General features: G+C 42.8%; 1 protein-coding gene across 1 annotated transcript; it reads right to left on the reverse strand.

The window, feature by feature from the left end:
* Nucleotides 1-31,515: 31,515 nt before the first annotated feature.
* On the reverse strand, nt 31,516-45,426 carry LOC146867212 (uncharacterized). The gene is made up of 2 exons (XM_085620395.1): nt 44,702-45,426; nt 31,516-31,690 (listed from the first exon to the last, which is right to left on the reverse strand). The coding sequence occupies exons 1-2, from the start codon at nt 45,424-45,426 to the stop codon at nt 31,516-31,518; spliced, it is 900 nt and encodes a 299-aa protein (XP_085476521.1).
* Nucleotides 45,427-72,089: the final 26,663 nt, after the last annotated feature.

The following is a 72,089-nucleotide window of genomic DNA, read 5'->3' on the forward strand; positions in this document are numbered from 1 at the left end:
GGAGAGAGCTGAAAGCGACCATAATCCCCTTCTACTAAAGATGGAAACCATGGGGATAGCCCAACCACCCATCGCGGCCCAGTTATGCTCTACTAGAGAGGTTCAGTTATGCAATAACATGAGATGGCTAAAATGGGATAAGATAGTGAGTAACGAACAAGCACTTGCCAGGAAGAAATATAAATCGGTAATGCGCCAAGCAAAAAACGACTGGGATGAGCAGAAATGGGCGGACCTTTATGAGGCAAGCAAAGGGAGGAACCAACAGTCCTTTTGGCAACAGGTAAAATGGGGGAGAGGGGGACAAGCACCTGTGCCCCACAACCATGTAGCACCAGAGGTGTGGGCTTGTCATTATGAATCACAATTTGCCCTAGGGGTGGATGGTGAGAACGAGGATGTCTACATCGCACCGACCTGTGCCAGTGTATTACAATTTACAATGGGAGAAGCAGCAATAGCGCTGGGTTTGGTCGTCAGTGGTAGAGCACCTGGCCCAGATGGTGTACCGGCCGACTTGTTTCAAAATGACAGAGTACTTTGGCTAGAATATATACTTATACTAGCGAATGCAATTTCTAGTGGTGCACCAATTCCCACTTCCTGGAAGGGTGCTGAGATTTTACCTATATATAAAAAAGGCGATCGTTCCTGCCCAGGTAATTATCGACCAATCAATCTTATAGATGCCATCCCAAAAATTATAGCAAGAATGGTACTTAACAGAATATTAGACTGGATTACTGATAAGGATATATTGTCCCCGTTTCAGGCAGGGTTTTGCACCAATGTAAGCACAGTAGATCAGGTTTTGAGGTTTGTTTTAATATAGTGGCGTGTTGTGGTGTTGGCTGGTGGTACAATCTATGCCGCCTTTGTGGATTTAAAATCCACTTTTGATTTGGTGTCTCGTAAGAAACTTTGGAGGGTTTGCAGGGACCTAGGTATGCCGGCAGAATTACTATCTGTTGTCATATATCTGCACACAGAGAATTATGCACAAGTACGTTGGAGTACTCAGGGCAATGTGACCAATCAATTCCCAATCAATTCCCTGTATCCAAAGGGGTTCGGCAAGGATGCGTTTTAGTGCCAACATTATTCTCACTGTTTATTAACGGAGTTGTAGCTTATTTCTCTACGTTCCCGACCGATGCTCCATCCCTTGCAAGCGTAAGAACACCTATACTTATGTTTGCAGACGATACTCTTATTATTTCCAAAACTCAGAGTGGTTTGCAGAGCGCACTGGATAGGTTCGAGGGATTTTGCAGGGAACGTGGGCTGGAGATAAATGCTAGTAAAACCAAGTTTATGGTTCCCAACAGGCATCGGGCCATTAAAGGAAGGGTGTCGTTAAATGGAGTACACCTAGATCAATAATTCTTTTGCTTTCAATATATGTTGAACAATTAATAAATGTATCTATTTAGTCTGATTTATAGCAGTTTATAGTCTTGTTTTATGCATTCTTGCTTGCATGTATTACAATCCTCCTTGGTTTTGGATGAATGAATGATATCACTGGGTTTGAATCAGGATACGTGTGTGATAATATCTACATATATTTAATCATTTAGTCCAAAGGATATTTCTTTGATTCACTTTAGAGTGCCCTACCCCTTTGGCTTAGAAGGGGCCTCCCTTTTCTTAGATAAGTACACCTAGATCAAACAGATGTTTTTAATTATCTGGGGATCACAATAGGGAATAAACTTAGTTGGAAGCCCCAGATAGAAACCATGGCCTTAAATCACAGTCACCTTGCTGGTGAATTGCTGAAGGAACATAAGTCATCATTGACCAACCCCATTTATCCACTACTCAAGATCTACAATACTAAGGTCATTACTTCTGTAACCTACGGTGCGGAGATATGGGGTTTCGACGATCTGAGGCCACTAGCTTTGGTGCAGAATAAATTTGTGCGAAATGTAATTGGTTTACCAACAAGTACCCCTTTGCAGCCGATCTTCTATGACCTAGGCTGCAGTAGACTGGCTGAGGTTGCCAAATTTCGTCCAATTGCCTACTGGCGCAGATTATGGACCACACCGGAGTTATCGAATTACACCGCCGCCTTAAAAGATGTATGGGCGGCTGATACTTCATGTAAAATTAAGTGGTTGCAAAATATTAAAACAACGCTGATTGGTATGGGAGTTCGACACTTGTGGGATGACCCAGAGGGTCAACAATTCCCTTCAAAGAAAGACTTGAAAGGCCTATATTGGACCATGGTGGAGAGGAACAGTTTACTTACCCCGAGTCCACTTCCCTGACAGGCACATTTTTAGAGTTTAAACCCCGTCCCCACTACGAGCATTTCTGGGATACTATTACCAAACCCAGGGACAGACGCCTATATTTCCAATTCGGGCAGGTTTGTTACCTGTAAATGCATTTACTTGCAAATGGCAAATAGAAAATGACTGTAGGTGCAAGCTATGTTTAATAGGTGAGGAGACGTATTTGCATATTTTATTTGTCTGTCCAGCATATCAGGCACCACAGAGAAAATGGCTACAACCACTATGTAGAAATATGAGTATCAGGAGTAGCGCCATAGCTATGAGAATTTTATTAACCAATATAGAAGTACCATGTGTAATAGCAGTTGCTAAATTCCTAAGTTGGATGTGGCTAATTCGTGAAAAAAATGCACAAGTTGACTAAGCCCAGCAATAACAACGGCTGTACAGGAAGATAGCAGATATAGGAATCGACAGGTTAATATTTTGTTGTTAGCACCCTATTGCATAGATGGTGGGCTGCTCTTGGTAACATGCTGGTGACCTCTTTTTCCCTTTTATATACATTAGATTTAGTATACTTGTTGTATGAATTTGCATATACTTACTATCTATTCATCTTGAGCAATTTAATATTAATGATTCTACTTCCTTAGTTTTAAACTAGCTAGTAGTATGGACCGCTCTTGGAAACCTGTTTTATATTTTTTTAATTCATATGAATTTTAGTATCTTTTTAATAGAATAATGCACTTTTTATATATTTTACGTCTTATCATGTTTGCCACCCCAAAACACCTGGGTTGAGTGTTTCTATTTGTAAATGTCTTTTATGATCATAAGTGATCGAAATAAAGATTATATGATGTATATGGCTCCCTATAATTTTAACAACTACAAAACGCACACCAGAGATGATCATTTGTAGAGCTGAAATAACTGGGAACATACAGTGAAATATAGAGTGAAAACCCCAAGCAATAGAAATCAAAACAGAAACATTATGAACGTATCGGACATTAATGACATCAATATTGCAAACCAATGTTTTCTGGGTGTCATCTTGGATTTTTCAGAAGTCATTGTTTATTTGGCATGTAACAGGTTCTTTACTCGCAAAAGTTATCATATCCTATCTTATTCTCTCCTAAATAACTGACTGACTTACAACATTTGTAATGTATCCAATAGTTTGTGAGATCTCCTCACATGGTTCATATTTACTAGAGTTGCTTTAGCGTACGTATGCCTTCAGTGATTTTGTAAGACAGTCAAGGACAGTCAGGGAATGGGAGAAACATAGATCAAGGGGCAGGTGTTCCAGAATTTAGGTCCTGGTAATGACAAATCCAGGAGAGTAGCTATTAATAGTGCAGCAGGTGTAGTGGCACCAAAGCCTGGGACTGGAAGGGGACCACTGTACCCAAATTATAGCTTTTCTTAATTGCCAGTGAGGGAATGGTGGTCCATTTATCTTGCTTGCGCAGGGCCCATGTTATCTTTGCTACGGCACTGGACAACATCCTCCCTGTTTAGTTAAGAGTTTGGACCTGAGAATTACAAGGTTATAGAGATCATTACTTATGATGTTCTTTGTTGGTATATAAAAATAGCTATAGAAGTAGAGCTAAGATTGTGCCAGATAATTGAGGCATACTATGATACAGCCAAGATTAAAAATAAAAATATATCTCCTTAAATGGGACCCAGTGTAGCTTCCTCTTTCTAGAGGTCATAGTATGGTATGCCTTAATTATCCCAATTATGAGGTGCACAGCTAAATTGGGTCTGATAGTCAGGGATGCCACGTAAAGAGTGTTATAGTATTTGAGTTGTGAGTTTGCGTCTGACCTATAACTATGCCTTGCAGTTATTAGAATTTGTATACATTTTTCACTTGATGGAGCAGCTACCTACTCCACCAACGAATAGAGCATTAGTGGTCAAAATAGGAAAAGTTTCACTTTGGAAGAAGCAGGGAGGGAAGCCTGAAACAAGCCCGGTATGGGACCTGTAGCAAGAACAGATCTTTCTTTCCAGTCGAACACTATTAACTCAAGCTTTGATCTGTTTAATTATAGGTAATTATTCTGAAAAGGATATCCTGCAAAGGCTGCATTGTACATCACTGGAGATTCTGATTAATACATATCATCAGCATACAACTGGGCAGCCGATCCTAAAAAAAGAAAAGAAGATGGCTAAATAGATGTTGAATAGGATGCGCGATAGGTGATATTGCGGACCCATGAGATACTTCAGTGTGGTTGGGGGGAATAATTTGTAGGACAACTCTGTATTTACTTGATATGAAAGGGGCAGGACCACTTTATGACACTGAAATGGCATGGGTTGCTTATTAAATTCTCTGGTGAGGTATAGCAACATAAGAATAATCCTCAAATTGTTAGTAGTTTAGTGCTCAGTGCCCCTCTCGCCTTGATATCGTGGAGAATCGTTGGTAGTGGACCAGAACCAAATAACATCTCTGCTCCTGTAATTCCACATGCAGAGTAGCTGATAAAGATATTATCCTGTCGCTAGGTTATATTATGTGGCTATGTACACCTGAAATCCTCAGAGTTGCTGTTCCATGATCATACCAAGAGCATGGTAGGACAACTTACACCGCTGAGATCATCAAAACGATATTTGCATTTCAGGCATGACTGGTTCCTTATGCTTCCTACAAGCACAGGTGAAAATTGTACATGCACTATGCCGCTGCCACAGCCCCTCCAACAAATCACAATTTACCCATTTATTCACTTATTTTGACAATTCATCTAACGGTATGATGAGAAAAATATGACAAGTAATCTGAAATTGATAATCTCTCCATCAAAGTCAGACACCATTGCCTGATGTTACACTGTTTTGACTAGTCTGACTGGGATCCTGCTAATCAGGACCCCTGCCTATCTGCTTTCTCCTTGAAATATTATGCCATGTACTTTGGTACACTCTAGATTGGATACTAGGGTACCCTAATAAGTCCCTAGTATATGGTACACATGTACCCAGGACATAGGTACCCCAGAGGCGAGCTTCGTGGGGTCACTGGTCTTTCCGGTGCCAGACTTCTCGACCCAGTCAGCCCAAAATGGATGCTGCCAACCAGAGACACATTTTTGCCCTCCTGCTGCTGACCCAAGCTCGAGCAGAGGAAGGCAGCACAATAGGCATCCTGTCACAGGGAGGTGTGACCACCTCCCAGACAGGATTTAGTGTATTGAGGCTGGGTGGGTGTACTTCCAAAGCGCCTGAAAATCTGCACCTGGGGCACATTTGGTGTCCCTGTGTATAGTCCAGCTCAAACCAGTTCTGGGAGCCGTTGGCTCCAGCTTTGGTGTGAAACTGGACAAAGGACATGGGAGTAACCCCTAGGAGGGTCCCCTGAATCTGTCCAACCCTCTCCCGTGGGTACATTAGGGCTTACCTGGCAGTAAGACTCTAGATTTTACGTGGGCAAGATTCTGAAACAAGAAACCACTGACCTTTGACTGTCTGGACACTCTGGACTTCGCTGGACTTCGACTGGGCCCGACTTCATCTCCCTCTTAGTCCAAAGCATCGTCTGTGCCTTTGCACCATACAGGCTCCGTGCATGACCTGTGGAGCACTAAGGACAACTGAAGAATCTCCCTTGGTGTGAAGGAGTCACTCCCCTCCATTCACAGGCAATGCAATTGACCGGTCTGCTGATCCTGAGCTCTTGCGGACTCTGAAGGCTCCAGCAACACAGGAGGTGGGTTCCAAGGTTCCTTGCGGTCGAGCTGCCATTTCACCGAGTTTGAGGCCAGTATCCCTTGTGGATACCGTATAACCCGAACCCCTGTGCACCGTGTACTTTTGCAAGTGCATATGCTTGTTGGCGATTCCAGAGATTGTGCATAGGACTCCGTGTAGTCCTGACCCCGAGCAGTATTTCCACCAAAGAACTCCGGCCTCCTCGCACTGAGTGCTCCGTGGGCTGGTACTTTGTGATCTTGCCCAAGGTCCCATCGCGACTCCTAGTCATTCGGCCTGTGGGTCCTCCGGAGGGTCATCTTGATTTCTCTTGAGCTTCCCTGGTTGCTCCATATGTGCCCTGACTCCCCATTGCTTGGTGAGTCCCCTGGACCTTGCTGGTCCACACCATAACCTGCTTGACCTTCCTGCATGGGTTGCTGTTGGCAAGGCTTGTTGGTGCTCCAGCCGGACACAGATCCCTCAGCACTCGACATTCTTCGTGGGACAGCTCGCATAAATCAATCAATCAATCAATCAGGGGATTATAAAGCGCGCTACTCACCTGCGAGGGGCTCAAGGCGCTGGGGGGTGCAGCTCCGGATCAGTCGAAGAGCCAGGTCTTGAGGCTCTTCCTGAAGGTGCATCCGGCTCCTGGTCGTCCTCGACGTTTCCTGGATCTCATGGCTGCAGAGTCAAGCATCCCTTCTTCGCACCTGAAGCACCCGACATCGATAGGCATTCGTTTACCGAGCCACTGCTCATCCTGAAGTGACCCAGACTTTGTCCTTTCTGCTTTCAGGTTCCTTCCATCACAAATCCACCCTTGGATTCCTATGGACACTTTTTTCCTTCCCGGAAGCAGCTCTTCTTTGAAGTCCTCCATTGAAAACGACGGCCGTTTCCAACACCACTCCAGACCTATGCAACCGGCTCCTCTGGGATAGGTAACTTGGGAGCTCATTCTGTTTGTTTCCAGGTGGCGCCTGCAATTTGCCGATACCGGACTGTCTGACGGACTATCCAGTCCCATCGTGAGGGAATACTCAGGGGTAAACTACATACCCAACCCACCAAGTGGCGTGCTTGCCGCTGACACCATCTGATGCGCCCGGAGACGCTCAAGTAACTTTTATAATAATATTTTCGACAAGACTAGAGACAGGGTTATTAAGCTATTTGAAGAAGATTTGGATATTTTTTTGGCGGATGCGGGAGGCGATTTTATATTAATTTGGGCGGGTGATTTTAACTACGAGAAATGTGATATCGAAGCGGGAGAACCGTGTCGATTTTGTGACCGTTTCGGTGACCGAATCCCTCATTTTCCCCATGAGCCTTATGGGGAGGCAATTAATAATGCTGTTTATAAATATAACTTAACCGTCGTGGACCCTATTATTCCCGACGGAGTAACAAACTTACAAACATTTACGGGGGCTAGGTCATCATCTGACATCGATCATTTCATAGTTTCGGTAAACTGTAGGGACTTGGTGGAAAAACTCTTGATTCATGAGAGCCTTCTAAGTGACCATCACCCGCTAATCTTGACCCTGAAGCAAGCCAAGAAAGGGGTAAGGCTATGGATTCGAACATTAGGGCTCAGGGTAATAATGGCATTACCATGCGTTGGTCAGGTGTTGATCCTATCTCCTTTATGGATAAATTTACAGGATGTAAACAGCAAGAAATAGCTATATGTTCTGATAGTACTTCAACAAACCCGGTTGTTATAAAAGCATTTTGCAGAATTACCAATGAAATAGCAAACAGCTTGACCACTAAGAGGAAAAAGAACGGTTGTGATCCTAACCCTAGATGGTTCAATAGGGTATGCTCAAGGCTAAACGGGGAATTAAAAAAGGCCCTGATGCAAAGACCAACAGACAGTGCAAGGATTACATCAATAAGGAAAAGTTATAAAAAGGCCCTGAAAGACAGGAAACAAGAGATCAGTGAGGAGGCCTGGAACACACTATTACATGCTGCTGAGACACGAGACTCAGTTTTGTTTTGGAAAACTATTGACCATTCATATTTCAGGGATAATACCGCAGTAAAAATAGATACTGTTGTCCCCCCAGGAGAATGGATATCGCATTTTGAGAGCAATTTTAACCCTGATTCTGTCAAAACAATTAATAGTAGTAACGCTAACTACATTTTAATGGAGCCAGTAACATCATCACCTATAACGCCAGATGAAATAACATCTGCCCTACAAAAAGGCGTTAATGGTAAAGCTGCAGGTCCAGACGGGGTCCCTATTGATATTTTTAAACATAATATGGATTTCTGGATTCCAATTTTAACAAATGTTTTTAACGTCACCTTAGGTGGAATGCTGCCAGTATTCTGGGTACAAAGTGTAATAGTGCCAATATTCAAAAAAGGGGACAGAGGGAAGGCAAATTGTTACCGTCCTACATCCCTTCTCGACTCCTCCTCCAAATTGATGGGGAGAACAATGCTGGAAAGATTATAAAACTGGGCCAATGATAATAATATTTTGACTGATGCCCAGTACGGATTTAGAAAGGGTATCGGGACGGTGGAACAATGCGTCAATAATAGCGAGGTATACCCTAGCCAAGGATGTGGTTCTGCACCTTTGTTTTGTTGATTTAACCAGCGCCTTCGATCTTGTCAACCACGCCAAACTATGGGAAACATTGAAGGCGCAAGGTGCCTCTATCGATATAATTACATACTTGGCCCAGATCGATACTTCTTTAACTTCGAGAGTGCGGTTTGGCACAAGGGGGGAATGTACCCCGGATTTCAGAGTAACACGTGGAATCCGGCAAAGTTGTGTCCTAGCGCCTCTTTTATTTTCTTTGTATGTTAATAATGTAGACTCTTTTTTACAAAACCTACCTGTAGACGCACCAAAAGTAGGTGCTCGCCCAACCCCTGTCCTTCTCTACGCAGACGATGCGGTCTTTTTATCAAGGCCTGCAAACTGACTGCAACGTATAATAGACAACTTTGCCCTGTACATTTCAGATAAATTTAAAAAAAACATTTGTTATGACATGCGGGAGCTCTAAATTAAAGAACAGACAACACCATGTGGGAGGGGTAGCTATTAATAGAGTCTCAACCTTCCCATATTTGGGTTTGATTTTTAATAGAAATGGTACATGGAATTCTCATATTGAACTTTGCAAGCTAAAAGTTTTAAAAACCACGGAAGGCACCTTAAGGTTCTCGGCCAAAATAGGAAATAAACCCATACGGGAAATTCTTACCTTGTATCGTAGCAAGTGTGTCTCAGTCGTTTGCTATGGGGCCACATTATGGGGGAGAGCCAACACTGCCCCCTTACAAATCCATGAAAATACATTTTTAAAAAGATTGCTGGCTGTCCCTAGTTCGACTGCGAACTATATAACACACAAAGAATTATCTGTACCATTCCTAACAGATTTAATAAATAGGGCCGGTCTCACTTTTTGGGAAGGAATATGGGCTAAAGAAGAGACCTAATTTTAGATTGTCAATCCCTTGATCATAGCAGAAAAATTCCCTGGCTAGAGCACATACACACCCTCCTGGCACGCTGCAGGTTATATAATGATAGAAAGAACCCTGAAGCATTTGCAGAATACAGTAAAAGAGATCTGAAGACAACCTATTTAGAAGTTATGGAAGGAGCAAGAGAGGCTGAAGCCAGACAAAAACACAGTGTTAACTCCTTTTGTGAAATTCCCTCTGCAAGATGTATTCAACCATATCTTACACAGGTACAGAACACACAACATAGATTTTATTTGACAAGGCTTGGCACCCTTCGTTACCTAAAAGCATTACCCAAACAGGAAAAGTGGTGCCACAAACTCACGAACTGTCTGTGTGACGGAAAGTCTACCCAATCTACACTGCACTTTTTACGTTTTTGTAGCTTTTATATGGATATTCGGAAATCCATTTTAAAGCCTTTGTTTTCATCTAACAGGTTTTTTATTATAAACTTGCTTTTAAATTTGTATGTAGCTTGAAAAATCAGAAAATTATGAATGCAGTTATCTTGTATATACAATTGGCAATAAGGAGAAGAAAGGCTTATGCATTTCTGGACGCACTGTCGTACGAACAATCAGATGATGGTTGATAGCTGGGGTATATATACTACCGATATGTACTTTATATATCTGTATGACAAAGGCCTTCATGTTTGCTGTCCGTTGTGTTAGAACAAAGATATGGCACACCAAAAAGCACTAAGCACTTTAAAAATTAGTATGGTAAAATCAACATGCGTGCTCCTTATCGTATAAAAGATATGGAGCCTGAACCATTTTATATACTTGAATTTTTTTTTATTTTTCTGAATGAATTGCAGATTGTACTCCCTTGATTGTATATCACTTAATTTTTGGTTAGACTGCACTTTTGCACACAATATTGTATTATAGCCTGACATATTGTTTGACAATGAAATGTTGATCCTAACTTCCAACTGCATATATTAATGTTTAAAAAAATAAAACCTGTAATTAACTGTTCCCTCTTAATAGAATGCTTTTATGGTGACACTATTTACACCGAATAAAGCTGATTTGATTTGAGGTAACTCGGGTACTCTGGTATCCATGGTTGGGGTTGCTCTCCAACCTCCTAAGTTCCAACGGGTTTCCTCAAAGTCCACCGAGAAGGGTCCTTAAACTTTTAAATTTTAACTGCAACTTCCCCATAGAATTGTACAGAGCCCGCGGTCGTGTTAGCACACTGCACCCATCCTCCGTGGGTTCCCATTCTACTCACCTTGGGTGGTTCCTTGGGGTCGCAGCGATTCTACGTGTTCTAGACAATGTCTTGACTCCAGTCATGGTTCTTATACCACTATTTTAGTATATGGTTTGGTCTCCCCCTGGAGCCCACTGTGTATTGTGCTACTTACAACTGTTTCTTTGCTAAAGTATTGTGTGCTTTGTGTTGTATCCTCGTGTAGAGGATACTAGAGAGTGTTATATAAATAAATACATATTTTTATAACTACTGTGTGGTTCTCCTTTCATTTAATTAATACTAAAAATGATATTCTGGTAAAACAAGCTGCTTTACATTCCTTCAAGATTAGACCTGAAGGCTGCTCTCCACAGCTACCACTAGGATAGCTTTCTAAAGGTTATCTTTGACCTCATACATTATAAGGGTCTTGGACTGGTGCAAGGTGCCCACTTCAATTAGTGGACAGCATATACTAGGCCAACTTCTCACAACCATTACCAGTAAAGTTGAATATATTCAAGCAAGGTTAGACAAAAATGGTGGCATGACAGATGAAACAGTGTAGCGCTTCAGTGGGGTAAAGGTTAAGAGCTAAACTTCCAGATGTAGTATAATAACCTTAAGCAAAGAAAAGTGGACACTAGGGTACCTGTAGTAAGAAACCGCCAAAGAATGATGGATATTCAAGTGTTTACAAATAATGCCATCTTCGAATCACTTGCTCAAAAGCTGCAAAGTGATATAGTTGATGACCATCATCTTTCCTCTCACTTTGATGAGGAGTGAATGCATAGAACTATGGACCTAGACACTAGGCCCATTGTTACCTAAGAATCATAGAACTATGGACCTAGACATTAGGCCCATTATTAACTGCCACTATGACCGAAACACTCTCATTAGGATACCCAGAGAAAAGGGGGATTTGTTTTAACAAGGTTCTCAAACCAGCATCATAAAGATTTCACTTCTACAGTATAAACTTTAAGGCACCAGTTTCCACTGTTAAGAAAGTCAGCATTTCTTTGCCAATTGAGAGGCATGTTGAGAACAATTACATGATACATCAGCATAAAGTTTTTACCCAAGCAGCATTGTCTCACCACTTTAGCATCCTACAGGAACAGGAGGAAGACTGAATGCAAGTCATATATTGAAGCCAACGTCCTGGATTACTGACAAACCTTTTCACTTGTAACAGGATGGATCTTGGCTATTATAACATGCATGTGTCTAGCCCAGAGATGATACCCCTTTTGTGTCTCCCTTATGTTTCAGTTTCAATTTTTAAGATTTAATTTGGATAAAGTCTTACTTACTGACAAGTTCATTGGGGTTGGGTAAGTCTTGATTTAGTGGGATTCAAGTTTGCTTTAGTAGTTGTTATTTGAAGGTTAATTTGTGTCATGTATTGATAAACTCTGTCATTGCATTGCCTCACTGATGCAGTGGTGGGTCACTCTAACAATTCTTTTGGGCAGAATCTCATCAATTTGACCTTAGTGTTTACTTTTTGTGACTGACAGTCCTTACATGAATTCATGCAGAAGACAACATTAATCTTGAACCAGTAAGGCTATTTTAACATGCACAAAAGTGGACAGTTTCAGGGCATTTTTAACATGCCCCACCCATGTTTTGTGAATTGTAAATAAATAAGACTCAGTAGGCCTGAGTCCAAGCCCACTGCCTCAGACTTTAAAATCAATCTGTTATTAACCATAGTGTGGTGAGTAGTAAATGTACTGGTCAATGCAAACGAGTAACCATTATACCGTGTGTTTTGTTGCCACGTTCCCATGCAAAGGAAGAAAACAAAGCACTCTCAAGGCTCATCAAAATCTGGCTATTGAGCTACATGCCTGAGAAAATTCTACCTAATCAAAAAGAATTCAGAACTCGTTGCTCTATCCAAATTAACCATAGGAAGCTAAGCACTATTTAGCACAGCGCCAAAACTAAAAAATCATATGCTATTGCCTCAGTGGATATACAATAAATATAAGATTCAGTGAAATGGCCCTTCCATTTCCAAATCTGTATAGCAGTATGACAACCATTTTGTCACTGTTAAAGTTGCAGTTCAGAGTGATGCTAGCACATTTTGCATATTCCATGTGTAGGGTACAAGAAAAGAGTACCTCCTATTCCCTCTCTTTCTTGCTGTAGCCATTGGCTCATGGTTCAGCAACAGTATGGAGAGAGAAAAGTGTTCTTCCCAGATGCATATTTAGGACACCTCTTACAGAAAGCAAAGTAGAGACAGTCTGACAGTGCCGGATAGAGGGTTTTATAACTGGGAGAAAGGCACAAAAAGGTTTGTGCTAAATAGGTTTCTGCAGATGTTCTCATGCTTTTTTAGCTTACAGAATATTCAAGATGGTTGAGGATTTGCTTTCTGTATTGTGTGAAACCTTTGATACGGTCAATTTATTGTAAAGGAAAATAGGTTTCTGGAGAGAATACAGGACATAAAATGGAGTTTAACTTCCAATAAAAGTTGGGGAAGATCGATATTCTGTGATCCCTGTTTTTGGTTGCTATTACCAATCGTGTCCATTACCTTTATTCATGCAGTGGGGGATTGGCATAGGCCTTTGAGATTTGTGTTTCCACTGTCTCTATGACCTCTACAACCTGTTCAGAGTATTTGCAAGACATTATGGCTTTAGCTTTCTTTAATAAGTATAGTTGATACTGTTCTGATTTGGTTCATTTTGTGATGTGGCCATGAAGATTCAGGTAGGTCTCTAAAGTGAACCACAAGGATTATGCTTAGTGTATCATCTGTGTAGTTGACAGCCATTTCTGTTTGGCTCTCTCTGTCACAGTAGAAATAGTTTTTTAAGTGTTTGTTAGGTTCACAGAGATAGCCAGAGTAAACTCCAGGTTCTTTTTACCAAGTATGAAAGTTTTGAGATTTTCAAACTTTTATAGGCATTTGTTTTAAAACACTTACGATGTTGTAACACCTGTCTCAAATTTGTGATTCATCCGACTTTTTTACCCAAACTATTTTTCACAGATTTTAAATTAAATTATGTCAGCATTTTTAATATGAGCCTGCTTTAGAGTTTCGCAGACAGGCTACTCCCTCACAAACATGACAGAAAATCCTGCCTTATTACAACTTGCGGAGGATATTATGCACTTCTAGTAAAGCATGTGCCGAATTCTATAATAGGCCATACATCTTCCTTAATCATTATTTTAGATGATTTTGTTCACGTACAAGGCTAAGAAACAAATGTCTTGCATATAGCGGTCCTAAAGCTCAGACCCCATGCAATAGCACCTTAACGCCTGGCTCAAATTTATTTTGCTTACTTGTAAAGTATGATGGTACCATACATTTGAGGTAGGATTTAAAAGTCTCAATAAATCTCAGCAGCCCTGCGAAAATATTTGCTATGCTACATGAATATGGTATATAGTGTACAAGAAATGGTCATTCTCGCTTTAACTGTATTGCTATGCATTATAACAACTGTATATATAAATACATCTCAGCACCCTCCACTCCCAACTAAATTGTTCTTATTATTTATTCTAGATTGTATATATAATGAGACTGTAATCTGACAGTCAATCTCATCTAACTTGCCACCAATTATTTACTTTCCATTAATAGTTTGGGCATTGTTAGAACCGGGAGTCTCTATTTGGCTGAGGTAGGTACCTTAGTCCAAAAAGGGCCCCCGGCTTCTAGTCAGGGCAAGGGAGTTACACGCTGAAGATAACCCCTGCCTAACCCCTTGGTAGCTTGGCACTGGCAGTCGGGCTTATCCCAGAGCCAATATGTAAAGCGTTTGCGCAACACTCACTCACAGCAGCGACACACTAGGCACACCACAAAAGAAACTCCACACAAGGTTATATATCAAAATAGCCTTTGTATTATCCAAAAGACATTAGAATAGTAATCACACAATATACACTGTGCCCACTGGCACTAGGCAATATTCACTGGGGATTCTATATAAGGCTCCCTGTTTCTGTTTTTACTGGTTTATACAGATAAAGACAGACACGAAACCATTTATTTTCCTGACGGTATTTATTTTTAAATGCGGGAAAAAATTGAAATTGTTTTTGAGTTATTCTATATGCTGTCAATCATTACTGCTAGGACAATAGCTGTGCGGATTGACAGGCAAGGGGATTACAAAAATATAGGGATTTTACTAAAGAGCCTTAAACAGAAGTAGATTTGCACAACCTTGATGCTAAAATTGACATATTATCTTACAAGTGGATATTTTACCATCTGAGTGTGTATATATCATTGAAACCTGTCAGGCGTTCATGCACGAGTGCACATTAAGTGGTTAAATAAATGCAGAAATATACACATTTCAGCTTCATTTTTTCACAAAACCTAAAATAAATATGGATAAATACAGGTAAAATTATTAAAAAATAAATATGGATAAATACAGACGGAAATGACAAAAATATAAATACCATAAACCCAGGAGCCCTAATTATATACAAGACAGGGCCAATCAGGCCACTGTCAGAACCATTAGAACTCACTTAGTCAAGTCAAGTCAAATGGTCTTTATTCGGATAAAATATCCATAAAAGTACAAATCATCACCACCAATAAGATGTAAAATACAACATAAAACAGCAAGAAAAACAAGATCATTTTTCATGATGATATTACTGATGACATGGGTAAAAAGTGCAAAGGTAGCAATAAAGTGCAAATATATTCAATGTACATAACATGTGAACATCATCAACTATATCATTTTGTGCAAACCAGTAATCAAATGCATAGAATAAGAATGTTAATGCAAATAATCACCTCTAGGTTAAAATGAGTAAAACTTGTCCAAGCATGTTATCAATGTCATAGAACTCACTTAGTATAATTGGCATAAATCACATTAGGCATAAGCTGTAGGCATAAACACATTACGCATCATCCTAAACCACATAAGCATGAACACATTATGCAGTAACTCAGCAGTGCACCCTAGTACCACTGCCACAAGGTACGTACATCACCTTAGGGCCTTGCGCCCTTGAACCATCACAAAAAAGGGCCCCCCGGCCAACTGGCCTTTCACTGGGGCTCAATGCCCTATGTCCAGAAAGTCAGGGCTCCTACAGGACTGTGTACTTGGCCCCCTCGTTGCAGCTGCCCGCGCTCTTGCAGTGCAGCTGGGAAGATCAATGAGGCACTGGTACTCCCTGTGCCGGGAGAGCCCCCCTTTGGGACTCTGAACACAAATGTGCCCCTCCTTTGCAGCTGCTCGCAACTGCGGTGCAGCTGAGAAAATCAGGCACTGGCACTACCGTGCCTTGTGAGCCCCGTTCACTGGGCACTTCGGGTGCCTCTGCTGGCAGGGGAGAGGCACCGACAACGTGAAGAACGGAACCCCACTGACCGGGGTCTCCTAACTGCATGGGGGGGAAGGCACTGACAATGTGCCTCAACAGTCCCCCCTTCCAGGACACAACTCGGCACCACTGTGCCTCCGGCGAGCACAAACAATGCTCCTGCTTAGCCCCCACACACCGGGCTCCTTCAGGGCCTTCACAGGACCACGACGAAGACGGAGTGGGCTCCCACCTGGACGTAGGCTCTGCGGCGCCTCCTGACTTCACCGGGGCACACAGGGAGGCGGCGATGGAGCCAGCAGCCGGCTTCGGATTCCTCTGCCACCTGCAGGGCTCCCACCAGCACACGGGACCCCGCCTTCCTCTCGGGATACTCAGCCTCTCTGGACTTCACCCGGGCCCCCTCCTGGGTCCCGTGACTTTGACGCAGAGCCCGCGAGGCTCCGAACGGCCGTGCGACAGCAGGCCCCACCCACCTCCAGGCATCTATTCCTGACTTCCGAGTCGCGTTGGCAGTGGCCCGGCGACTCTCCCTCGGCACAGAGTGTGGGGTGGGCTCCCGCAACGAACTTCAAATGCAGGGTGGGCACCCGCTTGTCACTAATGAACAAATGCGGGGTGGGCAACCGCAAAAGTAAAGGCAGATGCGGAGTAAGCTCCCGCTGGGTTAGCCGCGCAGGGGGAATCCCTACGCTTTGCCACATGCTGCCAGACGCCAGCTCCTCCCAGCATCAAAAAGCCAGTGCTCTTCAGAATAGAAGTAAAGCGCTCACAGGCGCTGTAGTCCAAAGTCCAGGGGGCACAGCTGGGTCCAGGCAGTCCAGCACACAGGGCCCTCCAGCAGGGAGGCAGTCCCTTGTGGCGGTCTCCTCCTGGAGCCCAGCAGCAGCAATTCTCCCCAGCCAGATGAACAGCAGCCCAAACACATGGGGCTCTAATACTTATACCCCTCAAAGTCTTTGAAGTTTTTGTGCTCAGAGGGTACTGACCCCTGTCTAAATCAGTTCTGGGAGTCTCCCTGCCAGTGACACCTTCTTCCTCTGGATCCTCAATTACTCAGCAGGAGATGGAGACATTGTTTTATGGTGGCAGCCCAAGCCTCTTCATTTCCAGGGGCTACTCCCCCCCCCCTACACTCCAGATGCAGGTCAGCCTGTTGCTGTCTCACCTCCTCCCCTGGGTCAAGACATTCCCCAGATCCTATTGCTTTCAAATCCAGACAGTCAACCCACAACCAGGCAGAGACACTCAGAAATGTTAAAGCACAAAAACCCAGCCACTTCTAAAAGAGTGGTTTCTAAACACACAATGCAAAAACCACCTTCACAAAAAAATGTGTTATTAAATTGCCTACTATAGGGGTGTCTGATGTGCATAAAAAGGGAAGGGTAAAGTCTGGCAAGTGGGTGCGCTTGTCAGAACAACATGGCAGTTTAACAGACTGCGCACAGGCACTGCAGTGGCAGGCCTGAGTTCTCTCTTTAAGGCTACTTGTGTGGGTGGCACAATTAGTGCTGCAGGCCCACTAGTAGCATTTGCATTACCAGCCCTGGCACACATAGTGCACTTTACTAGTAAGGCAAACATACCAATCATGGACAACCAATTACCATTACACTTTACACAGGGAGAATTTGCACTTTGACACTGATCAGCAGTGGCAAAGTGCCCAAAGCATCTAAATTGGCAACACCAGGTCAGAAAAAAGGTCTAGGGGAAAAGCTAAAAGTTTAAGGAACTTTAGCCAAAAAGGACCAAGTCCAACAGGCATGATCACACATTTGAATAGATCCTACATGTTTGACTTCATTAATATAATCATCACCTGAAAGAGCAAATTAATTTCTGAAGCAGATATATGTGACTAAGAGCAGAAATTACAGATTAATATTGCTGTTGTCGCCATAGAATCATAAGAGGAATGTATTCATCATGGATTTCTTTTTTCCACTTTCCTTCCTTGGTGCTGTCTCACTTTTTTAGTTTTGTGTAGATTTGGTTAGCATTAGGTCCAATACCATTATAATTACCAGTGGATATAAGGCTAATTTTTTTCAAAATGAACTGCGCTTCTCATAAAAAGAGGTGGCTGTAATTATATTATGACTCTAGCTGTCCCATTGCAAGAGAGAGATAACAAATTTACATTTCTCATTGTTTGATGTTTTTATCAATCCCTTCATTGATTTTGTTTCATTGGAGATTACCGTCGCTGAGAAAATTGCTCACCCCTCTTACAGCTACTTGTTAACTTTTTTACCCTCTAGTTCATTAAAAAGTTAATTTGTAATTGATCTAATTGTTCTTCCTGCAAAATATATAGGCACATATCCTATTGTATTGATCTCACATCCCTCTCCACATTAGTTGTTTGCCACATTCCTGATTCCTTTTTATTCATTTTGGGTTATTTAGAACAAATGCATGTTAGGTGATGGAACATGACATGAAAATGAACTTTGAACTAGTCAGAACATTTAACTTGAGCTTTTCTAAAGACTGTAAGAATGTTGTAATACATTTACGGTTTATGATGGAACTGGATGGACTTTAATGTCAGGAATATGTTGCACATGCTGTGTATAAATCATTATGCATACGATATTCAAAATTCTAGTGAGGCTTTAAAGAATTGCTAAGATAGGAATTTCTGAATTTTAATATTTACTAATTACCCACAGTGAAATCAAAGTCAAGTGGAGACTATGAAGAGTGCCTGGTGTTGAAGCATCATGTAATATTCCTGCTCATAAAGAGAATTGTTTACAAACATATATTCAAGATACTCATCTCTTGTATTTATAGTTTCAGGAATGACAATTTCCACAACTACAAAGAGTTGGTTACACAGAGATTTCAATAACTTTTATCCATTAAATGTTACTATTTTATACAAGAATTTCACGGCAAACTACTAAAGATATATATTTTGTTGCCTTTGGTCATCAAATATGTCCTGCAGTCCTCATTGCTAGCTAAATTAATGAGTCAGAGTAGTAGAGTACAGAGTCTTAATTTTTTCTATTATCCTGTTCCTCTTTCCCCATTTCTACTACTGTCCGTAATAGCCTTGTGTATGTGATCATTGGTGGAGGTGGCGAGAAATGGAAGAGTTCATTGCTTCATTTAGATTGAGAATACAAGGCAAGTCTTTTCTGAGATATTCTTGGATCAATCCGATGCTGTAAAATGGGTTATCTTCTAACAATGACCAGGGCTTATCAGTTGCAACACAAGCAGTTTCAAATGCATGTTTTGGACCCCTCCACCGTTATCACCAATGGTGTTAGTTTTAAATGTTCTAATCATGGCTTCTGGCTCTTTAACATCCAATGGGTTTCATTATCCAGCTGTATTACAAAGAAAATATTTAAAAATTTCCAGCTGGGGTTAGCCTGTTGCAAAAACAGAACATATTTCTTCAAAACCCAAATGTAAACAAAAAGTCTGGTGTTCTCCCTGATGTTCTTTTTGAGAGGAAGCTTTCGATTAGCAAACCCAAGCAAAACTTTGACAATTCAAAATTCAGAAATTGGTCATAAAACATGAGTAATTGTAAAGATATACATATCCTTTGTTTGACTGTTTAAACGATTGAGAAAAGAAGAAACCGGCAGCAAAAAATCATAGTCAAGCTCCAGTAGTCTCGCCAAAGAAATGACAAACAAGGCATATCTCGAAAACGCACTGATATAAAATAAGATTTCATATACATGAGAATGGGGTGTCTAATCAGCCAAAAATATTCCAAACTTAAGTGGACCTATTAACTGATAATATATCTCCAAGCCCAGTTATTTCAGCAATGAAGGATGGAACTGTTTTAAGAGATAATACTATTGTCTCATCCGTTAATGTTAATCCTCAAAATCCTCCTAATCCTTTAGCACCAGCCAGTGATCATCTAGAGTGTTATAGTAAAGGAAGTGGTTTTGTATCATGAGTGTAATTTAAAGTTCCAAAATAATTTGTTAGACTTAATAACTATTATTTTTCTGTTGTTACACGTGTAATCATTCCCTTTCCAGACAGCACAGACTCTACATTAAGTAATAAATGGATCATGCCTCTTAAGCTTATTCTGTGCAATCTCAAATTTAGACTTGATTATCACATCTAAAGTAAAATCAGAAGAAGCACTAAGGACGAAATGTATTGAGCTAAACATATATGAATTTTATGGTTGTAAAAAGAACATATAACAGATTATTGAACTATTTGTTTACTAAAATAATAGATTGATTTCCTAAACAATGATATTAATGCGTACAATTTGAGAACACAGGATCAAATCAATCCTGTGATCCGACAAATTTACATGTATTAGAGCCGGCTGCAATCTGAAGAGAGTCTCAAGATTTTGTACAGAGTATTATAAAGTACTACTGTACTATCCTAAATCAAAAAGACCATTTCATATGAAGAACAGATGTGCTATCAGGGACACCACAGAATAAAATGAAACTGGTAGGGCCATTAACAGCATCTTCAAATTGACATATATTTAAAGAGATACAACTGAGTTTGTCTCTAGAGTGTAATAAAACTACTTTAGGAAAATGCTGATTCATTAAGAAAAATGGATGTTAATATGATTCAATTTTTTCCAGCTAGCAATGATAGTCAAGCTCCCACATTGTGCGGCAGCAGCCGTATCGCCTCTGCTCCCAGGCCCATGTTCGGTGTGTCTTTGTATAAGGTAACAGCTGAGGTTGCAAGACAACTAGTTGTTCTAATGGGTATACAAGAGTAATGTGAGAGTGATCTACCTGGCTCAAAGGCAAAATGTATTAGCAATTTGCAAAATTAATTTGATTACTGGCTACCCTAGGGAGCTTTAAGCATAACAGAATAGATCAGAAGAACATTTAGGACTTTATTATGTGTTTGGTGGTGCGAGACCGCCCCGCTCCCGCACCACCAAACCCATGTTTTAACCGCCCACTAGATTAGGAGCTTTCTCTGTGTGGCGGGCTGTTCTTTGGCGGTCCCACTGCAGTGCCTATGAAAAAGGCACCGCAATGGGAACATCAAAATCAGTACCTGCACCCTATGGACTGTAAAATCAGTAACTGCACGGCATGGACTGCTGCAGTCTATGCCATGCAGGTACTGGGGTGCATGCACACAGGGGGGCCCAACATGTGCCCCCCAGCATACATGCATCCCATTGCCCTGAGGCACAAGGGGGCCCTGTAGGGTCCCCTTTGTTTCCTCACCGCCACACTTTTCATTGCAGTCACACAGCCATGAAAAGTGTGGCAGTGAGGAAACTCGTAATATGCTTGGCGGGCTGCAGCGGTCCCGCCAAGCATACTGGGGCCTCAAGACCACCACACCATCCTGATCCATGGCGGTTTTGGTGGTCCCAGGGAGACCCGACTGTCTTGGTCGTACTAGGACTCATAATAAGGCCCTTAATGAAGTCTGAAAGTGGTAGATTTATCTAACTTTTCAGTGAAGAAAATGTTTTTTGATGAGAGACAATCAGCAAAAGTATGCTGCTGGATTTCTTAACCACTTAAGTACTAAGGACGAGATGGTCTAGGCCTCAGCTCAGCCAGCCTCAATGGTACTGAGAATAAGACCATCTAATCCCTAGCACTCAAGAGGTTAATGTTTGATCCTTACTATGTCGTAAGTATGTCAGACTGCAAATCCGATTGGGGACATTCCAAGGGAGGTTTAGCAATATAGCTGAAAGCAGAATATCATTGGGATTACAATATATTGGAAACTTCAGGACAGTGTTTGTTGGGAAATTGGTTATCACTCTAATATACTGTTATAACTGTTCAAAATAATAAGTTATTATTTAATGTCTACATCCCTCCTAAGTCCACTAATTAAGTTTTGCTTGATGAAGGAACAACACAAATCACGGTATTGGCCGTGGAAGTTTTTAATGCAACAATATAAAATGCTGCTTTCTCCTTAATGGGGTATAACCATTAGGAGGAGGCTTGGAGTATCCTGAATCACTTACTTCGAAATAAGAAAACTAATGTTAATGTAACCAATTATTATTGCGTTGTCAGGATTTGTTGGTTATTGTGATATTCAATCAAAGAATTGATTGGTATATTTCTGGCAAATATTTTGGATTTGGAATTACAACTGGGATATATCGAATGTTTAAAAAATATAATACTTGTGTAGGAATTTTTGTCCGTGAAATTGTTGAAGTTAAAATGACTCTATTCCTCAGCATTCTAACTAAGCATCTCAAATTACGACACTTTATTCAATGGAGAAAAAGGAAGATGTTACTAATTTAACTACGTTTATTCATCTTCATCATTCAATTCCATCTTCTAAATTAAAGAATGACAATTTTAAATGCAAAAAATCCTTGATCATTATCAAAAAGGTACGAAATGGATGTAAGATGTGTTGGTACTCCGTGCAGGAGACTACTCAGGAAAGGTACTCCTGGTATTGGTTTACTACTGCATTTATCTAATACCAGATCAGTCCTTTTAAAGTCAGAAGCCTCAAATTTAGCTCCATTAGTCCATGTTGTGTTCCCGGATTCTTTCAGGATTGTGGAATTAATCATATCTATGAGAAAGTCAAGGGCTCAGGGACGAGCTAAAACTCTTATTTTAATAATGTCAAATGCCCCAGATAAGGGGAAAGTTTGGCATAGCTCTATAAAGAGTATATACTATCAAGGCAGACCTCTATTCCCTGTAGGGGTAGCAATGGTGCTATTACATACATATAGTCTGAACCAATGAATTATTGATAGATTGCAATCACTGACATGTCTGGGAATGTTACTGGAAAAGCAGTTTTACTTTCTGACACATTGGGTCAGTAAAACTAACTTCCTGCCAATCAAGCAATCAGGGCTCCACAGAAAGTCGTCATGTTTGGATAACTTGACAGCGTTATGAATTAATTTGAAAAATGAACTCGCGACATAGAAGTTAGGCAGGTTGTACTGCTTTTATCAAATTTTCTACTGCTTTTAATAAAGTGAACAGATTGACTTTGTGGCATAAACTGGCTGCCAAGAATATTTCAAATAATCTTTTAAGAATATTAATATTATTCAATGCTGAATTCTGAGGTTAGGGATTAAAAGATTCTAAAGTAGATCTCTATAAGAAACATGATACTCCAGACAGTTTAATCCAAGGGTGTTTTAACACCCCGTTTTCTCTTTATATATTTATGGAATTCCCAATATTTTAACTAAACTTAGAAGTTTCCCCTGTTGACCAACCATTACATAAACTGCTTTATAGGGATAATATAATCATCTTGGACTAAATTTCGAATGGTATTCAACAGTCTATAGACATTTTCTCTCTATTTGAATGCCCACATTCTAAAAATATATATCAGGAAAAGCAAGTTAGTGGTATTTTTACAAATAAAAGTATGGAAATTTTAATATGAAAATTGGGAAGGCCAGTTTTGAAAGAAGTAAACAACTATATTTAATTGGTTGTGGTTCTGTTTTATAATCTGTCACATAAACTATATAAAAGCCATTTTACTGAAAAAACAACTGCTGATGCAATTGGTTTAACCACTTTATTTAGCGCTACTGGCAGGCAACATCTTACCTCTGCCCTCAAAATCTATAGCTCAAAAAGTCCTCCAACAAGGTTCTATGTGGTTGAGATTCTTCCTAATGAGAAATTATGTTTTATAACTAAGTTTGTTTTATGCCACACATAATATATTTGTACTAGCAATAAAATTAAGAAAAGGATAAGTTATTTTGTCCAAGAGATTAGTGATATGATTTGTTGGGGCTGTTGTATAAAACATGCCACCAATAACACTTTAAAAGACTGCGTCAAGTTACTATTGACTAATTCACTGCAAAGTAAATTTTACAATTACAATTAAGATCTTAAAGTGAAGCATATAAATTGTGACCATTGGGTTTCAAAGGTTGGACACATTCAAATAATAATATTATAAGATCTGTAAATTAGGGTTCAAGGTATTTATGATTTGATCTGTACAAAAATCATTGCATTTGCATCTCTGGCCAGACCAATACTACAAATTCAACCAAATGAGGCCAAATGCAATTCTATATAGCCAATGTATCTAAAGTCCACCACAATGAGATAATCTTGGTAAGTGGTACAGTAATAATTAATGTGAGGTTAATTGTCCTTATTATCCATCGTTAATAGAAGATGTAACTCATATTGTTTTTCTTTGTCGATATTTGAAACAGATTCCAATTTTTGGTCTTGAGAAATATGCTCTTACAAAATGGGATAAATAATGCCTATGATGCATTGTAGTTCATAAAGGCTCCACCCGTGAAAACTGATAATTATCAATTTTTTTATCAGGGTTTAGATTTTTATTAATGGACGTTGATAGAATTTTTGAATTGTGATCTGCATTGAAAGAAAGAACGTTTTGACTGTGTATCGTTTTTCAGTGTTCTTGTAACTATTTTATCATGTATATTTGTGTTGTCAAAAACCAAAATAAATACTCGTATATCTGTGTATGTTACTGGTCATGCAAGTTAAGGTTAAACTGCAGCAGTGTTGCTTGAGATTAGATGAGGGTGATGTATCTCCACGATGGTGGTTCAAGAGTACACATGCTTGTCTGGTATTTTGTTTATGGTAACTGGCATTCTTTTTTTTTAAAAAATGTCTTTATTGGTTTTCATCCAGTGATAGAACAATCAACATTAACAACATAGCCAGCTAGGCATTCTTAAACATTTTTTTTTAAATGATGGTTGCCTCCTATTAAAGTAGCCGATTTGAAGATAATTCTGAAAAAACATAGTTTGTAGATATTTCTGGGACGCTAGTCACAGAGGTTTGGTTCTAATTTATAACATTAACTGAAGCAAACTTGTGATCTTATAAGTAGTCATTAATTGTTGAATAACTGCTGTGAAGGCTGTTTCGAGGGAAGAAGATAACAGATGATCTGACATGGGGAGAAGCAAGATTGAGAAAATACATCTTGACAAAGGAACACTCTAATTTAATATGTATGTTACCAAAGATAAAGAAACTATTATACATTGCCCTTTGTGAAAGACATCAACCTATCCACAGAAAATATATGGTTACATCCATTGGGTACGCACTGCTGGCAACATTTTAGCAGGAATAAGATTGGTTCAGGACACCAATTAAATTGTTTTGAATTTTACATCATGATAACTTTTAACTATAATCTAACAGACCCCATAAGAGATCTTTCCTGACACTCATACAACACATTATTAAGATGAACCATTAACCATTAGAGTTGAGCTGCATCGTGTGCCGGAGTGGAGGAGAATTCCTGTAGTCCTGACTAACGTGCCAAAATATTGCATATTTCCAACTTTTATCAGTCTATATCAAAGTACACAAATAGGGAGATAAAACATAAAATAAAAAGAACACAAAGAAAGCTTTTTTCCTGCATGAGTTAAGAGAGGATAGACGTTGAACAGTTCCTACCAGTAGTCTCACAATCCACCTACTGACATGATGTTCCTCCCCATCCTATCTGCAAGGCCTCTTAAATAGGTATGGTTGTTGTGGGGAACCTAAAGGACTGTGGGAATAAGTGGAATCTAAGCCTGCTTTTTACACTCTATGAGAAACCGGTTTTATCAATCGTATCATTCTCTTACCTGCCCAGTTTGTTGTACATAGCACACTCACTAGATATCATCTCATTTTGGTTTTGACTCTACTGGCCAAGTGAAAGATCAGTCTCTGACTATTTAAAGCAATCTTACTAAAAGAACACAAACCCTAGCATTAAGCATCATCTGCTGCAGACAGGTCAACAGACGATGATTGTCTATTGTGTTAAACGCTACTGTAATGTTTAATTGTGTCACTGCCAAAATCTGATTCCTTCACAACTCATCCCGGGGGCATCAGGGCTTACTCTGATGATCAAGTAACTGAATCTCCTTAGTTAGGGATTTGTATGGGGCTGAGAAGCAAACACTGAATGTCATGTATCAAGTAGTTTTAATGCTAACTTCTGCAGTCAATAAGTTAATACACCTGTAGTTACCAGGTGTAATAACTGCAGAAGTTAGAGGGGTAATTGAAGGTTGGATAGCTATTGCCTGAAAATAATAACATGGAAACAGCTCTTTTAAAAAAAAATCTTACTTCTGTAAGTGAGGTTTAAGATTTTCTGTACTTCCTTCATTACTCTGAAGAGGAATGTAGGGTACAATCAGCTGTGGAAATGGGCCGGGTCTTATTGTGCACTCCAGTAGACCTGAGCTAAGAGTGAAAGACTCAGACCTGCATTAAGTGTCATTATTTGCCATTACCACTTCAATGTTCTTTCATTCTTACAAAAGCATCATATTCTATAGTGGGCAAACCACTTCGTTTTTCTGATGATATCAGGGAAGAAGTTTCATAAAAAGAGCAGAGCTATAGGTGAACCACGATTGCAAATATGGTGGGGCACATGTTTATGCTCATAAATAGTTTAGATCCACTCAATGTGATCTTTTCCAGGTTCTGCTCCTAATTCTAGGCAGTGCAGTCACAAATGATTTTGATGCCAGATGCAAGGGACATTTTGTGCATCCTCTCTTTCCTTTTGCTTTACCATCCTCTTAGTTTTTGTACCCTCTACTCCTTCTCTCCCTATCATTTTATTTTGTTTCACATTCCTTCCTATAGCCCATTCTGTACACTTTTCCTTTACTACTTCCCTCACTGGCTCTCATTCACCATTTCCCTCCATCCCCATCACCAAATCTTCCTCTCTCACATTTATCCACCTCTTGTTCTCTATGTGCTTTTGCCATCATGTATGCTTTATCTCCATTCTGTCTCCACCTTCTCTGTGTCTCCCCCTTCCTATGCTCACTATGTCCCTTTCTCACGCCACCACTCCTCTGCATTTTCAACTAACCACTGTTTCCTCTTTACCCTGCCTCCCTACTGATATTTAAGGCAATATATTTCCATACGGATCATCGGCTCCTAATTAGGAATAGTCTACTGGCTGTTTTTCTCTCTATGCCCCATTTTACTTTAAATATTTCCATTGTAAGCCAGCATTTATGTTCTAATGCAGCTCAGTGGGCTGAACACTCACTGATGAGATCTATATTGACTTGGAAACCCCAACTAAGTGATAACCTTTATAGTTCCATGTTCTGTTAATTCAGTACTAGAATTAATTGGGTAATAATACTTGCATACACAGTTGCTCTCTGCTATGTGCTATGGATAAAAGTGCTATGTTAAGAAAAAGTTGTTTCATTACCAAAGAGCGAGTTAATCTCTTCATGGAGACAACAGATTACTTTTGTTTCCTTCTGTTACACTTTTCAATCTGAGTCAAATAATAACAATGTATCCTGAATTCTAACATTAGCGAGATGCCACTAACCCTTTTTTTCAAACTGGATTCAGCAATTACAGTAAATGATGGCTTGGCCATTGCCTTGATTCACAGTTTCCTTTCTAAACACTGTCTATTACACATGTGCCCTTCTGAGAGAGTAGGCGAATACGAACAGAGAATAAAGGCATAAGCATCCAGTTTGAGGCCAAATGATACCACACTGCACCAAGAATTACACACTTCCGGTTCCAGCACTGCTGGAAGTTTACTTTCTGAACCTGGCTTTCCACCGCTTGATTGGACATGGCCCAACCTCCAAGACCCGGGTAAGAGCTGTGAGCGATGATAAATGTACCTGGTAGTAGATGATGTTCCTAACCCCCAGGTCACTCATATAGAGTAATGCAGTACTAAAGGAAGGTATGCCAGAGATCATGGGTCGATAACTTCACTCTGACCCTTCCTACTATGGAACAAAGATTGACATAATGTTTTTCAGTGATAGATTTAAGCCACAGAGCATTGCACTTAAGATCGACAGAGGTCTCCAAGTGTGTATGGAGCGTTTGCTAAAGGTGAGCATTATGGAGGTCGGAGGTGATTTTGCCTTGTTTGCATTATTGCTAAACTTCAGGAGTAAATGTTTCAATGTTTCAATTTGTCTTTTTTTTTTTTTTCTTATTGTAACCTTAGGATTCTTCTAGTATTGTGCTCAAGCTGTCAGTGCACTGCAAGGAGGGAGGTATAGCACTATGACTGGAACGTAATACATAAAGCATCATACATTAAGCGCTGTTAGACCTGTCAGCCTTAGGGCGGTCTTCCCCCAAACATTTTGCCAACCTCCTCCATTTTTTTATGATCTCGTTTTTGCTGGCAGTATGACTCTGTGCACTTTACAACTGCTAACCAATACTAAAGTGCATGTGCTCACTCTTTAAAACATGGTAACATTGGTTTATCCCCAGTTAGCATATTTAATTTACTTATAGGTCCCTAGTAAACTGGAACTAAATGTACCCAGGCCTGTAAATTAAATGCTACTAGTGGGCCTCCAGCACAGGTTGTGCCAACCACTTAAGTAGCCCTTTAAACATCTCTCAGGCCTTCCTTTGCAAAGCCTGTGTATGCAGTTTCCACCTCGCATTTTGACTGGGGGGACAAAATAAACAATTTGCCAGGCCCAAACCTTCCTTTGTAATGAATATAAGACACCCCTAGGTTAGGCCCTGGACAGCCCAGAGGGCAGGGTGCAATGTATTTAAAACGTTGGACATGTACTTCTAAGATTTACATGTCCTGATAGTGAAAAACTCTTACATTTGTTTTTCACTACTGCAAGGCCTATCTCTCCCTTTGGATAACATTGGAGTTGCCTTATTACATTCTATGTAGTAATTTCCAAATGGGAAGGGATAACCAGTCCTTTGGTGTCTCTGGAATCCTAATTTGAAAACCTAACTCATGGGGAAGTCGGATTTTAAATCACAATTTGAAAATTGCACTTCTAAAAAATTGGCATTTTCTTGTTTATGCCATTTGGTACCTGCAGCTTACCTGGGTCATGTGACTGAGTGCAGTTGACCATTTGACTTTGTATTTTCCTCCTAGACAGTCACACACAATGGGAGCTTAGGTGTGACTGGATGAGTTATAACTGGCAGGATGGGAGGGAGAAGCTGGGCACAGCCCCACATACACTTAAATGAGCTGTGACCTGTCTTCACACAAAGTGCCTAACTTCCGCCAGCCTGTAGACAGGGCAGGGGAGGTTGGGGATTCTATGCACTTCAAAGACACTGACTAGAAGCTTCCCCCACCTCTCAGAACCAGGGCACCAGGGTATAAAAAGGTGCTCTAAGACACCAACTCTATAGTAGACTTCTGGACCTATGGATACTCTGCTGAGAAGGATTGTTGTGCTGCTGAAAGGACTGCCACTTTGCTGGACTGCTGCTCTGAAGGAACTGCTGCCCTGCCCTCCTGCCTGGGTGCAAAGGACTGGACCTGCCTTTCTTGAACCCAGAACCCAGAGTGACTCCAAGGGCCAGTTGGCTGGTCTCCTGATCTGAAGCCTAAGGGACATAATAAGCTTCCAACAACCTTGCATCTGCCCTTGGGCTCTGCCATCTCTTAGTCTACCCTGCCAAGTGGTGGCACCCCAGTCCTGGACTCTTGGAAGTAGACCTAAGGTGCTTGTCAGCCTCTGTGGATCCAGTAGAACAACGCATATCCTCTGCTGCGTGGCGCATCCCGGAGCAGAACCAACTCATCACGCTGTTGCATGGTTTGGACCCATTGCAAAGACCTGCATCACCGCCTGAGTCCTTGGAACCGATGCATCACCCCAACTGCATGTCGAAACTTCAGCACGGGCCCTCGCATCTCCCGTCAACAGCAGCCTCAACAACGACGCGGGATTCCACATTGCAGCCTCACAACTCTTCGGAATCGATGCATCACCCTGACAGCGCACCACATCCTAAATGAGCAACTTTGCATCGCAAGCCCTCATTGATGTGATCCTCGATAACAGTGCGGGACCTTGCATCATGGCCTGGCTACATCTCATGACGGACGCACCACTTTGGCTGCGCCACATATCTGTGATGCAGATTCTCGAAACGCTCTGCAACCAGGATTTTAAGGTACTTTGGTCAGCCTGAACTTGTGACTTTGTCCCGGTCCGGCACGACCAGATATTCACAGTTGGTGCTTTGTGCTTTTTGGCCTAAAACTTTAAAATTCAATATCTATGGTTCTACTAATTAGAATACTGTCATTTTGGTCTTGTTTTATTTATTAATAATTACTCTGCAATTCTACATCGGTTGTGGGCTCGCTCCTTTTGTGGAGTGTTTTCACTGCTTTACTGTTTGAACCTGACTGTTCTGTGCCTTGGCACAGAACAGTCAGGTTTAACTTAGAGGCAATGTGCAAAGTATTTGTGCAACACTTGCTTATGCCCTACCCTGAAAAGGATTGTGGTTGCAGCTTGACCAGGGCTCACACCCCAGTCAACCAACAACCCAATTTCTTACAGGTGCGTTAACCTATTTATGTCTTTTAGTTTGGGATCCATATAGAATAACTTAAGTATATATTCCTGAAATAAGTACATTAATCTACTGAGCTTTGTCAATAGCATTAGAATCACTGATCTGCAGGATAAACACATATCTTTAGGAGACATTTTTCATACAGTTTTCTCAGTCTTAGAACAAAGGTGCAGGATACACATAGGTCTTACCCGTCAGTATATTAACCTACTTAAGTGTTGCAAGTATAGGAATTAGTGACCTGCAAATACACATAAAACTGTACAATAGGAACATTGATCTCATTTGGTACCTCTTACATTTTAACCTGCAAAATGGGTATTGATATAAGTATAACACAGTGCCACCGCTGGTGTTTTCCTATGAATACCTTATCTGTATTTGATGCTAAGTGGAGCTTGGAAGGAGGGTGCGATTTGGTGCAAGTCAGAACTCACGTGCATGGTTGCCTTGTCAGATTTCTGTTGTCTTATTTGATTTAGTGTAAGCCTAGACTTTCAGACTAGCACATGTGGTTGGCAGAACAGAAGGTTGTAGTATGCACTATGTTGGTAATGCTGGTGTTGTACATGATGACCAAAGAGGTGCTCAGATGTTGTCATGCACCATCTTTAAACACTCTCTACATAATATCCAGACCTGAATGTTCAGCATCTGCCTGAAGCTCAGCATACCCAATACAGAATTCTTGTTGTTTCATAAGAACAACAAACAAGAAACAGTACAAACCTGGCTAATTGACATGAACCTTCAAGGCTTCATACCTCAACTTTCCATGAATACCAAGTCACTTGGATTCATCCTGGACACCAACCTCACCCTCAAGGAACACATTGTCATAAAAAACACAAAGAAAGCATGGTACCAACTCTCTTTTCTAAAGAAAAGTGCACCATTCTTCTTGAAAGTCATGTCAGAAAGGCTGTTCAGGTCTTCGTACTCTTGTATCTGGTCTGTGATAACATCCTGCTCTATAGTCTTTCAGACTTCACATTGGCACCATTTGCGGGCATTACATGCCACAGCACGTCTCATCTAGAGCCTGAAGAAATATGATCAAATTACACTCTCATCCTGGTGGCTCTCCATTGGCTACCCTTGACAACCACATCAACTCCAAACCCAGCTGCATCATTTGCAAAGCCATCATGATAAGTCCCCTTTATCGTGAAGGCAAACACATCATATCTGGTGGTTCTCTGTCCATCCGCAGCCAGGGCAAAACTAGAGTGCAAACTAGGAAAGGTAAAAAGAAAAAATAATGCAGCAGGCATATTCAATCTATCCACCTAGAATCTGGAACAACATCCCTGTATTCATTAAGACCACCCCAATGATGCTCCAGTTTAGGAAAGATTTGACACATCCCTTCAAGGAACACACTACAGTGCATTAACAGTTCACAAACCAGCTACCTTTCCTATCACTCACTGACTTGATTCCAGGCTTTCACCATTTAATTCATTCCACTGCCTTTTGGCAAGATGTGCGGTATAGAAATAGCACATACATACATAAAATTCGACTCACAAATACATGTTTATGTAATGAAGAGTGGGGAGGCAGATCCAAAATCATATTATTTGGTGAAATGTATACACCCCAATTTGCTCTATGTAGCAGAATGACAAGATATATACCCTAGTGTTGTCCATGATGAGGAGAGATGTACAGATTCTGACTGCCGATGGTAAAAAAACAAGAAATGCCTGCCATGATGTATAGGCGATGTAACCAGTGGCCGAAACAACCGGGTTTTGATTTCTTTCAAGAATGCAAGGTGATCTGTCACTTTCCTCAAATGGAGAGGGAGACTGTTCCAGCACAACAGTGAGAAAACAGAGCCAGCCACCCAACACTTCCAGGATCTATGAGAGTGATTTAGAAATGACATTTTAGATCTGTGGTTACTCTTTTGCTGTAACTTTTATCGTTTTTGTTTCTAGATCTATGGGCCTACACTTTTGGTTGCTCAATGTGTGATGCAAAGTGTTTGAAAGGGAGTTGTCAGGCAACAAGAAGCCAGTGCACTGTAAGAAATGTTGGGGTCATGGAGCCCCTAGACTGGCGATGTCAGAGAACACTAAATGGATGATGAATTCTGCATCCTTTGGAGCCGATGATGGAAAAAAGCACACATAGATGTAGTTCTCTTAGTCTTGCTAGGACAGTACTACAACCCCAGTCCAACTCCAGTACTGGCGACCTGTACTGATTGAGGTAATCACAGGGAAGGAACAAATGTCGAATAAACATATGCGTGTGGAATGATGAGTTTGCTACCTTGTTGACCTGAGCATTAGGTGAGAGTTAAGTGTGCATGATGTCTCTCAGGGCCCTGAGCTTGCTATCAGAACTTCCAATTTGCAATGTGTGTAGTTTGATATTTCACATTATGCTTAAGGTATAGCAACAAAAACGCCTGAACATAGCAGCACATTGCCAGTGTAGGAAGAAGTTTACAAAGTTCAAAGTAAATATACGGACGTCACACCTAGGCATTGAAGTTGAACCTTAAAAATATAAACAAAAAAAATGATTGAAATCCTTGACCAACATTGTATAATGCAGATGGACAACCCTCCAACCATTTTGAAAGCATTGGAAGAGTCGAGAACATAAAACAGATAGCAAGTGTTTGTGAATGTTCGAAATTCCTGAAAATTAGTAATGAGGTGAGGTAGTCATCTGGATTGCTATGGGAGTGACCGAGCACCAGACCACATTTGTAGCCAATTCTGCCAGTTTGTGAGGTTTCTGTATAAATTATCGATTCATAGGATCTGGTTACAATTTATTTCTCTCATTGCGATCCATATCAATGATAAAATGTTTTTGCAAACATGTTATTTTTCATGAATGAATAAAGGACAGAGCTGGATAATTAGATCATCTTGTTAGTTGTGTTTCCTAAATGGATAAGAATGTCCAAGGTAACCAAGGATTGTTTATTTTAAATATATGTATTTTTCTCGTAGTAGAGAAGAACTCTATCAGAGCAAAGCAGGAATGACAGCCAACATGTGGTTCGCCCCTTCTCATCACACAGGCCTGGGGCTTTCTCTAGGCTGATTATATAGAGTGCATTGTGACATTAGATAAAAGAAGAACCCATAAATGATTACTTCAAAAGGCAATAAATAAAAGGACAAGAAAAAAAAGGAAAAGAAAAAAAACAATTGCAAGGTGGAATTATAAAATCCTAACCCAAAGGGAGCCAAGTTTCAGTACAAAAGGTTGTCATTACCAATACATAAATCAACAAGCATTCCATATGAGGCACAGAATTCATTGGTCAGATGCAAATTTATAGTCATCAGTTCAAATTGACACAATCAACCATTCTTACAGTTTGCCAACATTAAGAAATCATATCCATCAATTGGTTTTTACTTTTTTCTTTTTCCCTGTTCTTCTATTTCTTGGCCTTTTGACATAATCATTTATTGGTTCTTCTTTTATCTAATGTCACAAATGCACTCTATATAATCAGCCTAGAGAAAACCACAGGCCTGCGCGCACTGAGAAGGGGCGAAACAAGTGTTGGGTGTCTTTCCTGTTTTGCTCTGATAGAATTCTTCTGGACTACCAGAAAAATACATAAAATAAAATAAACAATCCTTGGACCTTCTTTTCCATTTCGGACATACAACAAACAAGATAAACTTATTATCCAGGTCTGTCCTTCACACAATTTTTGCCTTAACCCCTACAGCGCGGCGCGGATTACCGCGCAGTGCTGAAGGGTTCGTGCGCGGGCAGGGCCGTGATGGAGCGGTTCCGTCATCCGCACAGCGCGACCGACGCGCATGACGGAACCGCTCCGTCACAAGCATCGAAAGGGTTAATGTGTTAGGGGTTTCAAATTTGGACATCTGAATTCATTTAAAAATTACCTGTTAAACTAGGAAGGATCACTTCCGGGACAACTCACCCCTCTTTGCCTCAAAATGTTACTTTTCATGTCTTTTTAATGCAAACTAATTTTTTGGGGGGGGGGGGTTCAAGAATTGACCTGTGGATAGGTGACTTACAAATGTGCTCGAAATATTATTGACTGACTGTTGTCACTGATGGTCCATGAATTTGTCAGTACAGTGGCGACTACAGATAAGTGAAACTGTTGACAGCACATAGTACTGATAAACGTACTGTGGTGTTTCTCTGTTATGTGCAGACACATTTAATATTTTTTAAAGGGCAATTTGCTTGTTGATATGTTTAGTCTTTTGGAGATTGAGATACCATTATTAAATATTGGTTTACCGCTCCACAATCTTAGAGGTTCTTCCATTCTTCTTCCCATTCCCCTCTTACTCTTCTCTTTAAATCCAAATCCACCACAAACTTTGTAATTGCAAATAATTGTTATAAAGGGCTATAATGTGTAGAACATTAGCTCTATAACCCTTAATAATGTTACTATAAATATATATATTTATATATATATATATATATATATATATATATATATATATATATAAATAAATATATATATATATATAATATATTTATATATATAATATTATATATATTTTACCTACTGTAGGTAGGTAGTTATAGTTAGGACCTAGTTTACAATGGAAAAGCATTGGTTGACTTGGGTATAACTTTGGCGTTGTTTGACCAATCTACATGAAATATTGCCAATAAAGTGTCACAATGGGTACTAATGATTGGGAAAGTTTGGGGGGTGATCCGTGCAGTGGGGACTGAGAGTTTGGGGCGCGAAATAAGGTTGCGTTTGTGATGTTAATTCCCATAAGAAACTTTAGCCACCTCAACAGCCCAAACCGCTAAACTGACTTACACCAGATTTGGAAGGGAGATAGATGTCAGTTCAAGGAAGTTCCTTTTGCTTATTTGTTGTAAATCCGTTCAGTAGTTTTTGAGAAGTGTAAGCATAAAATGATAGTGTTTTCTTTGGCAGCAGATATTTTGCAGTTATTTCGCGATTAATCGCGAATGCACGCACCAAGGCGATTGGCTAAACGGAACCTAAACAGAAAGCTGCAGCCACCTTTTTATTGCTCGGGAACAGTTCCCGGGGCTGAAAATCTGTGTGAAAGCCCACAGGGTGGAGATACTCTGACCCATGGTTGAGAAATGGAGGTGTTGGTGACAGAAGATATATGTCCAAAATAGATTTTTTTAATTGCGTGTGAAATTCGCAACAACGACGCAACCGCCAGCACAGCCCTCATGAACCATCATGAAGACATCGTGACTATCAACGTTGTCACGAATATTGGTGACAATATTTTAAAAATATATCACCAAATCATTAATATGCCTTGTTATAGAGCTATTGATAAATGTTTTTATAGAGTTATTTATATAGTGAGTCATCTGCTGTGTTGGGTAGAATTCATCATATAGTTATACTGTTTTTATGTGGTGGTGGCTATTGAATTCCTGCTTTTGCTTTGCCACATACCCACGGGAATCACAATGACCGACGTCATCGCAATCTCCAGCCTCACCGCGAAAAGGGAAAATAGGTTTTAGAGATGGTGGTTCTAGAAATACAGCAGAAAAACATGAGCTTGAAGTGTATGGTGATAAACCTCTGGTGTGTAGAATACTGTAATATGTGTGTATAGATGTGTTTTCACTTCAAAGGAATGGCATGATCGTCGCGGTTAACAATGTCGTTGCGAAGTCCTGAATAACCGTGAAAACGGAAAATAGGTCTGAAAGATGGTTTTTAAAGAAACTTAGTACAACAATATGAGTTTAAACATTGAAAGAAGTATGTATATAGTAATATGTGTAGGGCAATGTTCAGAATAGATTTTTTGACATATTATTTTTGGATCTGTTTGTGGCCATTGAATGTCTGCTTTTGTTTTCCGTTTTCGCGACATGTCCATGGGAATCGCGATTACCGATGCCATTGCGGTCTCCAGAATCACTACGAAAACAGAAAATAGGTTTTAGAGATGGTTTTTATATAAACTGACTAGAAAAACATGACTTTAGAGAATACTGTAGTATGTGTAGATATATGTGTTTTAGACTTTATGCAAAAGACGCAATTGTCACGGTTAACGACGTCATCACAACATCCTGAATAACTGTGAAAATGGAAAATAGGTCTGAAGGATGTTTTTTAAAGAAACTTCGTACAAAAATATAAGTTTAAACATTCTTTGAAATAAGTATGTATACAGTAATATGTGTATGGCAATTTTCAAAATGGATTTTTTTACATATTATTTTTGGATGTCTTGGTGTTCATTGAATGTCTTCTTTTTTCTGCTGGGATCGCGACATCATCACGAAGATCCCCAGAAACGAATTAAAAAAAATCTTTAGAAAAAAACTTCACAATATTTCGGGTACTAGGGTGGCTCTGACAAGAGCTGTTGTGTTGGTTGTGTGTATATGGCTGCTATACATAAGACCGGATGCAGAGTTTCAGGTTACTTAGAAACACCCTGTTGCCTTCATCTGTAAAGTGCACTCCGTCATTTCTATAAATTCCAGGCATGTCAAAAAGCAGATTGCTGTTTTGATACAGCCCATGCAATGGTCTCTGAAGAATGCAGAACCTTATATTTAGGAATAAGTATTTAAAAAACCTAAGAAATCCACTGAAAAAAACAAAGGTTACATGGATGTTATAGTTCGGCTGACATTTTACTCCTACAAAACCAGAGAAACTCAGCAGTTATAGTTAGCTGAGCTAACTATAACTTGAGCACCCAGACTGCATTGCTTATGACCTCACATATTACATTACTCATGACATGGCGCCGCGGCCAGGGCGACTGATGCTGGAATCTGGGGCTCACGGTTCGATCACCGGTGGCAGGTCAGCCCAGCACCGTGTGACTCTGGGCACTAGCTTGCTTAATCTTCCCAGTGCCGGGATGCCTTTGAGTATCTGTTTGCGCTTTACAAATACTGGATTTACATTTACATGGTCAGTGACATCACTGATGACATCACTGATAACATCACTGATGACATCATCCAATGACTGTGAGTGTTTTCAAAAAAGTCTAAACTTCCCAAAACTCTTGATAGTTTAGTCATTGGCATCAGACAAAGCGGGCAAGTGACCGATGCTTATAATAAGAGGATATCTGCAGATCCAAGTGTGTTTTGCTTAAAAGCTTGCACTTACTGAAGATGCTCCTCATAACATGGATCCACTTGACAACAGCGGCTAGACTGGGATGATTGTTCCATAAACCCACATTAAACACTCATGCAATAATACATATTATTTCAGTATTAGTAAGAGGGAGGCTTTCCCTCTAGATCATAATTTTAACTAGTTTCAAACCCCCTTGTAGGCTACCTACTAGCTGGGCTCACAAACATCAACTTTTACAAAATGTTCTTTCTGCTGTTTCAGGCACAATGGCAAGCCAGAAAGTGTGGCTCCAGGTAGGCAGCAATGCTGTCCAATTAGGTGGGTTAATGTAAATCTTCTTAGAACTAAGGTTATAATTATAAGGCTGTAGTGTCGATGTGCTGCTTCAACATTAAAAAATATGTGTTCAACGAAAGGAGATGATCATATTTATTAACTCAGAAAAAGTACCAGAAAGACACAGCAGGGAAATAATATTACTAAATAAATCAGTTCACAATGGAGACCATGCAGGACCATATATTGGCATGCTACTTTTGTTTCTATATTGCTGACTGATGCTTTCGTGATATATGAACATGATAGTAAGAAGACATTGTTAATGTTTTTTTACAGTGCGGTTTAAATTGGGTTTTTCAACCGAACTGTGTATGTATAGAAAATTGAACATCTGGACTTAGTTGTTTTTACTTTAAGTTGGGCAACTTTTTCAGAACTATTCTTGGCTCTACTTTTTTATAAAAAATGTGGTTTCGACTGAGTGGTGCCTGACAGGGAAGTTTGTGGATTTTTCCTCCTGCGCTCCATTCCACTTCTTTGCTTCGGGCCAAGCGCACTAGTGGTTGGATGTGGGTGTGGCTAGCAGCACTCCCCAGCCCTTCAAATGCAGGCAGCTTATGGACGCACAGCAGGCACACCACTGGCACACCAAAGGCAAGCCCATCTGCATCAGTCCGCGCTCGAAGCGTGACCAGCCCAGCCATGCTGTGCTTTTTGCTCCAACTTTGTCTCAGAGACTAACCGACAGTAAAGACTCACTAATATCTCATCACATTGCTGTACAGCGAAATGCTGTCCAGTGTACACAGCTATGGCAAGCAATCTTCTAAATGTAATTTCAAGTGGCGTACCTTATTCGACTCGATCCCTCTCTTAACATAAAACCCAAATATGGGACCTACTTAATGATATATATGACAAAAGGTAGGGGAAGACAAGGATCAATTGTGATCCAGTAGGGCATTAATTACCATTCACAAGAGAATGGAAGGTCCGGCCACAGTCGTAGCCCCAGATATGAAAGCAACAAAAAGAGATGACTGGGCTGTTCCTTAGGACAGGAAAGAGGAAAAGATCACTAGGGAAAAAGGGTTAGTGCTCAATGGAGGACAACCCCTGGGTATCCAAGTAGTTGGATATAATGGCCTCACACACCCTTGCGAGTGTCATGCTTCATCATCGGCAATGCTCCTCGTCGGGCAGGTGGTGCAATGCCCAACGGGCTCACCTCTAAGAGGGGCTCTTTATCGGAGATCTTTTATCCAACTGCCTATGAGTGAAGTGGGGGTGAGGGGCCAGGACAGAGTAGATAGTGTGGGTGAGGATAAAATGTGGCCTAAGGTACCGGAAAGCAATTTTTATTCTGGTGGTCCTCTGCCACAAATAAAATCAAGGATAGCCGGTACTCAGGGGGACTATGGTTTCCCGGAATGGACCAGGGCTAGAGTGCAAATGGTGTGGTCAACATGTTTCTCGCTTCTAGTACAATGACTGCGATTCTTCAGGACCTAGTAAAAAACTACAATCTACAAAACATGACCTAATGATTAGTATCAGTTTAAATACAGCACATAAGTTGTACTACCTGTATGACACTGCTCCTACCTAAAAAGTGAAGATAAAGGAGAACATTACCACAGGTAAGTAACAACATGTGACCCTGTAGTGACCGTGAACACACTGTGAAGAAGTGACATACTAGTGCAAATAGTGACTAGTATGTGATTAAAACCAAGTTAAAAAGCTGGTAGCATCAGTATCCATTAGAACTACTACACGCACCTATGGAAACGGTGATACTGTTACTCACCTAAGGGTTAGAGTTATAGGGTGTCAACAGTACCCGGTGGAACTGACATCAAGGGAGAAGCCATAACCTTTCAGGCTGGGAAGAAAAGGACAAAAGTGGGATGGTATTGAGAGGTAAACTCAAATGTAGGGCGCATATGTATCCTGCTGCCTCGGTGCAGGCGTTCTGTCTAGGGGTAGAAAGCCAAATGGTGGAAAATTGGCCAAGTAGTATGTGTTTGAGGCACTACACGGCACTACGTGAGAGTAATCTAAATATCCTCTATCCAGCCAGTGGTAACCAGTTGGTAGATAGTGGACTGGGCTGGGTTGGTATCTAACAATGGGGAGACGCTCCCATTGTAGTTGTATCATAAAGATATTGCAAAGATAGCGTCACAGTGAGTACTGGTCAAAAACGGATATTAATTCCTGGTAGCTGTAAAAGCGCACAATGCAAAACTGCTGTTTATTCCTCCCAGGGCCGCTATTAGAATAACAGGAAAATAGTTAGAAAATAGTCAGGCAATAGGACCCTGCAGTGCGGTAAAGAGGTTTTAGTGATAAGGGTTGGAAAACTCTGTTGGTTTAGAAGGCGGTACACTTACTTTCTACTGCTCGTGCCAGGGCCAGTCAAGCCTACCCATCTCACCGGGTCCGGATAGTGGAAAGCCGGTCGTGTTCCTCCTCATTAAATAGCACCCAGGGTGTGTTCCACAAGATCCCAAACAGGAAGTAGAACCCGCCCGTAGATCATGTGGTTTCCCTCGCGAATCGGGCGGCCATGATGGAGTGGAGGGTAGTGTATAAAAATTAGTGAACACATTCAGGGTAATGTCACTAAAATGGCGGTGTCGCTCAGTGATAGGTGGGTAGTGATTAGCCTTATAAAGTGTGGTACGCCAAGGTATGTGTAATGGCCATGATAACTGTTGTACGACCAAGACAGCGGGTATACACTGAACTTAGCATAGTTCGCTGGGTGGATCAGGGATGTTTTGGAAGAGATGTGTTCACAGAGCACTCCACGGTATATCCTCATTCAATCCCTGGCTGTCGGTGGATAAGCGATGTATCCACCTCTGTTCCTTAAGAAAAAGACTGTGCTTGGATTTGTCTTGGGAGGATTCAAGAACTAACCAGGACAATGAGTCAGCCGTGTGGTTCTGTTCTAGGTAGTGCCTGCACATCTTGGTGTTTGTTTTCTTACAACGGAAGTTGCTTCTATGTTCAGAGATGCGGATTTTCACAGGGCGGGAGGTCATGCCTACGTACTGCAGACCGCATGGGCATCTCAACAAGTAGATACAGTTAGAAGTGTTGCAATTGGTATGGCCACGCAGGGGCATATGTATGAAAGCAAAAATCAGTCGCAAACGCTGCGAATCGCAAAAAACAGCGTTTGCGACTGATTTTTCGCTATTTCATATGTATGACACATTTCCAAACTGAAAAATAAGAAATCGCTAAATTAGCGATTTATTAGGCTGCGAAACAAGAAAACTGCGAATTTCCTAGCGAATACCTAATTTGCGATTCCTTAGCGTTGCGAATATCGCTAACAAGAAATCGCTAGCTAAGAAATCGCAAACATATGTATGAAAAAATCGCAAATTGCGATTTCACGAAATTCGCAAATTAAGAAATCGCAATTAACACCAATTGCTTGCAGGTGGTAAACTGGTGCAAGGTACAAAAACCAGCCCACAATGCAACAAACACACCCACAATGGCTGCAATGTACGTGATAGCCAGGAGGCTGCGTATTCGGGCCCTTGCACACAGGAGAATGAGACAGGAACGTATCTTCAGGCTGCGCATCACCCTGTTACAGAACACTGAAGAGGAGATCTATGACAAGTACAGACTGCACCCACAGACCATAATGGACCTGATTGAGGAGCTGAAACCCCACTTGGAGCACCCTACTCGCAGGACACAAACAATTCCCCCACATGTGCAGGTCCTGTGCTCCCTGCACCTCCTCGCGTCAGGGAGTTTTCAACGGGTCATAGCGGAGGTTGGTGGTGTGTCACAGAGTGCACTTTCGCGCTTCTTCCATGCCTTCCTAGATGCAATGCTACTGAGGCTCCCACATCACATTTACTTCCCCACCACCCAACAGGCATTACAACAAACGATACTGGACTTCTACCAGATTGCACGTTTCCCCCACGTCATCGGCTGCATTGACGGGACCCATGTGGCCATCACACCCCCAGCAGAAACTGAATATGTCTACAGGAATCGGAAATCCTACCATTCCCTCAACATACAGATTGTGTGCAACGCTAAGTATCACATCACCGACATCGTAGCCAAATACCCCGGCAGTACACATGACTCCTTCATCTTCCGACACAGTGGAATACACAGACGTCTGAGTGCTGGAGAGTTTGGGGAGGGGTACCTGCTCGGTAAATACATTGCACACATCAATACATCCACTACATCATTTGGGGGGGGGGACATTGACTCACCTATTGTGTTATTTCCCATGCAGGTGACAGTGCCTATGCAGTGCGCGACTTCATCCTGACCCCATACCTGGATCCTGCAAATGCAAGTGAGAGGAGCTACAACAGGGCACACAGATCTACACGCTGTGTCATTGAGCGAACCTTCGGAATCCTGAAGAGCCGCTTCCGGTGCCTGCATAAGAGTGGAGGCGCACTGCAATACAGCCCTGAGACCTGCTGTAAAATCGTGGCAAGCTGTGCAATGCTACACAACATGGCAATGAGGAAAGGCACCACAATTGATGTGACCGATACAGACACATCGGATGACGAGCGCCCTGCTCCCCCTGCCAGACCAGCACCAGGAGTTGGGGCAGCTGCTGGACGCCAGAGACGGACTGAGATCACACAAAACTACTTTTAGGTGAGTATTGAGGAAATGAGACTACAAAGCCTGATGATGTGTCAAGTGTTTAATCACACTTAACATGAAAGAAAATGTAATTGTCCCCAGCACATGTTGTACACACAGTGCAGAGAAGGCACAAGAAATAGGGCAAACAGCCTTTTGCGGGTTAATGCACCCGTGTTGCAGTCAGTGTCCCCGCAGATGATCACCTCCGTCGGTGCCGTCCAGGGTGGTTGACCCCCATGGTGCGCCCTTGGCCTGCTACCTGTCTGCCACTGCGGCGTCTTTCACCTGGCAAGGTTGGAGTGATGCTGCTGCGACTCGATGTGTCCTCACTCTCAGCAGAGGCCATTAGTGCGCTGCCACCTGCATTGGCTGTCTGCAGCTGTTCCACAGCAGTGGTCACCTGCGCCAGCCCTCGCGCTATGTCCTGGCAGCAATGTGCCATGTCCACCTGCATGGTTACGCTTCTGCGTGTGAGTGCGCTGGTGGTGGTGCAGAGGCGGTTGACTGCCTTGGTATAATTGTGTAGCCGTGCATTGGCACGTCGTCCAGCCCTGTCATTGGCAGCTTGGGTGTCCCTCAAAGTGGCACAGAGCTCTCGTATTGCCGCTACCATGTTGCAATTGTCCTGATGTAGGCGGCCTAGCTGGCGATTCATTGACCGCATTGCCTTGCTTTGCAGGCGCTGTTCCTGCAACATGCACTGTTCCAAGCCGGAGAACACGGTGCCTTCTCCTTCTGTTGCAGTGCTGCTCCTGGGCCTTGACCTGGAAATGGCCTGTTCCCTTTGCCTTGGTGTTGGTGCGTCATGACGGGGCATGTCTGTCACACCCTGACTCCCCTCTCTCCTGTCGGTGTCATCGCCTGTTGCTGGGACTTCATCCTCAAATGGAGGCAGTGGGGGCACATGTGCGCGCTTCCTGCGCTGAATTGGCTGCTGCTCTGTCTCATCGCTGGAGTCCGCAGGGTCTGCAGGCTCCTCTCCCTCAGCGCTGTCTTCTTGTGGCATGGCGTGTGCTGTGGATGTAAAGGGGACTATATGAGTTTGTGTTACTGTCTGCATGTGGCACTCAATAAAGTTACAAATCTTTGACGGCTAATCTCTGACACATTTCTATTCAATGATCCCCAAAACACATATGTTGCATTTACTTGTGATGGTGTCATGGACACACAGTCAGACACAGTACTACGAGTACCATGATGCATTGCTGGGTGTGCTGTAAGACCTGGGCTGGATTGGCATGTTGGGAGTTAACTATGCGCATTTGGGGGAGTGTGCAAGGGATGGGGAGGAGTGCAGGGTGATTTGGCATGCATCTTACCTTGTCTGCTGGATGAGGGGTCGGAGCTGTCGATTGCAGCCACACCACCAACGCTCTCAGGCAGGAGGGTTGACTCCACAAGCTCCTCATGGGGGGTTGGCTGCTCTGCAGTGGATGGTCCTCCTCCAGTCTGACTGGCATCCTTGAGTCTGGCTGCCACCCTCTCCTTGGACCTCTGGCGCATATCATACCACCGCTTGCGCAGCTCCTCGATGGTGCGTGTGGTGACTCCAACAGCATTCACCTTGCTCTGTATTTCCAGCCAGATTTTCCTCTTCCTGGCCTCTGGGACTTTGAGTGCCTTCTTCCCAAACAGGAGCTCATGGCTGCAGACCATCTCCTCAATGAGGACCTCCTGCTCCTTTTCTGAAAACTTGTGTTTTCTCTTTCTTTTTTCTGCATCTTTGCCCTGCTGGTTTTGTTTGGGATCCATTGCTGGTTGCTGTCTCCAGGAAAGCCTCCTCACACTCCACAAGCAGCCTCTGGGTGTGGCTCAGGTGAGCAGGTGCAGGCAATCACTACAGTTTCCTGTTTGTGATGTCATCAGCCTGCACCAGGCTTGCAGATTCCCGTTTTTGCAATTTCTTATTTAGCGAATTTCGCTATTAAGAAATCGCAATACGGGATTCTGCGAATTATTTGCGATTTTTAAGGAATCGCAAATGATTAGCGATTTATTTTATACATCCCGTTTAGCGAATCTGATTTTGCGAATCGCAAATTCTCGCAATTTGAGATTCGCTAAAGGGGAGTTTGATACATATGCCCCGCAGTTCCCAGTGGAAAGTGTCCGTCAGGGGGATAGTTTTGTATGTGCTGGTGAAGGGGCACACACTGCAGGAGCCGCACTGATAATGCCCACGTACAGGCGGTAATTGCCACAGGGTGGTTTGTTTAGGTGGCTCTGCCTTCCTCGGTCTGGTATGCACCAGAATATCCTTAATATTCCTTGACCTTTTGAAGGCAAATCTGGGCGGTGTAAAACTGAGATTGCCCGTGTTCAGAATTTGCCAGTGTCGTTTGATTATCTTTTTGATTTCGTTGGAAACTGGCGAAAAGGTGGTGACACAAGTAAGAAGATCTGACTCCTGTGTCGTCCGGGTCTTGTATTCAAGTAGGGCCCCCCTATGGTTATTTTTTGCACGTTTGCGTGCCCTAGAAATCTCTCTAGTGGGGTACCCTCTATCCCTCAGGTTTCTGGATAGTAAGGAAGACTCGGTTTTGTAATCTGACAGGTGGGAGCAATTGCGCCTGACCCGCAGAAATTGTCCGAAAGGCAGGTTCAGTCTCAAGGCCTTAGGGTGGTGGCTGGTAAAGTAGAGCAAACTGTTGCGGTCTGTTGGTTTGCGATACATAGTTGTATCAATTTTGCCCCCCTCCAGTCTAACGGTGAGATCCAAGAAGGCAATTTTGGATGCAGACGCTGTTATGGTGAAGTGGAGGTATTCGTTCAGCGTGTTTAGCCAGCTGAAGAACTCCTTGTATAGGGTTTCAGTGCCTGTCCAGAGTACCAGGATATCATCAATGAACCTCCTCCATAGTTTGATGTTCAGATGGTAGGGGTTCTCTGGTCCATTGATGTGTCTTTCTTCGAAGTCTGACATGTAGAGGCAAGCTACCGAAGGGGCAAAAGTACTGCCCATAGAAGTGCCCTGGGTCTGGTGGTAGTATTGCCCTTTAAACTCAAAGTAGTTCTTTAGCACATTCCATAATAAAGGAAGGCGGCGTGGGGGAGCTCCATTCTTCTGCACTGAGGATTCTCTCGATCACTCCTAGTGTGGCCCTCTGGGGGATGTTAGTATAGAGGGCCTCCACGTCTAGGGTGATGAGAAAATCGATCTGGATATCCTCCTGTAGATTATCCAAGAGGCGTAGGACATCAGTGGTGTCCTGAACATATGAAGGTATTCGTTTGACCAGCGGCTGTAGAAAGTGGTCACAGAACTTTGATAAAGGCTCTAAGACAGAGTCGATGCCTGATACAATAGGGCGTCCTGGTACAGGGGTGGTCCCCTTATGTATTTTCGGAAGGATGTAAAAATAGAGGACCTTGGGTTCTTTTTTTGATAGAAAGTCAGCCTCCTTCTTGGAAATCCACTCATGACATTCAGCAGTCTCGACCAGCCCAGTGATAGCTGTTTTCAGACGTTCAGTGGGGTTGGAAGGGATGGGGGTGTAGTATCGCCTATCCCCTAGTTGTCTAAGACATTCAGTGTCATAGTCAGTGGTATTCATTAGAACTGTCGCCCTGCCTTTATCTGCCTGCTTAATGGTGATGGTCTGATCGTTGGCTAAGGAATCTAGCATCTGTCTCTCAGAATTAGAGAGGTTGTGATGTTTCTTGCCTGGTCTCATAGACCCAATGTCTTTGAGCACAGCCTGCTCATGCGTTAGAATTTCATTGGGGACCATCCCGCTATGAGGGGTGAAGTTCGAAGGGTTGTGGAGACCTGAGTCAGTTGGGGTCTCTTGTGGTTTACCATCAAAGAAGGCTCTCAACCTGATCTTACGAAAAAAGTTTTGGATTTCACAGCTCTGTTGGAAATTGTCAATCTTGGGTGTGGGGACGAACCCAAGTCCCTTTTGAAGCACTTCTTCTTCGCCTGCAGTAAGTTGGCGTGAAGAGAGATTCACTACTAAGCTTATTTTCGTGCTGTCTTGCTCCGGGTGTCCATCCCTTGACCCTGAGTGTCCTCCCATTGCACCCTCTTGTCTGGCCCGTTTCCTCGCTTGCGCCCGCGCCCTCTGCCCCAGCCTTTGTCTAAAAAAGGATGCTGGTTAGTGCCATGGGGGGCAAATTGAGGTGGATATTGGGGTGCATACGGTGGCATAGGGGGTGGAAAATGGGGGTATTGCCAAAACGGTGGGCCCTGGAGCGGAGGGTGTGGATAAAATGATTGTCCACGTCTCCCACCTCTCTTACCCCTCCGGGGTTGTGATTGCCAATCGTCACCGCTCGAGTTGCTGTCACTATTTGATCCTCTCCTGGAGGAATTGGCACTGGAGTCTGAAAGGTATCCCGTCCCAGGGGGGACGTAGTCGTCTTTGAGATACGGATATACCTTTTCTTTAGAGAAACGCTGGATATCTTTCTGTAACTTAGTTACCTTCTGTTTCATCAGAAATTCTTTATGTTCAGATATTTCTTTGTTCAATTCAGCCAGCTTGGTTTTAAAGCCTAGATTCTGCCCGGCACTCTTTAGTGCACTTTCCGCGGCCTGAATCTTGGTGAGCAGCTCATCCGCTAATCGTTTTGCTGTATTGACCAGTAAAATAAGGAGGTCGTGTGTACACTTCCATGAGATTAGTGACCATTCGATCTTAAAATGGCCATCCTCCCAGAATATCCTGGGGAAGTTCTTAACGATAAGGCCATTTGGTGCTATTTTAGCCTTAAAATACTCAGCCATGAGTGCTCCATGTAGGGTAATTCTAACCCACTCTCTCTTCATATCGGAGAGTGATTTCCAATCCGCTGAGTTACTACCAGTGGCTGTTTCTGTATCGATGCCAAGAATGGATGGTAGTCTATGGATAGCTGCCGCATCATCGTCACCGAAACTCAGTCCTTGTCCATCCATCTTGTGGTGGTACAGGTATAGAGAGGTGAGATGGAGATGTAAGTTAAAGAAGGAGAAATAGGGGTGCCCCGAAATCTTTTTTTTATTTAGAATTTAAAACAGCTATCACTGGGCTGGTCGAGACTGCTGAATGTCATGAGTGGATCTCCAAGAAGGAGGCTGACTTTCTATCAAAAAAAGAACCCAAGGTCCCCTATTTTTACATCCTTCCGAAAATACATAAGGGGACCACCCCTGTACCAGGACGCCCTATTGTATCAGGCATCGACTCTGTCTTAGAGCCTTTATCAAAGTTCTGTGACCACTTTCTACAGCCGCTGGTCAAACGAATACCTTCATATGTTCAGGACACCACTGATGTCCTACGCCTCTTGGATAATCTACAGGAGGATATCCAGATCGATTTTCTCATCACCCTAGACGTGGAGGCCCTCTATACTAACATCCCCCAGAGGGCCACACTAGGAGTGATCGAGAGAATCCTCAGTGCAGAAGAATGGAGCTCCCCCACGCCGCCTTCCTTTATTATGGAATGTTCTACCCTTGCCCTTACGGAGAACTACTTTGAGTTTAAAGGGCAATACTACCACCAGACCCAGGGCACTTCTATGGGCAGTACTTTTGCCCCTTCGGTAGCTTGCCTCTACATGTCAGACTTCGAAGAAAGACACATCAATGGACCAGAGAACCCCTACCATCTGAACATCAAACTATGGAGGAGGTTCATTGATGATATCCTGGTACTCTGGACAGGCACTGAAACCCTATACAAGGAGTTCTTCAGCTGGCTAAACACGCTGAACGAATACCTCCACTTCACCATAACGGCGTCTGCATCCAAAATTGCCTTCTTGGATCTCACCGTTAGACTGTAGGGGGGCAAAATTGATACAACTATGTATCGCAAACCAACAGACCGCAACAGTTTGCTCTACTTTACCAGCCACCACCCTAAGGCCTTGAGACTGAACCTGCCTTTCGGACAATTTCTGCGGGTCAGGCGCAATTGCTCCCACCTGTCAGATTACAAAACCGAGTCTTCCTTACTATCCAGAAACCTGAGGGATAGAGGGTACCCCACTAGAGAGATTTCTAGGGCACGCAAACGTGCAAAAAATAACCATAGGGGGGCCCTACTTGAATACAAGACCCGGACGACACAGGAGTCAGATCTTCTTACTTGTGTCACCACCTTTTCGCCAGTTTCCAACGAAATCAAAAAGATAATCAAACGACACTGGCAAATTCTGAACACGGGCAATCTCAGTTTTACACCGCCCAGATTTGCCTTCAAAAGGTCAAGGAATATTAAGGATATTCTGGTGCATACCAGACCGAGGAAGGCAGAGCCACCTAAACAAACCACCCTGTGGCAATTACCGCCTGTACGTGGGCATTATCAGTGCGGCTCCTGCAGTGTGTGCCCCTTCACCAGCACATACAAAACTATCCCCCTGACGGACACTTTCCGCTGGGAACTGCGTGGCCACACCAATTGCAACACTTCTAACTGTATCTACTTGTTGAGATGCCCATGCGGTCTGCAGTACGTAGGCATGACCTCCCGCCCTGTGAAAATCCGCATCTCTGAACATAGAAGCAACTTCCGTTGTAAGAAAACAAACACCAAGATGTGCAGGCACTACCTAGAACAGAACCACACGGCTGACTCATTGTCCTGGTTAGTTCTTGAATCCTCCCAAGACAAATCCAAGCACGGTCTTTTTCTTAAGGAACAGAGGTGGATACATCGCTTATCCACCGACAGCCAGGGATTGAATGAGGATATACCGTGGAGTGCTCTGTGAACACATCTCTTCCAAAACATCCCTGATCCACCCAGCGAACTATGCTAAGTTCAGTGTATACCCGCTGTCTTGGTCGTACAACAGTTATACCTTGGCGTACCACACTTTATAAGGCTAATCACTACCCACCTATCACTGAGCGACACCGCCATTTTAGTGACATTACCCTGAATGTGTTCACTAATTTTTATACACTACCCTCCACTCCATCATGGCCGCCCGATTCGCAAGGGAAACCACATGATCTACGGGCGGATCCTATTTCCTGTTTGGGATCAGTGTATACCTGCTGTCTTGGTCGTACAACAGTTATCATGGCCATTACACTTACCTTGGCGTACCACACTTTATAAGGCTAATCACTACCCACCTTTCACTGAGCGACACCGCCATTTTAGTGACATTACCCTGAATGTGTTCACTAATTTTTATACACTACCCTCCACTCCATCATGGCCGCCCGATTCGCGAGGGAAACCACATGATCTACGGGCGGGTTCTACTTCCTGTTTGGGATCCTGTGGAACACACCCTGGGTGCTATTTAATGAGGAGGAACACGACCGGCTTTCCACTTTCCGGACCCGGTGAGATGGGTAGGCTTGACTGGCCCTGACACGAGCAGTAGAAAGTAAGTGTACCGCCTTCTAAACCAACAGAGTTTTCCAACCCTTATGACTAAAACCTCTTTACCGCACTGCAGGGTCCTATTGCCTGACTATTTTCTAACTATTTTCCTGTTATTCTAATAGCGGCCCTGGGAGGAATAAACAGCAGTTTTGCATTGTGCGCTTTTACAGCTACCAGGAATTAATATCCGTTTTTGACCAGTACTCACTGTGACGCTATCTTTGCAATATCTTTATAATACAACTACAATGGGAGCGTCTCCCCATTGTTAGATACCAACCCAGCCCAGTCCACTATCTACCAACTGGTTACCACTGGCTGGATAGAGGATATTTAGATTACTCTCACGTAGTGCCGTGTAGTGCCTCAAACACATACTACTTGGCCAATTTTCCACCATTTGGCTTTCTACCCCTAGACAGAACGCCTGCACCGAGGCAGCAGGATACATATGCGCCCTACATTTGAGTTTACCTCTCAATACCATCCCACTTTTGTCCTTTTCTTCCCAGCCTGAAAGGTTATGGCTTCTCCCTTGATGTCAGTTCCACCGGGTACTGTTTGACACCCTATAACTCTAACCCTTAGGTGAGTAACAGTATCACCGTTTCCATAGGTGCGTGTAGTAGTTCTAATGGATACTGATGCTACCAGCTTTTTAACTTGGTTTTAATCACATACTAGTCACTATTTGCACTAGTATGTCACTTCTTCACAGTGTGTTCACGGTCACTACAGGGTCACATGTTGTTACTTACCTGTGGTAATGTTCTCCTTTATCTTCACTTTTTAGGTAGGAGCAGTGTCATACAGGTAGTACAACTTATGTGCTGTATTTAAACTGATACTAATCATTAGGTCATGTTTTGTAGATTGTAGTTTTTTACTAGGTCCTGAAGAATCGCAGTCATTGTACTAGAAGCGAGAAACATGTTGACCACACCATTTGCACTCTAGCCCTGGTCCATTCCGGGAAACCATAGTCCCCCTGAGTACCGGCTATCCTTGATTTTATTTGTGGCAGAGGACCACCAGAATAAAAATTGCTTTCCGGTACCTTAGGCCACATTTTATCCTCACCCACACTATCTACTCTGTCCTGGCCCCTCACCCCCACTTCACTCATAGGCAGTTGGATAAAAGATCTCCGATAAAGAGCCCCTCTTAGAGGTGAGCCCGTTGGGCATTGCACCGCCTGCCCGACGAGGAGCATTGCCGATGATGAAGCATGACACTCGCAAGGGTGTGTGAGGCCATTATATCCAACTACTTGGATACCCAGGGGTTGTCCTCCATTGAGCACTAACCCTTTTTCCCTAGTGATCTTTTCCTCTTTCCTGTCCTAAGGAACAGCCCGGTCACCTACTTAATGATAACTTGTTGGACAATATGTTTCTAATTGAAACTTGGCATAATGCTAATTCTGTTACTGATATCACCTTGGCCATAGCAGAGGGCTATACAATTCTTCATGCCGATCAATCACGATATCCTGGTAGTGGGATTGCTGTTATCTATCACTCTAAATTTTCAGTTACTTCTACTAAGCTTGAGGGTTTGGGACTAACTGAGGCGTAGGTTTCTTCTCTAAAGATTTCAGATAATTTTTCCTTATCAGGTGCCCTTATTTATTGTCCCTTTAAATCCTCCTCCCAGTCGGGTGAATGTAGTTATCAATGCAATGAACTCTTGTTTTTTACAATATGCAAATTTTGTGGTACCCGGTGATTTGAATGTACATTAACAATAGATCAGCAGAGCAGCTTAAAATCTATGGCTGACCTTAGTCTTATAAAGGTTGTCAAGGACTCGTATTAAGGGTCGAATCCTTTACTCGATTTTCTCTAGCCACACTTTGGCTGTGACGGGCCTACATCTTCAACTCACTTGGACTGATCCTTTTTTAGTGCCTATTACACCATGGTCCAGACTGTCAACTGGAACGAAAGTGGATCCTCTTGCCCTTGGCATACTCTGAATTGAGTTTAGCCAATTTATATTCTCAAATAAAGATTAACACATCAATGGGAACCTACATTGCAGTCAGATCCCTAAATGATGCCTTGTCGATGGGCTTTGATGCCTTGACCATGTAAAAACCAGCACTAGGAAGAGATCTGCACCTTCGGCTGGTTGGTTGTCATACAGCCTTCAGATTGAAAAACATAAATGTATAGAACTGGAAAGAAAATAGAGCCCGAGTTACGATATTGAGCATATTGGCCTACTGTATTTCCCTTAAGCAGTTCAGGAAAAATATCAAGAATGCTAAAATAGACTATTTTGCTAAACAACTAGATGCATCTGAAAAGACTCCCAAATCAGTTTCTAAAATTGTTAACGCTTTCCTAAGGCCTGAAGTGTGCAAACAAATCATCCCAACTTCACAGTTGCTTGTGGAAGACCTATCTTTTTTTTTCCACACTAAAGTGGAAAAACTGTGTCCAAATTTCAAACAGGCAGCAGCTCCGCCCTCGCTGAGTCCCCTTTCCCATTCCTTTGAAGACAAGGAATGTCCACTGCTTGATTAATTTAAAGGAATTTGGTTAGCAGAATTAGAACTCCACAAAGTTAAGTCTGGATCCCCTCTTGATCTGTGTCCTTCTCACATATATCCAAGGCAGCTACTGTAATTAATCCCCATATTAACGCCCTTTTTAATCTCTTTTTGGAACGGGGTGAAGTGCCTGCTATCAGGAAAAAGACACAGGTAATACCCCTTTTAAATAAAACTTATGACGATCCACTTATTCTGAGTACAGACCAATTTTCCTCCTCACGATTTTAGGGAAGATGTTGGAAGCCCTAGTGAATTGCCTAATAACTAATCATGTTAAGCGGAACAACTGCCTCCATCCGTCTCAACCTGGTTTCTGTGCAGGGTTTAGCATGGAATCCACCCTTCTGGAGGTCACTGAATACATTAGAATGGACCTGGGTCATAAGGCCTCCGTACTATTCCAATAGAAAACCCGTTTAAGGCTCAATCGAAGAACTTCCTGTTCTCTGAGCTGTAGATTCTGTTCTTACTCTCATGATCTTTTTTTTGCGCCAGAATGCTTCTTATAAAGCAGCAGTTGCACTTTAGAAGTTTTATTTCATTCACATTTCCTTAATTTTAACCCTTTTTAGGGGCACACTCCTATTGGTGGTATAATGTTTGTTTGCAAAAACCAACTGGTGTCTCAGTTTCTAGTTTTCAAGTGAATATATGTAATTTGGGTTTTGATCTCAACCCACAAATAATGTTGTTTCTTTTACCTATGGCGGACCAGTTCTGGTGATGTAACGAAATGGACCAACATCACGAGGCACATCCTGCCTGTCCAGTCTTTTAACCAACATCATGTTACACAAAACTACTTCCAGTGTAACTTTTCACATTGTATGCATTCTCAAATTTTCCTGCATGCAAAGTGCTGCAGACTACAAACCCGGAGACCGACTGAAAGACGCAGACATAACATATAACAGCAACAGTGTTCACCATAGTATTCCAGAGAAATGTGTGTGAAGATCAAGCAATACCAACAATTGTGAAGTCAAGAAAACAACACAATAATATTTCAAAACCAATTTGGACAAATATAGAATATATTAATAAGCCAAAAGACACCAAACTAACTAAAATTGAATAAGAGGGGTAAAGCAGATTGGAATTTGTCCTTTTTAGAAAACAAAGAAAACAAAAACAGCAATGCAAAATGCCAACTCATTGTTGACCTAATGTTGACACAATTTCAGACTGAGCATAATGAAGATGGTTTGGGTAAGCAAAGTGGGCCAAATAGGTCAAGGTCTAAGTTTTACCTTGATTCTTAGTATACATTTTGGAACTCAAAGTCTATCAGCAGGTTACGGTTTAAGCTGATGCTGGTGGGTGTCCATAAAAGTCAGATGTGTTGTCGTCGAGCTCCAGCCCTGCAAATGTCACTGGATATGGCACTAGTAGCTTCAGGTGGGATAAGGCTGGATTCTGTAGCCTCTGAGTTGGCTTGAACAAAGTGGTAGATTTATCACCTCAGCCAGCTCCAAGGTTTTTTGGTTCTCAAAATTTACCTGTGAGTTAAGGCTGGAATCCTAGTACCGCACCACAAGGCCAGATATATTTACTGTTAGATTCTGCCGAACCTGTTTTCAGTGCAGCAAACATTTCATAGTAGGCTAAAGCTAGTTTTGATGCCCACTGTGGGTAGATAAGCCTAAGCACTTTGTCCCATTCATCCAGAGATGGCAAGAAATGACTAAGTTCTACTATTTTCAAAGTGCTAGATGCCTTCTGGTCCCCAGCTTCTCAGGGCAGGTTTCTAGGCCCCAAGTCTCTCTCTCTCTCTAGCCAAGATTGTTGACATTCTTATCCTCTGATGTCAGCTGAGCCTTCTTGGAGTAAGAAGTCCTTCTGCTTTTTTGCCCTGTTGCAGATAGGATGCCAACTACTTGACCTTTGGAGAGAAGTTTTAATTAATAGGTACCAGCAGGAGTCCATGAGTGTTCTTTCTTCCAGATATCATTCTGGCATAATATTTTCTTCTCAGTCCTTGTACGTTCTAAGGAGGCAGTGGTGAGGTACCAGTCTTAGCAACACCCAATCCTCACTATTTTCTCACAGTATCCCCACCTCCTTTTTCAGCACTTCTCTTTTGTTTTATTGCAAGCCTTCCCAGCAGCCCTAAAGCAAGATCGTTGCAGTCATACTCCACCTGAAGAGCTGTGATCCTTTCTTGGCCATTCCCTTGTGGAGGTGTCTTCCTCTCTGTGAGGGACAAAACTTTTTTCCAATTTGTTGGGCATGGTGCTAATGATGTTTTGCATTGAGACATTACTTTGAGCGCCATCAGTGCCATAAAGTCTATGGTGGCCCTGAAAATGGATGGTGAGAGTTTCTGGCAGCCTCATTTGAATGGAAAAAAGGAAAGCTGTCATTTGGTCTGCCAACTTTTCCTGTTCCCCACTCATATGTGTAAACCCTCATAAGGGACCAATTGTCGACAACAGCCCTTCTGTGTGGAGTGCACAGTCCACTTTCTCAAAGTTACTTTCGCTAAAGGTATTAGAAATCTACTTCCACTAAGTCATTAGATATTTTAAATTAAGTGAGGACAGGAGTAATGAAAAAGTGCACCGGTTTATGGATACCTTAGGGACCTGAGGTCTGACTCGGCTATTTCTATCAGCCACCCATATTAAGGGACACTTCTTAGATGATATATGAGTTCCAGAGAATTTAACCAAAGTCAAACCCTGTCTACTCTTCGCATGAACAGATCATTAGTTATTTTACTTCCATATATTAGAAAGACCCCAACATTACATTGTCACAAGCCTGGAATACACATTTAATTAAAACTTCTGACAATATTAGCTCCCTAAGTAGATAAGAAAAAATCACAGAGGCTGGCTTCTCATAAGTGGTTCAGAAGATAAAATGAAAGGAACTTTTAATTCATATAGCCAGTATAAGACTCCAAGGAGGTGTCCAAGAATAAGGACACTGAAGGAGAAACCCAGATGAAAGAAGAGTGAGGCAGTGGGAGATGAAAGAGCCAATTGATAGTCTTAGTTCAAGGTTGAACAGACGGCATCGAGGCCAGCTCCAACCAGAACAAGGAATTCTTCAACATTACCTGGGAGTTCTCCTGCCCATTAGCCATCAGAAACGTAATACCCCATTCAAGGAACTCTGCACAACTCTGTTGGACTACTTCCACAACAATATATCCACCATCTACAGCAACTTTGAACCCCAACCCACCAACCTCCAATGCTTCTTCGCGACAACAGACATCATCGACAATTCCCCGCTCACCACATGAAAACAGCTTCACCAGACAGGACACCACACCCATGATGAACTCCATCCACTCAGGAGCACCCGTGGACCCCTGTCCGCCCCACTTCTTCAACCTTGGTAGCAAAGAAACCAGCACCGACGACCCCAGTGAACTCAAAAACTACCAACCCATCTTACTCTTACCCTGCCAAAGTCCTTGAGAAGGCCATCAACTATGAACTCACATAATACCTAGAAAACAACAAACTGCTGGACACATCCCAGACTGGCTTCCGCACCAACCAGAGCACTTGGTATATATATATATATATAATACATATTTAAATTTCAAAGAAACACACATTCACTGGATGATGTCATCAGTGAAGTCATTTGAGATGTCATCAGTGATGTCACTGACCATGTCATGAATGATGTAATATGTGACGTCATCAGCAGTGCATTGCGGGGGCGCGAGTTATAGTTAGCTCAACCAACTATAACGGCGGAATTTCTATGGTTTTGTATGAGTGAAACGTCCAACTAATTATAACGTCCCTGAAACCTATGTTTTTTCAAGTGAATTTCAAAGGTTTTTTAAATACTAATTTGTAAATATAACGTCCCTGAAACCTATGGTTTTTTCAGTGAATTTCACAGGTTTTTTAAATGCTAATTTCTAACCATATTCTCACTGAAAGCTACTATTAAAATAATAGCGGGTACTTGTGTAAGTAACTAGTCCATTCCATCAGTGCATGACTAGTAACTGAAATATTTACAGTGCTGCAAACAGAGTGCATGGTGAATTTATAAGTGCATACGTATTTGCCTGGATGGGTGATTGGAGAAATGCATCGGACTCACAGGAGGATTCCTACACTGCATGGGTAATAACTTTGTATTTAGAGGAGTGTATTAATAGTATATAGGTGGTTAGAGATCTGCATGGATAGTGTACAGAATATTGTAGCTGTACTTGTATTAGTAATTAGGCCATTCCATAAGTACGTGACTAGTAACTAGATGATTATAGTGCTGCAAAGAGAATGCATACTTTATTTATAAATGCTTGGGTATTAGTGGACAGAGTGAATTAGTATATAGTACTGGCTGGGTGACTGGGGATAGGCATGGGGAATGACAGTGTCTTTGATAGACTGCAAGGCTAGTACCTGGGTGAATTAATATTACCTGTTTTCAAGTAGATATCAAATTAATAGTAAATTATATTCACTTTTTTTTAATGCAAATTTAAAATATTTTAAACTTTAGTAATAAGGTCTGCTGTCTTCAGATTGTATTGAATTTCACCATAAACAGTGATTTCAATGTTAATCATCAGATGACATCGGGCAAAATAATACAATCAATAAGATTGTTAAAAAAAAACTTTCTATTCAAAATATCTACAACAAACGCAGATTGGTATTTACATTTTCACAAATGAACATCCTTAATAACATAGTATTACAAAGATCAAATATATGACCACCTTCTTTCGAACACAATTTTCTAAATGCAATATGAAAGAACATAATCAATAATTGAATCTGTAATTACCAACATCTTCCCAACTGGCTGAATGATGTTTTTGAAAATATTTCCATTAAGTATATTGAAAATACATTTTTAAATTCATATACACACCTTCCCAATTGGCCGAATGATTTTTCTAAAAACATTTGCAATGAGGATATCCAAGACAGACTTCTAAAAACCTATTCACATACTTTCAATAGGGTGAATGATGTATCTAAAATCATTTGTAGTGGAAATATCCAAAATATAGTCAGTAATTCATGTTGATATCTTCTCAGAATTTTGGCAGAAAAAATATTAAATATGAATTCGGTAATTCATTAGGCAACCAAAATTGATACTCTAAATGTGCATCATTACATAGTGTCCATCCTTTATTGCATTTTAAATATACAGTATAGTGTCCAGATGTTGAAGTAGTTCCATCGTGGAAAACAATAGCCACTGTTTTAAAAGTTCTTCCTGAAATTGAAACTTGACCTGCCACAAAAAAATGTATTTTGGTTTCCAATTTTGTACCATCTGCTCTACAACGTTGCAGCATTAAAATAGTATATTGTCCACATCTTTGTATAAATAATGTTGACAACATTTCTGATTTGCACTGAGTACATTCTATATGTTGATTAGCTGATTTTACTAAATCGTTGAAAGACACTGTTTTCAAATCTGGCATTGTCAAATATATGAATCGTTCAGTGTCTATTTTAGTAGTAGATGAAAATGAACAGCTGTCACATGTATGAACCCATCTGTAACGTAGTCCAAACAGATTTTCAATTTGTATACCTTCATCTTCTAATACTGCAAGCATAAACATAAGAAATTCCTGAGCATCTTGCTGTACATTCTGTGTAAATTGTGAAGATCCAGAACATATATATGAGGAAGATTCCGCACATCAGAAGCAGTATGGATTTTCGTTTTATCAGTTTTCAACTTCTCAAAAATATAATGTAACAAAGCAAAAAAATCTTTTTTCTCGATTTTCCATAATTGCATGCTATAGATTTTCTAAAAACAAAACACAACGTTGACGATTACATTAGCATAGCAGTTGATACCTGAACTATTTTCAAACTGATATCCTACAATATTACCAACCGTGTTCCCTTCTATTTTCTTTCCAGACTCATCATTCTTTTCAATTCTTTTTTTCTTTGCAATCTCAGTAAAATCTTTATCATATTTTCGTTTTGGACATATTAAACGTTTTTCATAAATAGAATATTCACCTAACCTAGGAGCATTTAGTCTTCTTAACCTATTGTACTCTTTTACACAATTTACATCTGCACTAATCTTTTCTTCATCAAAATCAATCAAATACAATCCGGATAACGTTCTTACTCGAGATAATGCAACATATGCCATAACCTCCTTAACCCCTTCGACGCGCATGACGGAACGGTTCCGTCATGCACGTCGGTTGGGCTGTGCTTATGACGGAACCGTTCCGTCATGGCCCCGCCCGTGCTCAGAACCTTCAGCGTGGCGCGGAAATCCACGCCGCACTGAAGGGGTTAAACACAGAACTTCCAATATTTACCAAAGCACTTTCTACACTTAAACCTTGAGATTTATGAATAGTCACTGCATATGCTAAACAAACAGGAAACTGTTTTCTACGAACATACAAATCTTTTACAAGCAAAAATCGAATAGAACATTGTCAAATCTGTTTCACCTCTTCAATCTGATCAAATATAATCTTCAAAAATTCAATTCCATCTCTATTTGCATAACTAACAAAGTCAACAACTTTCCCCATTGCTCCATTTACTAATCCTTTCTCGACATCTAAATTACGCCGTAATATTACCCAGCAGTTTAGAGATACATATAAGGTCTTTCCCAAACCAGCAGTCTTAGATATTGATTTTTCCAAAGAGTCTAATTTTAACTGCAATTTCTCTGACAAAAGAATAGTTACTCCGTCATGTTCTATTATATCAATACCTACCATTTTCATTATCGGTTCATTCTCCAGTTTCAACAGTTCTTCATTGACTGTAGAGCATTCTTTCAGTGTTGGCATAAGGCAAATTATAGATTTATTTTCTGCAATTCTTCGGTAGATTGTTTCAGCTGCAATATTTTCTTTTGGAAACAAGTTTCTTAGTAGCCGACTTTCTAAAGCATTTTTTCTATCCTTTGTTAAGACACCAATTCTAATATTTTGAAGAATATTTCCATAATCTTCATCATTTGCTTGTCGCATGTTCTTGATAAGTTCCTTATATTCAAAATAAGTCCAAATGTTCACATTTCCAATACTTCCCAAAGATTTTTTAGTGTCTTCCTGAAGAAGGGTTTTAAAAACTGGTTGGGCTTTCACAGGTGTGAGTTGTAGTAGATCACCAAATACAATTACATGTTTTCCTCCAAATAAAACATCATAATTTGTTTTTAAAATCTGCTGCATCCTCAAATGTACAAATGCAAGCATTAAGTTTGAGACCATGCTTACTTAATCAATGACCAGAAAGAAGTTTCATTTTCTTCAGTACTCTTGAAACTTCGAAACAAGCTTCTCCAGATAGCTTGTGGTATTCTAACTTATTTTCATGTTCTACTGGTAACATAAGTAGATGATGTAATGTAATCCCTTTAATGTTGTGTGCTGCTAACCCAGTTGGAGCAGTTTCAACACCAGATAAATGTGAATCCGTTGTTTTCTGTAGATAACTTGACAAACATTTAATCAAGAAACGTTTCCCCGTTCCAGCTTGTCCACTGATGTACATAAGAATAGGTCTAAATGATGCACATTGGCAATCATTCTCTTCATGCAGTAATCCATGTTGTATCTGTTGTGTAACTTGGTGATATATTTCTTTCTGTTCATTATTCAAACATTCCTCCAAATTTTCCAAATTAATATTCTCCTGTTGTGCTTGCTGCATCATCGTTTCCACTTCACTCATTACTATTGCCGCTTCATTTTCAAGTATGGCTTCTCCTAGTGGATCTTGACTTTGTGGAGCAGAACTCTGACTATCTTGAGAACTATCTCTAGCAATTTCAGCTGCAATAGTTCTTTCTTGATTAATCTCTTCGTTCAACATTTGTAGATAATTTGGAAAAATTGTACATTCAATGTTATCTTTACATGCATTGAAAGACTCTTCATAGCAGTCAAAATCTCCAAATAATTCAATTTCAGTTCGCCGAGTTGCAGAAGCGCTAAATAGAAAAATTCTCTTTTATCTGGAGTATCACAAATTAATTTCTTGTGATTTATCAAATTTCCTTTGTCATGCTGTACCAAACAGCCTTCAGATCCAATTACAGCGTATTTTCCTTCATTTTTTTTCTGTAACTGTTTTTTTAAAAGTATAATGTTGTAGTATTTCATATAGACATATGTTTTCCAGGTATGGACTTCTATTTGGATAGTATTTATCCAACATATTTGAATTCAGAATATCTGTACTTTCTGCTTCGTTTAGTGCCAAGTATTCAATTTCTTGTACAGATTTCAAAACTCGATTTCGTGCTGCAGCAAGGCCTAGACTTATCCAGATGATTCCTCTTGACTTTGAATATAAACTTGCAGATGTCAATCGATCCGAACATTCGTAGGATCCACTTTCTCGATGTGAAAGCATCTTTAAGCTGAAGCTGTACAATTTTTTGCTAAGTGTCTTCTCCTGTGAAATTTCCTCCCACATTTCTTTCAATTCTGTCTTCTCAGACTTGGTAATATATGATGTGACATAGCGAGCAACAGCAATTGAGTTATCTGCAATATATTGTATGTCCATATTTGCATTCCACACCTTTAAAATCACCAGATTGTAATCATTAACCCCTTCGATGCTCATGACGGAGCGGTTCCGTCATGAGCATCGGTTGGGCTGTGCTTATGACGGAACCGCTCCGTCATGAGCACAGCCCCTGGGGGAAGCGCTGGCGCTCCCCCCCTGGGGCATCGATCTTGCCCCCACAGAGGGGGATGGCACCCCCGAGCCCCCGCACGCTTTCCCATGACGTCAGTGCGCACAGTGCGTGCCGACGTCATCAGGAAGCGCTGGACGCGCTGGAATTCATTTCTTTTCAGCGCGTCCAGCGAAGGAGGTACGTGTTTTGCCTCCGGTGGGGCGGGGCGGCCATTTTAGGATGCCTTGAGGCATCGGGGGAGAGGAAAGAGTATTTCCTCTCCCCTGATGTCTCAATGCTGGGCATCTCTCCTTCACGATCCCGCACAGCGTCGCGATCGTGGAGCAGTAATGCCCCACTAGACACCAGGGATGTTTTTTTTGTGTGAAGGAAGCGATCCCTTGGGCAAGGATCGCTTCCTGGGTGGCCAAATTTAAATTAAGACTTTTCGGCCCCCCATGGGGGCAGATCGGGCTTTTGTTTAGCCGTTTCTGGTCCATGGGGGGGCAGAAAAGCCCACTAGACCCAGGGATTTATTTGTGCTTCGAATGGGAAGCAACCCCTTGGGAAAGGGTCGCTTCCCGGGGGGACAATATTATTTTTGTGATACTCTGCCTTCCCTGGGGGCAGATCGCCTCTTTTTTTGGGCACCACTAGATACCAGGGAAAATGTTAAAAATATGATGGAAGTGACCCCTTGGGCAAGGGTCACTTCTGGGGGCCATTTTTTTGTATTGGGAATTCTTCTCCCCCCCCCCCCCCCCCCCCCCCGGGGGCAGACAGGCCCCTTTTTTGCCCTTTCTGCCCCCAGGGGAGGCAGAAACCCCCACTAGACACCAGGGAATTAGTTTAAATGAAAATGGAAGTGACCCCAGGGGGCAATTTTTTTAATAAAAATGACCCCCCCCCCGCCCCGGGACAGATTAGCCTGGTTTTTTTTTCCTGCTGTTTTCTGCCCCACCTGGCACACAACCCGATTGACCATTTGGGTAGTAACATAGCATGTTATAATGTTTATTGTTATATTTTTTGTGAATTGCAATTGTAATGCTTTTTTTTTTACTTTTTTGTTCTAGGTGAAGGCTTTTGCTCTTTCCAGTTTGCGGTTTCGTTACTGGTGGTTCTGCTGTTTGTGTAGTTTGGTAAGAGACTTTTTTTTGTACAATGTAAATGAGTTTGATTTCTCTGCATGAATTGTTTTTTGCAAATGGTGTAATAATAGCAGTATGTTTGCATTTGTGCTCGATGTGTATTTTGTTGTCTTGTGAGTAATTGTTTTTTTTCCTTCTTTCTAGTTGGATATCGTTGGTTTTTGCTGTGTCACTGCAGAGTAGGTTCTGGTGAGTGTAGCTGTCTCTTGTAAGTGAATTCCATAGTTTTTGAGTATATAGATCTTTGTGATAAAGGTACACATTTCTTTACTTACTTGTTTTGCACATTGTTGGTTGTTGTTGACTTGTTTGTGCAGTCTTCTTTCTTAGTAAGTATAATGGCTAGCCACAGGATTACTGCTCAGCAGGTTGTTGGTTTGCTTTTTGAGTCTTCCTCTGACCATGGTTCAGAGACTGACTCTGCATCTGAGGCAGAGGGGGCAGGGGACGATTCTGGCAGTGAGTTTTCTCTCCATATGGAGTCATCGGATGATGAAGATACTCTTAGTGCGGATGAAGTGCCTGTGTCAGAGGAGGAGACTGATGTGCCGATAGTGCGGCAAGAGGCATCTGGGCTGCAGCCTGGGGCTGCAAGGCTTCCTGTTGGTGTAGTGCGGCAAGAGGCTTCTGGGCTGCAGCCTGCGGCTGCAAGGCTTCCCGTTGGTGTAGTGCGGCAAGAGGCATCTGGGCTGCAGGCTGGGGCTGCAAGGCTTCCCTTTGAAAGTGATGACCTCTGGGTTGCCCCTGGCATGGTGCAGCCAGCATTGCCAGACTTTACTAGTGTTCCAGGGTGTAGAGTGAATACTGAAACTTTTTGCCGATACATTTTTTTCAGTTGTTTATGGACGATGTGTTTTTGGCAGAGATTGTTGAGCAGACTAATTTGTATGCCGAACAGTTTTTGAGGGACAACAGTGCCAGTCTTAAGCCACACTCTAGAGCTACCCGGTGGACTCCCACAAATCTTGAAGAGATGAAGAAGTTCTTCGGTTTAACTTTGTTGATGGGCTTGCTAAGGAAGCCATCAATGTCTTCATATTGGTCTACTAGTCCCTTGATGGCAACTGCTATTTTTCCGGCAGTCATGAGTCGTGACAGGTATTTGCTTCCGCTTCGGATGATGCATTTTGTTGATAATGGTTTATCGTTGCCACGAGATCACCCTGAGTGTGACCGTCTTTTTAAGATTCGGCCTGTCCTTGATCACTTTGTTGATCGATTTTCTGAGATCTATGCTCCTGGGAAAGAAATTGCAGTGGATGAGTCTTTGGTGTTGTTCAAGGGCCGCTTGGTTTTTAGGCAATACATTCCTAGTAAGAGGGCACGCTATGGAATTAGGCTGTATATGTTGTGTGACAGGCAAGGGCCCAAAACATACTTGGGCCTCCCACACAAGTGAGGCACCATTTTTACTGGGAGACCTGGGGGAACGCTGGGTGGTGGTAAATTTGTGTTAGCCCGGTGATGCCACAACTTTCCCACACCAAAATGTGTGAAATAAGTGATTTTTTCAGCTAAAATTGAGGTTTGCAGGGGATTCTGGGTAAAGAAACGTTGGGGGATCCACGCAAGCCATACCTGTCTGGAAGCCACCGGGTGTCTAGTTTTCAGAAATGTATGGGTTTGGTAGGTTTCCCTAGATGGCCGCCGAGCACCGGGCCAAAAACCCAAGTGACCCCGCTTGCAAAACCAGGTGGTTTTGCGATAGGCCATTTTGATGTCGCCTCACTACGTTTTTGGCCCTTGCCTGTCGCGGGTACTTGGGCCTCCCACACAAGTGAGGCACCATTTTTACCGGGAGACCTGGGGGAATGCTGGGTGGTGGTAAATTTGTGTGAGTCCGGTGATGCCACAACTTTCCCACACCAAAATGTGTGAAAAAAGTGATTTTTTCAGCTAAAATTGAGGTTTGCAGGGGATTCTGGGTAGAGAAATGTTTGGGGGATCCACGCAAGCCATACCTCCCTAGTTTTCAGAAATGTATGGGTTTGGTAGGTTTCCCTAGGTGCCGGCAGAACTAGGGTTCAACAACTACAGCTAGGCACTTTGCAAAAAAAAGTTAATTTTTCACTGCAAAATTGAGGTGTGACCACGTTGCGTTTTGCGCCGTTTCCTGTCGCGGGCACTAGGCCGACCCGCACAAGTGAGGTACCATTTTTCTCGTAGGACTTTGGGGAACGCAGGGTGGGTGGAAATTTGTGGATCCACGCAGATTCCAGAACTTTCCATCATAGAAATATGGGGAAAATGTGTTTTTTAAAATAATTTTTTAGGTTTGCAAGGGATTCTGGGTAACAGACCCTGGTGGAAGGCACTCAAGTCACCCCATCCTGGATTCCCCTGGGTGTCTAGTTTTCAAAAATATATAGGTTTGCTAGGTTTCCCTAGGTGCCGGCAGAGCTAAGGTTAAAAAACTACAGCTAGTCACTTTGCCAGAAAAGGGACATTTTTCACTGCAAAATTGAGGTGTGACCACGTTGCGTTTTGCGCCGTTTCCTTTCGTGGGCACTGGGCCGACCCACACAAGTAAGGTACCATTTTTCTCATAGGACTTTGGGGAACGCGAGGTGGGTGGAAATTTATGGATCCACGCAGATTCCAGAACTTTCCACCACAGAAATGTGGGGAAATTGTGGTTTTTTTGACCATTTTTTAGGTTTGCAAGGGATTCGGGGTAACAGACCCTGGTGGGAGGCACTCAAGTCACCCCATCCTGGATTCCCCTGGGTGTCTAGTTTTCAAAAATATATAGGTTTGCTAGGTTTCCTGTGGGAGGGCAGGTCGGATATACAGACGCGGAGGCTGAATATATTTTCCCAGGGAGAATATTTTATTATCAGGAAGGTCACTCTTTGATGTGGCTGTTGGGAAGGTATTGTGTCCTATCCGTGGAGATGTACTGGGGTAACGCTGTTCGTCGTCGTCTTCCTCTGAGCTGGAGCTCAATGGCGTCTGCCTAGCTTCTTCGGCCGTGGTTGGATCCTCCCGAAGGCTCATAAAAAGAGGAAACAGCGGGCCGTCAGTATCAGGGTCATTCAGTACATATAGGCGTTACTCTACCCGTGTCCTCACCCATGTTTCTTAGCCCGGGTTTTCTGCTTTCCGGAACAAATTTTCACCCCAGCTGATTCGCTAAGGATAGGGTTGGAGAGTGGTGTGCTTTAGAACCCAATGTGTGCAGCTTCTAAATTATAACACCAGAAGAAAAATAAAAGGGGGGGGAAGGGTGTGACAGGAAAAACCAGCGTGGTGAGGAAGGCTGAACGATGCTCAGGGGTAGAGGAAATGCCGGAATAATCACGACTGTGCTCAGGAAGGAAATATACAGGGTTGCAGGAATAATGGTGCCGCACTCGATAAAATGAACTGATCAGTGCCCGGGGTCCCGCCCGTACCCTTTCCACCCCGCTCTCTCTGTTCAGTCTCCTCCCTCCTCCCCACTCCCTGCCGGTCTTTCCCCTAGAGCCTCGTCACTTACCAGCCTCGCCGCAACTCTCCTGAGTTGCGGCCGTTCCACAGCTTCCTCCGGGGTACACCACCAGTCTTCGCTCCAGAACTCTTCCGGATCTTCCGATTCGGTTCCGCCTTCGTTCCGACCTGGTCTGGCTCGCCGTCGTTCCGCTCCTCTTCTCTCTGCTTCGCCTCCCTCGTCCTTCGACTTCCTGCTCCTTCTCCGATCCGATAGAGTACTTCCCGGGTCAGGTCTCCTTTTAGTGGTTGATGAGTACAGCGTCCGGGGTTAGCCCCGCCTTCTTCCGTCCTCTCGCCTGTCTGTGGGAAGAGACAAGAGGGGGGTGTGGTTGGCGGGTGTTCTGGAATCTCGTTCAGGGGTTTCTGTTCTCTATCCGGAGTTCGCATTCCCCGTATCACAGGTAAGGAAGGAGTTTTGCGTTGCGCCCCAGGCCCCACCCCCTCACATCCCCTTTCCCTTGCTGTCTTACTACTAGGGCCAGATTCTTGGGGGTATCTTGACAGGAAGTCCACATTCCCTTGTTCTGTTCCCTTATGATGTTTAGTCTGGAATCGATAGGGTTGTAAGGCTAGGAACCATCTCATCACCCTTTCGTTGTAACCCTTGTTTCTAGACAACCATTCCAAGGGGGCGTGGTCTGTGTATAGGGTGAATTCTCTTCCTTCGAGATAATATCTGAAGGTCTCTATCGCCCATTTAATTGCCTGAGCCTCTTTCTCTATCACGGCATATCTGCTCTCTCTCGGAAACAGTTTTCTGCTGATGTAGGTGATGGGTCTTTCTTCTCCCTGGTTAGATATCTGGGATAACACGGCTCCTATACCCTGGTCGGACGCATCAGTCTGTAAGACGAATGGAAGGGAATAATCCGGACTGACTAACGCTGTGTCGGAGGTAAGGGATGTTTTTAAGGCTTCAAAAGCTTGCACGACCTCAGGGGATGGGTTTTTCAGTCTGAGTTCTGTGTTTACGGCCTTCTGCAGAAGGTTAGTGAGGGGGGCCGCTATGTGGGAAAAGTTGGGGATAAAGCGTCGGTAATAACTGAGTAACCCCAAAAAGGCCCGGAGATCCTTCTTTGTTAGGGGCAAAGGAATCTGGGAGATGGCAGACAATTTGGAGTCCTGGGGTCTAATGACGCCTTCCCCCAATAAATACCCTAGGTATTTTACGGTTTGAGCCGCCAGATGGCTTTTGGCAGGATTGATTTTGAGGCCATAGGCTCCTAACGCCTGTATTACCTGTGATAATTGGGACAAGTGTTGGGTCCAGGAATTGCTATAGATGACTATATCATCGATGTAGGCTCCGGTATACTCCTCAAGGGGCCGTAAGATTAGGTCCATGGCTCTTTGGAAAGTAGCCGGAGCTCCGTGTAACCCGATGGACAACACTTTGAATTGAAACAGGCCATCGGGCGTGGAAAAAGCGTTTTTCTCCCTATCTTGTGGGCGTAGGGGTATTTGCCAATACCCTTTACAGAGATCAAGGGTGCTGATATATTGGGCTTGTCCTATCCTTTCGACCATCTCATCTACTCTGGGAAGAGGATAAGTGTCAAATTCGGATATTTTGTTCACTTCCCTGAAGTCAATACAAAACCGTACCGAGCCGTCGGGCTTTGGCACTAGCACAATTGGGGAATTCCATTCACTTATGGACGGTTCGATAATGTCCATTTGTAACATCTTGTGGATCTCATCTTTAATGGTGTTTCGACGAGCCTCGGGTACCCTATAAGGTCTGAGACGTACTTTTTTTCCTGGGGACGTCCTAATTGCATGTTCTACCAGGGATGTTCTCCCTGGGGACAGGGAGAAGTTATGTTGGAGGGGAAGGAGTACGGTGGTCAGTTCCTTTCTCAATTCAGGGTTTAAGGTGGAATCTATACACGGGACAAACAGCGGGGAAGGATCTTCTACTCGGGCAATACCCACTCGTAAGGGGCCTTCCCATCTCTTTAGTAAATTAATATGGAAGACTTGGGACACGCCCCGTGTAGGATCTGTCTCTACGCGATAGGTCACTGGCATCACTTTTGCGGTCACCTTGTACGGGCCTTGCCATTGCCCCAGTAGTTTGTGATCTGATGAAGCCATCATTAACAGTACCGAATCTCCTACATTAAAGGTCCTTTCTTTTGCCCCTTTATCATACTGTCTCTTTTGGTTTACCTGAGACGTCTCCAGGTTGTTGCGGACTATAGCTCGAATTTGACCTAGGCGGGTTCTCAGAGTGGATACATAATCCACTAATGGTTTGCTATTATCTGGTTCGGTCTCCCATTTTTCTTGGGCCATCTATAGCAAGGTTCTTGGCTGGCGCCTGTACAGGAGCTCGAACGGGGAATATCCAGTGCTTTTCTGCACTTTACATCGTATGGCGAATAATGCTAGGGGCAGCATATCCTCCCATTTTCTGGTTTCTAGGTCGAATAATTTTTTTAAGGTGGTCTTGAGGGTGGCGTTATACCGCTCCACTAACCCGTCTGTTTGAGGGTGATAGGCGGCTGTTCTAATTTGGCTAATCCCTAGTTGAGCACACACCTGTTTCATGATTTTGGACACAAAGGGTGTCCCTTGATCCGTCAGGATCTCTTTTGGGAATCCTACTCGGGAGAACACTCTAATCATGGCATTGGCAATATTGGTGGCGTCGGGGCGACGTAGGGCTATCGCTTCTGGAAATCGGGTGGCGTAATCGACAATGACCAGCACATATCGACACCCGCTTCTGGAGGGCAACAAGGGACCTATAATATCCATCTCCACTCTGCTGAAAAGTTCGTCTATGATAGGCAAGGGACGGGGGGGGTCGGTATCTGCTAGTCTTTTGGCATATAGGACATTCCTTGCAGTATTTTCTAACTTGTTGGTATATGCCAGGCCAGTAAAAGCGTTCCATGATCTGTTTCTCTGTTTTGTCGGTTTCAAAATGTCCCCCACAACAGATGACTGTGTGGCAGAAATAACACCTTTTCTATGAACGGCCCCGGTATTAACAGCTGAGGTTGCTGTGATGGGTTTCCCTTCCTGTATAGCAATCCCTTTTTGATAAAAAAATAGGGACCTACTCGTTGGGGTTCCTCGCTATATAAGGCGGAGTTCCAGGCTTCTTGCAGTACGGGATCCTCCCTTTGTGCGGCATGAAAGCTCCGATCCATTTCCCATGGATTATCCTCCTGTAAGATGGGTAAAACCATGGGGTTTTTCTTTTTCTCCACTCTCTTTTGCTTCCCGCTCTTCCGTGGTTTGGAGTGTGGCCACTCCGGTTCCTCTTCTTTCGAAAAAGGAGCTGAGCTCCACCAATCCTCATCTGGTCTCGTGGAACTCTTCAACATTTGAGGCAGGTTTGGATAATCGCTTCCCAGGATGACTTGTTCTGGCAGATTGGGTATGAAACCCACCTTCAGGGGGGTTCCTAGATCATTTTGATGTTGTATCTAGACATTTGCGGTGGGATACTGTTTCGTGTCTCCGTGCACACAGCGGATAGCCATGGTTTCCCCACTGGGTGTTATCCAGGGTTCCAAGTCCTGTGGCCTAACCACACTCTGGAGACAACCCGTATCAGCTAATGCCAAAGCTGCTCGTCCATTCACGGTTACTTGACAGTGATATGGGGGCAATCCTTTTGTTGAATAAGAGCAATAATAGTTACGTGCCACTCCTATTTCCATGGGTTCTTCCTTTTGGGGGCAGAACCTTGCAATATGACCCATCCCACCACAATGAAAACATTGAGGTCCTGGAGTGGGAGGCCGTATTATCGGGGCGCCTGGTATGATGGTAATGTGATCGGGTTTCCTTACCACCGGAGGTCGAGGGGACCTATGGGTAGCACGTCCTCCCGTTTTCCATGATTGGTCCTCCCTTCCCTTTTGTATCTCTTGCGCCCGGCTATATGCACTGGCTATCTCCACGGCGGTCTCCAGTGTGAGATGGGCCTGTTGTCGTACCCATCTCTGTATGGGTGGATGAAGAGAAGTCAGATACTGTTCTAGATATATCTTTGCCATAATACCATCTTTATCAGTGGTGGCGGGTTTCAACCATCGATCGGTCATGTCCTTCACCCGGAAGTATGGTGCTCGAGGAGTTTCCTGAGGACCTTCTTTGATTTGCCGCAGTTTTATCTGATAGCATTCGTCGTCTATTCCCAAAGTGCTCCATAATACATTGCTTGATGTCTGCATAAGGCACGACTCCTTGTACGGTGGCGGCTTGATAAGCCGCTTGGAGATCACCGGAAAGGAGGGGACCCAGATATTGACCCCATTTGTCTGCCGGCCAGGCCGCCGCCGTAGCAATGCGCTCAAAATTATTAAAAAAGAAATAAGGGTCCTCCCCATGTACATATCGCTGGAGAACCATAGAAGGAAGGGTGGTAGGTCCCCGCTGATGGCCTAATACCTCTGTGATCTTATCTATGGCAGCTCCATGTGACTGGCTTTGTCTGGTAAGAGCCTGTTGGATTTTACCTCGATCTTCCTCTACCACTGTCAGGAACCTTTCCATAACTTTCCCCAGGTGTTCCTGGTTCTCCGCCATCTTCGCCAAAGCAGCCTCGATGTCTACGCTGGATCCCACTTCTGACACCACCTGTGGGAGGGCGGGTCGGATATACAGACGCGGAGGCTGAATATATTTTCCCAGGGAGAATATTTTATTATCAGGAAGGTCACTCTTTGATGTGGCTGTTGGGAAGGTATTGTGTCCTATCCGTGGAGATGTACTGGGGTAACGCTGTTCGTCGTCGTCTTCCTCTGAGCTGGAGCTCAATGGCGTCTGCCTAGCTTCTTCTGCCGTGGTTGGATCCTCCCGAAGGCTCATAAAAAGAGGAAACAGCGGGCCGTCAGTATCAGGGTCATTCAGTACAAATAGGCGTTACTCTACCCGTCACCTCACCCGTGTTTCTTAGCCCAGGTTTTCTGCTTTCCGGAACAAATTTTCACCCCAGCTGATTCGCTAAGGACAGGGTTGGAGAGTGGTGTGCTTTAGAACCCAATGTCTGCAGCTTCTGAGTTATAACACCAGAAGAAAAATAAAAGGGGGGGAAAAACGGTGTGACAGGAAAAACCAGCATGGTGAGGAAGGCTGAACGATGCTCAGGGGTAGAGGAAATGCCGGAATAATCACGACTGTGCTCAGGAAGGAAATATATGGGGTTGCAGGAATAATGGTGCCGCACTCTATAAAATGAACTGATCTGTGCCCGGGGTCCCGCCCGTACCCTTTCCACCCCGCTCCCTCTGTTCAGTCTCCTCCCTCCTCCCCACTCCCTGCCGGTCTTATCCCTGGAGCCTCTTCACTCACCGGCCTTGAGTTGCGGCCGCTCCACAGCCTCCTCCGGGGGACACCACCAGTCTTCGCTCCAGAACTTTTCCGGATCTTCCGATTCGGTTCCGCCTTCGTTCCCGACCTGGTCCGGCTCGCCGTCGTTCCGCTCCTCGTCTCTCTGCTTTGCCTCCCTCGTCCTTCGACTTCCTGCTCCTTCTCCGATCCGAGAGAGTACTCCCCGGGTCAGGTCTCCTTTTAGTGGCTGATGAGTACAGCTTCCGGGGTTAGCCCCGCCTTCTTCCGTCCTCTCGCCTGTCTGTGGGAAGAGACGAGAGGGGGGTGTGGTTGGCGGGTGTTCTGGAATCTCGTTCCGGGGTTTCTGTTCTCTATCCGGAGTTCGCATTCCCCGTATCACAGGTAAGGAAGGAGTTTTGCATTGCACCCCCGACCCCACCCCCTCACATTTCCCTAGGTGCCGGCAGAGCTAGGGTTCAAAAACTACAGCGAGGCACTTTGCCAAAAAAGGGTCATTTTTCACTGCAAAATTGAGGTGTGACCACGTTGCGTTTTGCGCCGTTTCCTGCCGCGGGCACTAGGCCGACCCACACAAGTGAGGTACCATTTTTCTCGTAGGACTTTGGGGAACGTGGGGTGGGTGGAAATTTGTGGATCCACGCAGATGCCAGAACTTTCCATCAGTAATGTGGGGAAAATGTGTTTTTTTTAACAATTTTTTAGGTTTGCAAGGGATTCTGGGTAACAGACCCTGGTGGAAGGCACTCAAGTCAACCCATCCTGGATTCCCCTGGGTGTCTAGTTTTCAAAAATATATAGGTTTGCTAGGTTTCCCTACGTGCCGGCAGAGCTAGGGTTAAAAAACTACAGCTAGTCACTTTGCCAAAAAAGGGTCATTTTTCACTGCAAAATTGAGGTGTGACCACGTTGCGTTTTGCGCCGTTTCCTGTCACGGGCACTAGGCCGACCCGCACAAGTGAGGTACCATTTTTCTCGTAGGACTTTGGGGAACGCGGGGTGGGTGGAAATTTGTGGATCCACACAGATTCCAGAACTTTCCATCATAGAAATGTGGGCAAAATGTGGTTTTTTTTACAATGTTTTAGGTTTGCAAGGGATTCTGGGTAACAGATCCTGGTGG

Source organism: Triturus cristatus, chromosome 1_2 (assembly GCF_964204655.1).
Source record: "Triturus cristatus chromosome 1_2, aTriCri1.1, whole genome shotgun sequence".
NCBI classification, from domain to species: Eukaryota; Metazoa; Chordata; class Amphibia; order Caudata; family Salamandridae; genus Triturus; species Triturus cristatus.

Bases quoted from the DNA above. Each gene is read 5' to 3' on its own strand.
- LOC146867212 (XM_085620395.1), bottom strand. From the start codon at position 45,426: ATGTCAGACTTCGAAGAAAGACACATCAATGGACCAGAGAACCCCTAC. The intron at 31,691-44,701 runs GCAATTACCGCC...TACCTTTCCTAG, and splicing joins CCTAAACAAACCACCCTGTG to TTTGCACTCTAGTTTTGCCC.